The sequence below is a fragment of the Carcharhinus amblyrhynchos genome, chromosome 3 (assembly GCF_965287045.1).
Source record: "Carcharhinus amblyrhynchos chromosome 3, sCarAmb.v2.hapA, whole genome shotgun sequence".
In the NCBI taxonomy this organism is placed as follows: Eukaryota; Metazoa; Chordata; class Chondrichthyes; order Carcharhiniformes; family Carcharhinidae; genus Carcharhinus; species Carcharhinus amblyrhynchos.
Window position 1 is genome coordinate 127,172,972 of NC_137326.1, and position 72,089 is coordinate 127,245,060.

General features: G+C 44.8%; 3 protein-coding genes across 3 annotated transcripts in view; all 3 read left to right on the forward strand.

The window, feature by feature from the left end:
• The first annotated feature begins 6,820 nt into the window (after positions 1–6,820).
• On the forward strand, positions 6,821–29,496 carry LOC145341521 (type-1 angiotensin II receptor-like). The gene is made up of 2 exons (XM_080186501.1): positions 6,821–6,903; positions 27,996–29,496. Exon 2 carries the CDS (start codon positions 28,000–28,002, stop codon positions 29,155–29,157), a length of 1,158 nt encoding a protein of 385 aa, XP_080042627.1. The 5' UTR covers positions 6,821–6,903; positions 27,996–27,999; the 3' UTR covers positions 29,158–29,496.
• A 6,395-nt stretch (positions 29,497–35,891) lies between these two features.
• LOC145341522 (carboxypeptidase B-like) lies at positions 35,892–58,970 on the forward strand. Its single transcript, XM_080186502.1, has 11 exons — positions 35,892–36,112; positions 36,226–36,301; positions 36,399–36,523; positions 39,527–39,629; positions 41,506–41,607; positions 43,681–43,785; positions 46,667–46,777; positions 50,624–50,714; positions 53,011–53,213; positions 56,713–56,797; positions 58,783–58,970. Exons 1-11 carry the CDS (start codon positions 35,985–35,987, stop codon positions 58,968–58,970), a joined length of 1,317 nt encoding a protein of 438 aa, XP_080042628.1. The 5' UTR covers positions 35,892–35,984.
• An 8,505-nt stretch (positions 58,971–67,475) lies between these two features.
• The window catches only part of LOC145341524 (carboxypeptidase B-like), a 23,776-nt gene continuing 19,162 nt past the window's right edge, over positions 67,476–72,089 (forward strand). Inside the window, exon 1 of the mRNA XM_080186503.1 lies at positions 67,476–67,484. The gene's annotated coding sequence lies outside the window, so the exon portion shown is untranslated. The remainder of the gene's footprint in view (positions 67,485–72,089) is intronic.

Below are 72,089 nucleotides of genomic sequence, written 5' to 3' on the forward strand. Positions count from 1 at the left end.
GATATTGATGAGATTGGCCTAACATTTATAACACTGAACTCAGTCACGCTAACACTACAGAGGTTCTGATTTTCAGCTGGCTATGCATCATGTGCGTCCACGTCGCAGCACAGGCTTCTTGAAAAACAACAAATACGTCAGGATTTTTCACTGTGAGATACTGGTCATTTGCCCACCTCCAGTTTTCATCAATCCAACATTGGCCGCTGCGTCTTTGGCTGACCAGCTCCCCTTCCCCGGAATTCTCTTCCTGAACCTCTCCACCTCTCGTGTTTCCTTTAACATGGAATCTAGCCCCCTTGCCGACATTATAGTTAATAAAGCCCAGCAGTGCCTCTACTTTCTCAGAAGACTAAGGAAATTTGGCGTGTCAGCTATGACTCTCACCAACTTTTACAGATGCACGATAGGAAGCATTCTTTCTGGGTGTATCACAGCTTGGTATGGCTCCTGTTCTGTCCAAGACCACAAGGAACTACAAAAAATTATGAATGTAGCCCAATCCATCACACAAACCAGCCTTCTGTCCATTGACTCTACATCTCCTGCTGCCTCGACAAAGCAGCCAGCATAATTAAGTATCCTATGCACCCTGGACCTCTTCCACCTTCTTCCTTCGGGAAAAAGATACAAAGGTCTGAGGTCACAAATTAACAGACTCAAGAACAGCTTCGTCCCTGCTGCTGTCAGACTTTTGAATGGACTTACCTTGCATTAAGTACGCCCAAACTATAACTGTAACACTACATTCTGCACTCTCTCGTTTCCTTCTCTATGAATGGTATGCTTTATCCGTATAGCGCGCAAGAAACAATACTTTTCACTGTATACTAATACACAATAATAAATCAAATCAAATCAAATCAAAACTTCTTTCACCAATGTTGTGGACATCTACCCTCATACCTCTTCTTTATGTGGAAAGTGGGCGTTTGGGAATTCAGGGGTGAGGCTAGGGGCGGATTGAAGTTCAGCAGCAAGCAGGACTTGGGGGGCTCCGAAGTCAGAAGGGGGCTCCTGTTGGTGGTGCATACGATCCCCCCTCAGACTCAGAGAGGTATACAGCACGGAAACAGGTCCTTTGGCCCAACATGTCCATGCCAGCTAGGTTTCCTAAACTAAACTAGTCCCTTTTCTCTATGTTTGGTCCATATCCCTCTAAACCTTCCCCATTCATGTACCCGTCCAAATATCTTTTAAATGTTCTAATTGTATCCACCTCTACCAGCCCCTCTGGCAGCTCATTCCATTTACTCACTGCCCTCTGTGTGAAAAAGTTGCCCATCAGGTCCCTTTTAAATCTTTCCCCTCTCACCTTAAACCTATCTCTTCAAGCTTTGGATTCCTCTACCCTGGGGAAAAGACCTTGACTATTCTCTTTTTCTATGCCCCTCATGATTTTATAAACCTCTACAAGGTCACCCCTCATCCTTTTACACTCCAGACAAAAAAGCCCCAGTCTACCCAGCCTCACCTTATAATTCTAACTTTCCAGTCCTAGTAACAACCTTGTGAGTCTTTTTTGCACCAGCTCAATAACATCCTTGCAATAACAGCGACCAGAATTGTACACAGTACTCCGAATGTGGCCTTACCTTCTTGTTGGGATCTAAGCTTGTTTATTTTTGGCCCTCCCCCAGGTAAATCCTCCAACCTAAAATGGAGCCTGGACGGGAAACGGGCCTAAAGTGGCCAACAATTCGGGCAAGGGCAAGTAACTTCTCTGAGGCCTTGCTCACTCCAAGTGCAAAGTTAGGCCATGCAGTTGAAGGAGATATCTGCATTACTAAAGTACCTTCTATATAATACAATAATCTCTTTATAATAATCCCTTCCTCAATGTCAACATAACAAAGGAGATAGACATTGATTTCAGGAAGCGTAGTGGAGGGCACACTCCTGCCTACGTCAATGGGGATGAAGGAAAAATGGTCAAGAACTTCATGTTTTTAGGTGTCCAGATCACCAACAACCTGTCCTGGTCCCCCCATGCCAACACTATAGTTAAGAATGGCCACCAATGCCTCCACTTTCTCAGAAGACTAAGGAAATTTGGCATGTCCACTCCAACTCTCACAAATGCACCATAGAAAAAATTATTTCTGGTTATATCACAGCTTGGTATGGCTCCTGTTCTATCCAAGACCGCAAGAACCTATAAAGGGTCATGAACGAAGCCCAGTCCATTACTCAAACCAGCCTCCCATCTATTCACACCATCGACACTTCCCACTGCCTCAGAAAAGCAGCCAGCATAATCAAGGACGGCACACATCCCAGACATACTCTCTTCCACCTTCTTCCGTCGGGAAAAAGATACAAAAGTCTGAGGACACTTATCAACCGACTCAAGAACAGTTTCTTCCCTGCTGCCATCAGAGTTTTGAATGGACCTACCATGTATTGAGTTAACTTTTCTCTACACCCTAGCTATGACTATAACATTACATTCTGCACCCTCTCCTTTCCTTCTCTATGAATGAAATGCTTTGGCTGTATTGTGCGCTAGAAACGATACTTTTCAATATACCAATACATGTGACAATAACAAATTAAATCAAAATATATAATTTTATTCTATGATATTGCTGTGGCCTCAAACTCAGTACTCAGATTCAATCATTCAGGATGTATCACTAATAATAACCAGACTATCAAGTCCTGGAGCTGATATAGATTAATAATTGTTTCTATGTGCCTATCCACAGGTACTTCAAGGTGGTGGGACAGGTGGAGGAGGTGTTGAAGAAAGGATATGGAATGCGTCCCTTTATTGGGAGAGATATTGAATACAAAGGCAGGGATATAATGGTGGAAATATATAAAACAGTGATTAAGCCACAGCTGAATTTTGTGCACAGTTATGTTAATCTAACAGAAGCTGGCACAGTCAAGAGAGAGGCCTTGTGGAAAGCCCCAGCCAACCTTGACTGTCTTTATTAGGCTGTAAATCTACAAGAGCAGTTTCACCATGGAATTATGGCCAAAATCGTTGAGGCAGGTCAGTGTCAATGACTTTACACATTCAAGAAATTCAATCATTAAGAGAAACAAACGATGATGGTAATAAATGCAGAAAATGCTGGAAAAAACTTGGCAGGTCTGGCAGCACTTCTGAAGAGAGAAATAGAGATTGAGTCCAATGTTTTTTGATGGCTATAAATTAACTATCGATGATGGCGGCGATGCAAAGATTCCGCAGAAGCAGAAATGATGGATAATTTCAAAAGGAAATTGGGTGGGCATTTGAGAGGAAAAATATCCTTGCAAGTTACGGGGATAGAGTGAGGGAAGGGAAGGGGGCGGCATGGTGGCACAACAGTTAGCACTGCTGCCTAGCAGCACCAGGGGCTCAGGTTCGATTCTGGCCTTGGTTTGTCTGTGTGGAGTTTACATGTTCACCCCAAGTCTGCGTGGGTTTCCTCTCGATGCTCCGGTTTCCTTCCCCAATCCAAAGATGTGCATGTTATGTGGATTGGCAATGATGAGATCATACATCATAAAATCCTACAGTGCTGAACATACGAACTCGGAGGAGGAGTAGGTCATCTGGCCCCTCTAACCTGCTCCACCATTCAATAAGATCACTTAAAAACATTCAATGCAGTAGCCTCAACTGCTTCACTGGGCATGGAATTCCATGGATTCACAATCCTTTGTGTGAAGAAGTTCCTCCTGAACTCAGTCCTAAATCTGCTTCCCCTTCTTTTGAAGCCATGGCCCCTAGTTCTTGTTTCACCCACCAGTGGAAACAACTTCCCTGCTTCTATCTTATCTATTCCCTTCATAATCTTATATGTTTCTATATGATCTCCCCTCATTCTTCTGAATTCCAGTGAGTATAGCCCCAGTCTACTCAGTCTCTCCCCATAAGCTGACAAATGGCAGATGGAGTTTAATTTAAACAAATGTAAGATGATGCATTTTGGTAGATTGAACCAGGGCAGGACTTACTCAGTTAATGATAGGGCGCTGGGGAGAGTTACAGAACAAAGAGATCTTGGGGTACAGATTCATAGCTCCTTGAAAGTGGAGTCACAGGTGGACAGAGTGGTGAAGAAGGCATTCGGCATGCTTTGTTTCATCAGTCAGAACATTGAATACAGGAGTTGGGACGTCCTGTTGAAGTTGTACAAGACACTGGTAAGGCAACACTTAGAATACTGTGTGCAATTCTGGTCACCCTATTACAGAAAGGATATTATTGAACTAGAAATAGTGCAGAAAAGATTTACTAGAATACTACGGGGACTTGATGGTTTGACTTAGAAGGAGAGGCTGAATAGACTAAGACCTTTTTTTCTGGAGCGCAGGAGGCTGAGGGATGACCTTATAGAGGTCTATAAAATAATGAGGGGCATAGACAAGGTAGATAGTCAATATCTTTTCGCAAAGGTAGGGGAATCTAAAGCTCGAGGGCATCGGTTTAAGGTGAGAGGGGAAAGATACAAAAGTGTCCAGGGGGGCAATTTTGTTTTCACACAGAGGGTGGTGAGTGTCTGGAACAAGCTGCCAGAGGTAGTAGTAGAGGCAGATACAATTTTATCTTTAAAAAAGCATTTAGATAGTTACATGGGTACGATGGGTATAGAGGAATATGGGCCAAATGCAGGCAATTGGGATTAGCTTAGGGGTTTTAAAACAAAAGAATGGCATGGACAAGTTGGGCCGAAGGGCCCGTTTCCATGCTGTAAACCTCTATGACTCTGTTGGGGATGGGACAGGTTTTTCATCTTGCCTCCCAAGTAGAAAAATGGCACAACGGATCGGCTGGCTGGTGTAGAAATGTTGGGGTAAATTTTCCAGTCCCATCCACTGTGGGAATTGTCAAAGACAGGCAGAAAATTTGACGAGTCATTGAAAAGTCTTTTTTACACAGTGGGTGGTGAATGCCTGGAACGCGCTGCTGCCCAGGGAGGTGATGGGAGCAGATACGATAGCAACATTTAAGGGGCATCTAGATGGATACATGAATAGGATGGGGATGGAAGGATACGGACTCTGTAAGTGCACACGGTTTTAGTTTAGTCAGGCATCGTGATCGGCGCAGGCTTGGAGAGCAAAGGGCCTCTTCCTGCGCTGTAGTGTTCTTCGTCCTGTGTACTCAGGCAACCTCGTCTGCACAGGAACGGAAAATCCCATCCATCATTTGCACTGATTTTATCAGTGACAGCAAGTGGAGGAAACAGGGAATTACTTATCTGCTGTGTTCATTTTTGTTTGTGTCTTCCTGACGAGCGCATACTTTGATCCCAAGTTTTTGGATTTCTCCTTCCCCATCCCTTCCCACTCCCTACCCACACCGCCCCACCCCCCAAACCCCGCAACAGCTTTCCCCCATCTCCACAAGTAGAAATAATTTCTCTGTGCCTACCTTACTTCAAATACTTCCATAAGTGGAGCGGCACAGTGGCACAGTGGTTAGCACTGCTGCCTCACAATATCAGGGAGCTAGGTTCAGTTCTGGCCTCGGGTCACTGTTCGTGTGAAGCAAAGTGATATTGTTGCCATCATTTACAGGCTGCCTTCTATATCCTGATGACATCTATAGTCTCCATAATCTCCACCATTAACATAAAAGTTAACGTGTCAGAAGATTGGTAATCACGGCGGCACAGTGGTTAACGCTGCTGCCTCAAAGCTCCAGGCACCCAGATTCAACTCCAGCCTCAGGTCACCATCTGTGTGGAGTTTGCATGTCCTCTTCATGTCTGCATGGGTTTCCTCCAGGTGCTCCGGTTTCCTCTAACAGTCCAAAAGATGTGTGGGTTCGGTTGAATGGCCATGGTAAATTGCCCCATAGTGTCAATGGGACTAGCTAGTGTAAATACGTGGGGTCAAGGGGAAAGGGCCTGGGTGGGATCGTGTATTTGGGGCAGACTCGATGGGCCGAGTGGCCTCCTTCTGCGCTGTGGGGATTCTATGATTCTATGAATTCTAAAAACCTTTGTCAGACCGTCTCTTTTCACTAGCATTTGGTGATGTTAAAGGAGCAAGATAAATGTCAAGTTGCGTGGGCTGCAACCATTTAGAATGACAGCTCAACACCACCTTACCATAGAACCATAGAACCTTACAGTTCAGAAAGAGGCCCTTCGGCCCATCGAGTCTGCACCAACAACAATCCCACCCAGGCCATCCCCCCATATCCTTACATATTATACCCACTAATCCCTCTAACTTACACATCCCTGGACATTAAGGGGCAATTTCTTCTCAAGAGCGATTAGGGATGGGCAATAAATGCTGGGCTAGCCAATCACACCCACATACCAACAACTACTAAATACAACTATAGAAGCAAATGAGAAGTCAAAAAGAAACTGATGATAATAAATAAAGACATTATAAGCAGATCAAATCACTGAGAGTATTTAAGTCTATAACACGTACAAAGCTATAAAGTAAAACAGATGCAGAAACAGATGCAAAACGGTTTTAGTGACCACAGGGTTAAAGCAGGCTATTTCTGGAGTGCATGAGACCCTACTTTGTGCTCATTTCCGTTACTCTCAGAGCTTAATTAATGACGCAAAAGATGATTACAAACAAACGATAGGCAAGATTCATAGCTGGGGTCACTCGGGACCAGAGCTGCGCAACCACTGAAGCTAAGCAGTGAACAATACACAGCTCTCAGGGAATTGTAGATGGCTCCGTGTTTCTGAGTGGCAGAATCTATCGCCTCCTCGGATCGGGAAGGGAGGAGGATACTCATCCCTGTCAGCGCCTATCAGTGTCCATACCCTCTGACCGGTGGTGTCAAGCTGAATATAAAAGAAGGTCTGCGGTCACCCCCTCCAGCAGTCTGGCTGCAGCATGTGTTTACCTAACCCACACAACAACTTTAGCTTGTCGACAGACTGATCAGTCCAGGCGAAGATCTCACCGGTCCATTGACAGGTAGGCAACTCACCACTTTTCATGTCAAATCTCTGGCATTGTCTTTGTTAAAGTTTATTTACTAGTGTCATATGTAGTCTTACATTAACACAGCAATGAAGTTACTGGGAAAACCGCCTTGTCGTCACACACTCCTCGCCTGTTCCGGTACACTGAGGGAGAATTTAGCATGGCCAGTGCACTTAACCCGCACATCTTTGGATTGTGGGAGGAAACCAGAGCACCCGGAGGAAACCCACGCAGACACGGGGAGACTGTGCAAACTCCACACAGACAAGCTGGGAATCGAACCTTGGTCCCTGGCACTGTGAGACAGCAGTGCTAACCACAATGCCACATGCCACCTTCTTGCCCGTCATACATGTAGAATGGCAGCCAGATTGATTTCCAGCATCCCTTTCCCTGACTACAGAAACACTCATTCCTACAACACCTTTGATTTAGTTAGAGTGTGCTCACACTGTTGTAAGTGCACTGTTAAGCAGTCATTTTTATTAAAGCTGTAAAGCGCTTTTTTTTCAACGTGCCTCTTTCTCGTGACACATTTTACAGGTTAGTAGAGAATTGGGGGAGTTATTACTGTCACTGTCTGAATATGTTTTGGTTTATAACCACAGGTCTCTCTCTGCTAAGCAAATTATTCTGTGATTATATAGGTGAGGAAGTTTTCTCTTAATCTGATTTTCTAACCAAAGTTCGTGTTTGTGTGGAAGACCATCAATATTTCTCAATGGTGGTACAATAACCAGAACCAGAGGCTTGTGTAGGTGGAAGGAGTGAGTCTTCACTTTAACCACCATGCATCATCAGCGTTTGATAAGGTACAGCACAAAAAGACTACTTCATAAAATAAGAGCCCATGATGTCCTGGGGTGTTGCATGGATAGAGGTTTGGCTAACTGATAGAAGACAGAGAGTTGGGATAAGAGGGATATTTTCAGGGTGGCAACTTGTAACTAGTGGAATGCCACAAATTCAGTGCTGGACCACAATTATTTACTATAGATATTGAAGACTCTGACGAGAGAAGTAAATGTACCATTGCCAAATTTATGGATGATACAAAAATTGGTGGGAAGACAAAGGCTATGAAGTCTACAGAGGAATATAGACCGGTTAGGTGAATGGGCAAAAAACTTGACAGATGGGATACAATGTAGGAAAATGTGAATTTCTACACTGTAACAGGGAGTTTAAAGGAGCTGAATATGATTTGAATGGAGAAAGACTGCAGAAAGTTGCAACACAGAGGGATTTTGGGGGGTCCTCATGCATGACTCAGCAAAAGCTAGCATGCAAGTTCAACAGGTAATAGGGAAAGCAAATGGAATGTTGACTTTTACTTCGAATGAAATGGGGTATAAAGATAAAGAAGTCTTGCTAATACTGTTCAAGACACGAGATAGACCACAATACTGTGAACAGTTTTGTTCTTCTGATTTGTGGAAAGGTATATTGGCATTGAAGGCAGCCCAGAGAAAGTTTACTAAGTTGATCCCAGATTTGGGGGAACTTTCTGATGAGGAGTGGTTGAGCGGATTGAGTCTGTATTCATTGGAGTTTCAAAGAATGAGAGGCGACCTCATTGAGTTATATAGGACTCTGAGGGAGATTGACAAGGTAGACACTGAAAGGTAGATTCCCCTTGTGGGAGAGTCTTGGACCAGAGGGCATAAACTCAGAATAAGGGGTCCACCCACTCAAAACAGCGATGAGGAGGAATTTCTTCTCTCAGAGTGTAGTGAATCTCTGGAATTCTGAATCATAGTGGGCTGTGGAGGCTCGGTTGTTAAGTATTTTCAAGGCCGAGATAGACAGATATTTAACTAGTAAGGGAATCAAACTTTATGGGGTTAAGGCGGGAAATTGGAGTTGAGAATTATCCCATCAGAACCATCATGATCTCATTGAATGATAGAGCAAACTAGATGGGCCAAATGGCCTACTTCTACTCCCTTGTCTTATTGTCTAAAATGACATTGGTCATCCATTGATGTCACGGAAATGAGAATCAGGAGGGGTGAAAAATAAGCGCTAGTAAAGAAGAGAACTCAGCTCGTTATGTCAGGTGGTTGTGAAATATCTCAGGTGGAATTTTGCACCTCAGTCGCAGTGGGAGCAGGGCCATAAATTGCGATGGCCCGTTGAAGAGTAAATTGACTTTGGCAGGACCAAAAGATGCCACCAGCAGGAGGCGATGTATAATTCCAGTCCTCATCTGTAAGATGTTCACAACATCTCCCTGCCCAATTTTTCCACCCAGCCTAATTAGCAGACAGAAATGACCAGGTTGGTTGGATTATGGATCAGCAAAATCTCCCAGTCAATTTTCTTTAATAGTCTTCACTTGGGCCAAGCATTACACCCAACTCCTGAAGAAAAATCACACCCTTAATCTTTAAAGGGACTGGTGCCTTTGCAACAAATGTTTACAGTTTTTCTTACATTGGTAATATCAATGTTCATCACTTGCGTGTGAAAAAATGAAGCTCAGCACTTGAGAAATATTCCAAACATGTTCATATAATCATAATTTCTCTTTTAAAATCACTTTTAACATGACAGACAATAAGAGACAGAATAGACTGGGACTATACCCATTGGAATTTCAGAAGAATTAAGGGAGGATTTTATAGAAACAAAATTATGAAGGAAATAGATCAGATAGAAGCAGGGAGGCTGTTTCCACTGGCGGGTGAAAATGGGGATAAGGAGCATATCGGCCATGATCAATGGCAGAGCAGGCTCGATGGGCCGAATGGCCTAATCCTATTCCTATATCTTAGGAGTTTATGAACTTATGATCGAGATTAATGGGAGTATGGCTCCACAAAATTAATACAGAATCCAAACAGGGATTAACAAATGTGGGGAAGGAAAGGATTTGAATGGGTTTATGGTGGATTAGAGGGGAAGCAGTGGCACAGTGGTATTGTCATTGGATTAGTAACCCAGAGACCCAGGGATACGCTTTGGGCGCCTGTGTTTGAATCCCACCATGGCAGATGGTGAAATTTGAATTCAATAAAAGTCTACTGATGACATGAAACCATTGTCAATTGTTGTCAAAACCCCTCTGGCTCACGACTGTCCTTTAGGAAAGGAAATCTGCTGTCCTTACCTGTGATTCCAGACCTAGAGAAATGGTGTTGACTCTTAACCACCCTCGGGAATGGCCAATAAATGCCAACCCAGCCAGCGATATCCACATCCAATGAATGAATAAAAGAAAGGGCTACTTTATGAATCCAGTCAATGCAAAACTGGTAGAGAATCACAGAAATATTGGCACAGAAGGATGCCATTTGGTCTTTTATACCAGTACTGTCCCTATACTGCGGCACAGTGGTTAGCACTGCTGCCTCTTAGCGCCAGTGACCTGGGTTCAATTCCCAACTTGGATCACTCTCTGTGTGGAGTCTGCACGTTCTCCCCGTGTCTGTGTGAGTTTCCTCCGGGTACTCCGGTTTCCTCCCACAGTCTGAAAGATGTACAGATTAAGTGCATCGACCATGCTAAATTCCCCCTCCATGTACCCGAACAGGCACCAGAGTGTGGCAGCTAGGGGATTTTCACAGTAACTTCATTGCAGTGTTAATGTAAACTTATTTGTGGCAATAATAAGTAAACTTTAAACCTTCCCTGACAGGACTACTTACTATGACCCCATTTCCCTGCTCTTCCCATTTATCAGTTATCATCTTTGTGTGCTTATTCCCTTCTGAAATGTTGTAAGTGGCTTAGTTTCAGTATTCACTGGTGCTAATGTATTTCATAATCGAATAACCCTTTGGATGAATGCATTGCTTGTGATCTTGTCGCTGATGCTTCCAGTGCCGAGCCTGGTACTCTCCTTTGTCACTCATTCATTAATCATTCCACATAATCTCATACTCTTCAAACCCTTACATAGATTTGAGCACAAATTCGTTCCCCATTATAATTAATTAGCTGCGCATTAACTTCCTTAGTTCCAAAGCTAAACAAATGTTCCAATACATTTTGAAAGAATTTCTTGTACAAATAACCAGTGAGGCCACTTGTACCGTATTGTGTACAAGATTCAGTTTTCAAATTTCAAAGGAACATTAAAGTGTTTGGGGAGATTAACTAAAAGCAACAAAGATAATACTGGGGTTTCGTTATCAGATTATTCAGAATTCATAAGTTCTTCAAAGTTTTAGAGTTTATTTATTTAGTGTCACAAGTAGGCTTACATTAACGTTGCCAATGAAGTTATTGTGAAAATAGGGCGGCACAGTGGCACAGTGGTTAGCACTGCTGCCTCACAGTGCCAGGGACCAGTTCAATTCTGGCTTCGGGTGACTGCCTGTGTGGAGTTTGCACATTCTCCCCGTGTCTGCGTGGGTTCCCTCTGCCTGCTCCAGTTTCTTCCCATACTCTAATGGTGTGCAGGCTAGGTGGATTGCCTAAACTAAATTATCCCTTAGTGTCCCAAGATGTGTAGATTGGTGGGATTAACAAGATAAATACTTGGCATTATGGAGAACAGGTCTGGGTGAGATTGCCCCTTAGTGTCAGGGGGAATACTTGGGGTTACAAGGATAGGGCCTGGGTGGGTTTGTTGTTAGTGCAGACCCTATGGGCTGAATAGCTTCCTTCTGCACTGTAGGGATTCAATCATTGTATTCAATGAAAATCCCTGAGTCGCCACACTCTGGTGCCTGTTCGGGTCGGCTGAGGGAGAATTTAGCATGGCCAATGCTCCTAACCAGCTCATCTTTCAGACTGTGAGAAGGAACCAAAGCACCTGGGGAAAGCCCACACAGACACAGGGAGAACATGCAAAATCCACACAGTAAGTGACCCAAGCTGGGAATTGAACCCAGGTCCCTGGCGCTGTGCGGTAACAGTGCTAACCACTGTGCCACCATTGAGAGATAATTGTGTATTGCTGATCTAATTAAATGAACGTTAAGCAAGGATTAAAGGAAGCAGTTTTCTTCACCGAATGGTGATTTTGTGAACTGCAAGTATAGTTAACACAAATGTTAACTCTTTCACAAATAACCTAGACCAGTCAGGTTCAAAAAAAAGATGTGTTTTTAAAATGTTCAGGTAAATTTCAAGTGGTCTAACTGACCTGAGCAACATTCTGTGGGTGTAGGTATTGGTCACATTAGCCTGTAGTTCTTTTAGATTTCTGATGCTAACCCCCTCTGCTGTTCCTCGGAGACAATGTGAAACTATGCTTTCTTGGTGAGAAATTCCTCTATCAGCATCACAAGGATCCCCTTTTCTAAGTGACATTAAGCAGGGATGAATCATTGAGATATAAAGACAGAGTTTCCTCCGGGTGCTCCCACAGTCCAAAGATGTGCGGGTTAGGGTGTGGGATTACAGGAATAAGGACTGGGTGGGATTGTGGTCAGTGCAGACTCGATGGGCCGAATGACCTCCTTCTGCGCTGCAGGGATTCTATTATTCTTTTCTGATTTTGTTACAGTTCAAACCATGTCCCTGATCTGCTGCCAGTGGGAGAAAACTGCTCAGCAATTCTCTCATAATGACATTGCAATTTAATTTAATCCACTGAGTTTCCGCTGAATTTTTTTTACCAGTACCCTTTTAAGGGGTGGTTCTTTCATGAATTAGTTAATTTTGTCCATTTGGTGCTCTGAATTGTATAAAGAGTCACATATGCTACACACAGCAGTCCTGCAGAGTAGATGATTAAAATGACTCATAGACTCCCTGGCCACTTGCATCTTAGAATCATAGAATCCCCACAGTGCAGAAGGAGGCTATTTGGCCCATCGAGTCTGCACACAATCCCATCCAGGCCCTATTCCCGTAATACCACATATTTACCCTGCTAATCCCCCTGACACTAAGCGCAGCCAATCAACCTAACCAGCACACCTCTGCACTGTGGAAGGAAACCGGAGCATCCAGAGGAAACCTGAGCAGACACATGAAGAGCGTGCAGACTCCACACAGACAGGGACCCGAGGCTGGAATTGAACCCAGGTCCCTGGCACTGTGAGGCAGCAGTGCTAATCACTCTGCCACTGCGCCACCCAAGCTTCTTCTGCAGGCTCGAGGGCTCCATATTCCACAGGCATGGATTCCGAGGTTGCAGCCCCTTTTGCACTAATTGTGGGGGTTGCTCCCTCGGTTTGATTTGCAACTCAGTCCCTGATATGTTCCTGACATGTGGTCACCTTGTTCCGGGGGAGGGGGAGTTCATGAGTGCGGGGAAGAAAGGGGGGAACGGAACGGAGGATGGGGAGATACGAGCAGGATGGGGGACCTGCTCACGAGCCTGGCTTTTTCCTGGGCTTGGTCATGGTGGCAGGTAACAAACCCAGAGACAGCAGGCAGCTGAGGGGGAAAGGGTTGGGGGATGGTTGTAATTCATCCCAAATGTCTGCCTCTCTTCTTATAGAGAAACATTGTTCAGACTTCATGTTTCATCCCTCGACCTTCCGCCCCTGAGGGTAGTGAACCGCACTGCATCATGGTTAAACGGGCAGAGTAACTCTCCAATAGCTCAATCAAATGGCCATGATTCAAGGGGCAGTGAGCGTTGGCATACCATTGGATTAGCGAAGATTTTTTCCTGATGTCCCTCAAACAACATCGCTAAACGATCATGGCACAGTGGCACAGTGGTTAGCACTGCTGCCTCATGGTGCCAGGGACCTGGGTTCGATTCTGGCCTCAGGTGCATGTCTGTGTTGGGTTTGCACATTCTCCCCGAGTCTGCATGGGTTTCCTCAGGGTGCTCTGGTTTCCTCCCACAGTCCAAAGTTGTGCGGGTTAGGTTGATTGGCCATGCTAAATTGCCCCTTAGTGTCAGAGGGATTAGCAGGGTAAACATGTGGAGCTAAGGGGATAGGACCTGGTTGGGATTGTGGTCAGTGGACCAAATGGCCTCGTTCCTCAGTCCAAAGATGTGCGGTTTAGGTGCATTGGCCACGCTAAATTGCCCATTAGTGTCCTATTGGTTAGAGGGATTAGCGGGGTAAATATGTGGGATAGCAGGGATAGGGCCTGGGTGGGATTGTTGTCAGTGCAGACTTGATGGGCTGAATGGTCTCTTTCTGCACTGTGGTGATTCTACGATTCTGCAGTGTAGGGGATCTTATTCTATTATATCCTAACCAGATTATCTGCTAAGCATTGTGTTGCTGTTTGTGGGAATTTAGAGCTTACTGTGTTCATATTGGCTGTAGCATTTCCATAAGATTTTGGAACACAAGGAGGCCATTCGATCCATCTGGCCTGCTCTGAAACAGCAACGACACTCCATTGTCATACTAGCATGTCTTTCTTTCTTCTCTTCCCAGGACACATGACCTAACACTGACCTTTGCTCTACCACTTTCCCCATTTGAAGGGTTAATTGAAAATAAGCTTTCTGCAGCTTAGATGTTACTTGAGTCGCTGGTTTGAATTGGTAAATAAAGTAAAAGTTTATTTACTAGTAACAGGTAAGGCTTACACTCACAGTGCAATGAGGTTACTGTGAAATTCCCCCTGTTGCCACACTCCGGCACCCTGCTTGGGCTAATGCACCTAACCATCACGTCTTTCAGATTGTGGGATGAAATTGGAGCACCCAGGGGAAACCCGCGCTGATACGGGGAGAATGTGCAAACCCCACACAGACAGTGACCCAAGCGGGGAAGCAAAACCCTGGTGCTGTGAGGCAGCAGTGTTAACAACTAGCACAAAGAATAAAGAAAATTACAGCACAGGAACAGGCCCTTCAGCCCTCCAAGCCTGCACCGACCTGCTGTCTGACTGAACTAAAGCTCCCTACCTTTCCAGGGAGTATACCCCTCTATATCCATCCTATTCATGTATTTGTCCAGATGCCCCTTAAAAGTAACTATCGTATCTGCTTCCACAACCTCCCTGAGCCACTGTGCCACCCAAACCACTGGCCCATTTAATTTCCTCCATCCTAATACATTCCCTTCACACAAAATCTTTAGTGAGCTCACTGAATGAAGCATCATTTAAGAGTGCTTGTTCCTTTCCAAGACAAGGGTTAAATAACAAGCTATGTCAGGAGGTACAAAGGAAGACAGCACGTCCAGAATTTAGTCATAAAGTTGACCAGTTGCGACCAAGTTATGAAAGAAGGCTGGAGAAGGTTTTTCAATCTTAGTTCCAGGCAACCGAGAGGGAGTTCTTATGGAAACAGAGGAAGGAAAATGGAAACATACGCCCAGATTTTTTTGCCACTCTGTCAGCCGTGGCAAAACTGTTAGGACAACCTGAAAATCATTCGCCCAGAAATGGCAATTCCTCCTCTTACAAGGGCAGCGGGGGGAGGTGGTGTTTCATTTTCACCAGCATGCACAATTCAAGGGGGCAAATGGCCACTTAATGCCAGCTCCCTCGACTGATGTCCGACCTTTGCATCCCAGGAATGCGAAACGCAAAGGGCAGAATTGTACACCAGTGGAATTTCACCTGCAGTTTTTATTCATTCCTGGGTGTCGCTGGCTGGTCAGCATTTATTGCCCATCCTTAGTTGCCCTCGGAGGGTATTTGAAAGTCAACCACATTGCTGGGGCTCTGGAATCCACGTGTAGGCCAGAACAAGGTAAGGATGGCAGATTTCCTTCTCTAAAGGGCACCAGATGGATTTTTCCAACAATCAGCAATGGTTCAAGGTTCTTAATTCCAGACATTATTTATTGAATTCAAATTCCACCATCTGCCACAGCAAGATTCGAACCTGGGTCCACAGAACATTAGCTGTGTTTACTAGATTAATAGTCTATTGATAATAGCACTAGGCTATCGCCTCCCCTGAGGGCTTTGACAAAAGTCAAAAAGATTGCCACATCTTACCACGCTGCCCTCAATATGAAGGGGCAATAAAACTCCTCCCAGAATGTGCAGAGTGAGTCCAGTCAGAGCAGGATCTGAACTTTGTGCACTCCTTTGGATAGCTAGGGTACCCCTTTCGATATGGTCCAGGGACACCTTTGGCAAGGTTAGTTGCTTTTTGGGGGAGGTCAGGTGTCTTTTTCAGAAAATCCTTGGAATTGCAACAGACATAAATATGTGCAAAAACATGCATAAACTAATTAGCCATCAAATTCACTGGAGGTGTCAATAAAACTGTCAAGAGGAATTGTCGAAAAAGGCAGGATAGATTGTCAGAAGCACTTGTCCAAGGGAACTGTTAAACTGTCAAGACATTTAAAAGCCCTGCCCTTTAAATATTAAGAAAGAAAGAATTGCTTGCTGCTATTTCACTCTGTGTGTTGACAAAAGCCTGGAGGTTTGCATTACTTGATTCATGCTGTATGATTGATTTCATAACTATCCATTATCACCATCATTCTTTCTCTCCACTACTGACAAACAGTGGCAGCCGTGTGCACCATCTACAAATTGTACTGTAGGAACTCACCAAACCCATTTGAAAGCATCATCTAAACTTGCGACTGCTGCCCTCTAGAGGGACAAGGGTGACAGATACATGGGAAGACCACCACCTGGAAGTTCCCTTCTGTAACACTCACTAACCTGACTTGGAAATATATCACCATTCCTTCACTGACTCTGTTTCAAAATCCTGGCAGTTCCTCTCTAACAGCATTGTGGGTGTAAATCAAAATATGGTGCACTTTCACCGCTGATGAATAGATACAAGTGGTTACAGGCACTTTGAAGTGGGTCTATGAATTCCAATGCTTGTTGTTATAAGAGATTGTGCACTTGAATGATATGTTTGTTGTTCTAAGGGTTTAGGTAGTTGAAGGAAGGGATGTTGTGGTGCAATGTTGCATCCTACCCCTGGGCTAAAAACATCAGTTTCAAGTCCTCTTGAGGACTTGATGGCCATGGAAGATATTTGCAAAAATGGCCAACCAGGTGATTTTCATTTTGTAACTTCTTCCAATACAGTTGAAGTTTATTTAAGGCTTGCATTAATGCTGTAATGAAGTTACTGTGAAATTCTTCTAGTTGATGACAAGTGGTAAGATCTGGAGAGATTCCAGGTCAACCATACTACATAAAGACTCACCTGAGGAAGGAGCAATGCTCCGAAAGCTCATGATTCCAAATAAACCTTTTGGACTTTAACCTGGTATTGTGAGACTTCTTAGGACACTGCAGGAGGGTAAAGGACAGCAGACGATCCCACTGGTGACCCGTGGTGATTTGCCTCCTCTCCCCCTACCCCTGGAGAACATGCAGCAGATTGGTGTGGAGGGCCCAGCTATTGGGTTACATTCGTTAAAAATGGGTACGGATGGTGCTGTGGCGCAGTGGTTAGCACTGCTACCTCAGAGCACCAGGGACCTGGATATGATTCCTGGCTTGGGTCGCTGTCTGTGTGGAGTCGGCACATTCTCCCTGTGTCTGCGTGGGTTTCGTCCGAGTGCTCTGGTTTCCTCCCACAGTCCGGAAGACATGCTGGTTAGGTACATTGGCCATGCTAAGTTCTCCCTCAGTGTACCCGAACAGGCACCGGAGAGTGGCGGCTAGGGGATTTTCACAGTAACTTCATTGCAGTGTTAACTTAAGTCTACTTGGGACACGAATAAATAAACCTCAGAAGTGGTAAATGCAGAACACTACCTCAAATGAAACCCAAGATACACGGGTACATTCCTGAGAATACAACACGTTTAGAATTAGTATCTAGATCACAGAAACCATCCTTAGCAAAGGTTTATTCCCGGGGAGAGGGATGGGGAGGAATTCATCTCTGGGCCGCAGATTCTGGAACAATGAAAATCAGGAATATTACTCCCCCACACCCCCCCCACCATCACTCCCTCCCCACCCACCTCCCCCACCACCACCACCACCACCACCACCACCCTGGGTTTAATTGTCCAGGACCATAACTCTTCAGCTGCTGTTCCCAAATTGTACCTTAGATATTGTCACTACTGTTCAGGAAAATGTGTTTTTGAATATAGCACTTTTAATGAAGAGTTTACATTCCAGAAATTTCTAGGTATCCTATCTGAAAAATAAACTGTCCCGTTAAGAAGTGGAAGTTTCAGCTCAGCAGCAGTTATCTCAATCGGTGAATATTTCTCTCTCCACGCGCCAGCTCCTTGGTGAAGCCATTCTTTGGCTCCAGCTTCAGGCTTTGTCTTGGGTGGTCACAGGTATCTTCAATGGTGGTGGACTGGAAACTACCTGCCACCTGGTGGTGGGCAGAAAGCACTGCAGGGCCATGGTGGGGACAGTGAGATTAGGCACAGTGACTGAGAATGTGAAGTTACAAACATTGCCTCATCACTGTTGACTGACAAAGGGAGAACAGGCAAGTGACATTCCAGTGAAAGGGATGGTGGTCTGAGTCATTAAAAACCCACCCACAAAAACCTAATTATCAAGTTCATTCTTTCAGGTTAGGTGCATTGGCCAAGCTAAATTCTCCCTCAGCGTACCAGAACAGGCACCAGAGTGTGGTGTTAACATAATCCTACTAGTAACTAATAAATAAATGTAAAAAAAAGCATGTTCATCATCTGCAGTGTTTGTTCCTATGCTGGCGGGTAGGTAGGTCACTCCAAAGGCCTGTCGGAGCCCGGAAGGTTCTGCTGCAGAAAGGACAGCATACTGCAGATGACTGAGTTTTGGACACATTGCTGGTTTGGCACAGTGGTTAGCACTGCTGTCTCATGGAGCCAGGGACCCAGGTTCGATTCCTGGCTTGGGTCACTGCCTGTGTGGAGTTTGCACATTCTCCCCTCTGTCAGCGTGTGTTTCCTCCGGGTAGTCCGGTTTCCTCCCACAGTCCAAAGATGTGCATGTTAGGTTGAATGGCCATGCTAAGAAATTGCCCCTTAATGTCCAGGGATGTGGAGATTAGAGGGATTAGTGGGTATAATATGTAGGGATATGGGGGTAGAGCCTAGGTGGCATTGTGTTCGGTGCAGACTCGATGGGCCAAAGGGCCTCTTTCTGCACTGCAGTGTTCTATGATTCTATGAAGATGCTCTCTTGCAGAGTTAGCGCAGATTTGATGGGCCGAATGGCTTGCTTCTGCAGTGTGGAGATTCTATGGTTCTACTTACTCTCCTTGTGTTTATTTTCTTCCTCTGAGATGTGCTTGCTTTCGAAGAAGGCCCCATTATTTTTTATTTGATTACGCCTTCAGCAGTGATCCTGGGCGAGCTCCTCCCAAGACCTGAAGTCAATGTCAAAATTCCTAAGTGAAGTCTTCAGGGTGTTTTTGTTGTGTTTGCTTTGACCGCTGTGAGAACGTGCCCCAGACTCCAATTCTCCACAGTAGACTCACTTTGCTCAGTGAGTGTCAGGCTTTCTGGTCACATGACCAGTTGAGTTGCGACTGCCCAATTTTGCACAGATTGACATGTCACCTTGAGCAAGAACCTCATTGGCTGGTATTTTGTCCTATCATCTGATCATCAGAAGCTAATAACATTTTAACAGAACACACTTTAAAATATATACATTAAGATACTCTATAAATGTAAATCATATCTTGCCATGCCAACATGTCACAAGTACTTTGTGGAAGCAAAACACAATGGATAGCACTACTGCCTCACAGCGCCGGGGAGCCGGGTTCGATTCCCAGCTTGGGTGACTGTCTCTGTGGAGGCTGTACGTTCTCCCCATGTCTGCATGGGTTTCCCATCAAGTGCTCGGGTTTCCCCCCACACTCCAAAGGTGTGCTAATTAGATGCATTGAACCGAATAGGTGCTGGAGTGTGGTGAGTAGGGGGTTTCCACAGTAACTTCATTGCAGTGTTAATGTAAGCCTACTTGTGACACTAATAAATAAATTATAAAACTGAAGCATCCTAGAACGTTTTGGGGTGGCACGGTGCCACATTCTTCCACCTTCTTCCATCGGGAAAAAGATACAAAAGTCTGAGGTCCACATACCAACCAACTCAAGAACAGCTTCTTCCCTGCTGCTGTCAGACTTTTGAATGGACCTACCTCGCATTAAATTGATCTTTCTCTACACCCTAGCTATGACTGCAACACTACATTCTGCACTATCTCCTTTCTTTCTCTATGAACAGTATGCTTTATCTGTATAGCGGGTAAGAAACAATCCCTTTTATTGTATGTTAATACATGTGATAATAATAAATCAAATCAAATCAAAATCAAATCAAAACAGTAGTTATCACTGCTACCTCACAGCCCCAAGGACCCGAGTTCGATTCCCAACTTGGGTTACGTGGAGTTTGCAAGTTCTCCCCACGTCTGCGTGGGTTTCCTCTGGCTGGTCCGGTTTCCACCATCGGTCCAAAGATGGTCGGGTTAGGTAGATTGGCAATGCTAAATTTTCCTTTAGTATCGGGGGATTAGCAGGGTAAATGTGTGGGGTTACAGAGATCAGGCCTGGGTGGGATCATTGTTGGTGCAGGCTCGATGGGCTGAATGGCCTCCTTCTGCACTGTAGGATTCTATGATTGTTTCATGAAATAGTATTTGTGAAATTAGTCAGAAACATGGTCAATGTGACAGGTTTTAAAAAGCATCTTAAAGGAGACAGAAACACAAAACTGCAGTGATTAAAATCCTAGATGGCTGAAGGCACGGCTTCCAATGCTGGGGTAAGGGGTGTGAGGAGACCAGAGTCCCCAGAGGGGTTGGAGCTTACAGACACAAGGCTATTTCAGTTGATTGCCATTCTTCTTGCTCCGAAAAGAAAATGCCAGAATGTATCTAAAGGTACAGTGATACTTTATCACGAGACATGAGCGTTGCTGCCAAGGCCAGCATTTGTTACCCAACACTCGTTGCCCCTTGAACTGAGTGGCTTACTAAACCATATCCGAGGGCAACGAAGAGTCAGCCACATTTGCTGCAGGCCTGGAGTCACATGTAGTCCAGACCGGGTAAGGATGGCAGATTTCCTTTCCTTAAGGACGTTAGCATACCAAATGGGTTTCTACAACAATCGATGATAGTTTCGTGGCCACCATTCAAGATGCTGCCTTTCAATTTCAGATTTGTTTTTATTGAATTGAATTTCAATTCTGAAGCCGCAGTGAGATTTGAACCCATGGCCCCAGATTATCCTAAGTCTTTGGATTTTTAATGCAAAGGACATTACCACTATATCACCTGTAGTATGATGCAGTATGATTCACCAGGCTGATACCGGAGATGAGGGGGTTAGCTTATGAGGGGAGATTAAATAGATTGGGCCTGTAATCGTTAGAGTTTAGAAGGCTGAGGGGGGATCTTATAGAGACTTACAAGATAATGAAGGGGCTAGATAGGGTAGAGGTAGAGAGATTCTTCCCGCTTAGAAAGGGGTAGATAAATTTCTGATAGACAAGGGAATTAAAGGTTATGGGGAGAAGGCAGGAAAGTGAACTGATTCACTTCGGGTCAGCCATGATCTTATTGAATGGCGGGGCAGGCTCGAAGGGCTAGATGGCCTACTCCTGCTCCTATTTCTTATGCTCTTATGTTATGTTCTTATGTGGAGATGCTGGTGTTGGACTGGGGTAGGCAGTGTAAGAACGACAGTCACCTGTAGTACCGAGACCTGGGGAGGCGGGGAGCATGTTCTGGGGGGCCATGCGATTGATGAGGACCCTATGGATTACCCCGGCAAGAGGGTGCGGACTATGCATCAAGGAGTTTAAGTTTCAAGTTTATTTATTAGTGTCACAAGTCAGCTTACGTTAACATTGCAATGAAGTTACTGTGAAATTCCCCTAGTTGCCACACTCCGGCGCCTGTTCAGGTATGCTGAGGGGGAATTTAGCAGAGCCAGTGCACCTAACCAGCACAACTTTTGGACTGTGGATGGAAACTGGGAGGACCCGGAGGAAACCCACGCAGACACAGGGAGAACGTGCAGACTCCACACAGACAGTGACCCAAGCCAGGAATCGAACCTGGGTCACTGGCGCTGTGAAGCAGCAATGCTAACCACTGTGCCACCATGCCACCCCAGGACCTGGCAGTTGGAGCCTGGGAATCAAGAGAAGCAGTTACACTTGTAGTCTAATCTTATCTCATTGTACATGTGAATAAATACTCTACTGGCAATAAAGCCTTTACAGTTAAAGCTGCATCGAGTTACCCTCAAACTATTACGTTTGGGATTTCTTCTCAAAGGGAAAACAGTGGCCAAGTGCTGTTGTTACTTGACTCCAGAGACTGAGGGGAATGCCCTGGGGCACGGGTTCAAATCCCACCCATGTCGATGGTGAAATTTGAAATCAATAAAAATATGGAATTATAAGTCTAATGATGACAATTGTTGATTGTTGTAAAATCTATTTAGGGAAGGAAATCTGTAATCCTTACTGGCCTGCCTAAATGTGACTCCCAATCCACTGAAATGTTTTAACTCTTAACTGCCCACTCAAGGGCAATAAAGGGTGGGCATTAAATGCTGGTCCAGCGGCAATGCCCATGTCCCTTAAAAGAATAAATAAGTAAAGCTGGGACTATGGATGGCAATGTTAACTTTACAAATAACAAGTGCCGCGCCACAGAAAATCCAGTCCCATACCTTATTTTGCTTTTGATTTACTTAAGTGAGAGGACCAAAAATATCTCACTAAAGCCAAAAAGGGCAAGTTAAAGAACAGAAACTGAATACTGGGCGGGGAGGGTGGCACAGTGGTTAGGGCTGCTGCCTCACAGCACCAGGGACCCGGGTTCAATTCCCAGCTTGGGTCATCGTCCGTGTGGAGTCTGCATGTTCTCCCCGTGTCTTTGTGGGTTTCCTCCGGGTGCTCCGGTTTCCTCCCACAGTCCAAAGATGTGTAACTTAGGTGCTAAATTGCCCCTTAATGTCAGGGGGATTAGGAGGTTAAATACATAGGGTTTCAGGGGCAGGGCCTGGGTGGGATTGTTGTTGGTGTCGACTCAAAGGACCAAATGGCCTCCTTCTGTACTGTAGGAATTCATTTAAGTGAGAGGACTAATTTTTCCTGGTACTCTGAAACTGAAAGAGAAACCTTTCACTGGTTAAAAGCATTTCACCAAAAAAAAAGCTTTTGAATGTAAGTACTAGGCTGTAGAAAGTCAAAAGAAGCTTATGTATGAGATCAAACTTTTTCCTTCATAACTTCCGGGTCACATTGAGATAGAAACAAAAATCTATGATTAACCATTCATAAATGTGAGCGATCACTTTTCTGAGTGTCTTGGTGTTTTGGAGACCATTTATAAATCAACTATTAAGTTAATCCATTTTCCAAACTGTACTTTGTAGCTTTGTCCCAAATAAATATAAATTGTTATGAGGGATGACATTTACTCAGCTGTTTTCCATTAGTTTTTCACACATCCACATGAATAATGTACCTAAGGCCCTTGAGATAACTTGACCTCTGAACATTGCCCAAGGAATCTTCCTGCATTTAGTGCTAACGGTGTGGCATACTCACGTGAAGCCTTTTGCATGGCTGACGTGTCAAGTTTTCTAGATAAGGTAAATGGCACAAGACCTCCACGGGGACTTGTTTCAGGCAGACTGAAAGCACATTAAACGTGCTGTGTCCCAAAATGGATATAATCCATCACTTTCACAAGAGGTCGAAGGGTAAGCCAAGAGTACTGTGGCAGATAGGGGTGATGCCCCCATGTATGCTGGCTATGGAAAACCTGTTTTCATTTTTAAACAGTGCAGCTGAGAAATGGTTCTGTTCACTATTAGTTTACAGATGTTTACATACTCATGTCAAATGGGACTGAAAGACTTGCAATTCTACAATGCTTTGCCTGACAATCTCAAAGCACTTTGCCGCCAACAAGTTTCAGTGCAAGTCACTGTTGTAATATTGAAACCATGGTGTAGAAGGAGGCCATTTGGCCCATCAAGCCTGCACCGAGAACAACCCAGGCCCTATCCCCATAACCGTCCTGACACATTAAGGGGCAATTTACCATGGCCAATCAACCTAACCCACACATCTTTGGACTGTGGGAGGAAACCGGAGCACCCGGAGGAAACCCACGCAGACAAGGGGAGAATGTGCAAACTCCATACACGAGGCTGGAAGGGAACCCAGGTCTCTGGCGCTGTGAGTCAGCAGTGCTAACCACTCTGCCACCATGCTGACCCTTGCAATGAGTTTGCTTTTCAATGAGTTTGGGGGTGAAAATGATCCTTGACACAGGTAATGACACTTGTTTCCCAATGCACCCTAATGTCTTTGCCATTGAAGCTTGCTGTGAGTGTCCTGAAGGCAAGTATATTGCAGGAGTCTCTTCTGAAGAAAGCATTTGCAGGATTACGAGAAAGAACAGGAGAGTGGGACTAATCGTTAGCTCCTTCACACAGCCGAGACAGGCATAGATGGGCCGAGCGGCCTCTTGCTGAGCTGCATGAGTTTAACGATTTGAGCATCATTTCATCCACATGTGGATGCACATATCCATCCATTCCACTCCTGCCAGAGAACTAATAGAGGAGAAGGTCCATTGCTCTGCCTCAGGAGTTCTTCACAATAACATGGACATCTTTTATTATCATCGAATCATAGAATCCTGCAGGACAGAAGGCCACCATTCAGCCCACCGAGGCCACACCAACCACAATCCCACCAGCCCCTATCCCCATAACCTTAGCGAGTCCCCCAGACACTAAGGGGCAATTTATCAGAGCCAATCCACATAACCTACACATCTCTGGAATGCGGCAGGTGCTAACCACCGTGCCGCCCTCGGGCAGGACCAGGAATCGCAGCCACTTTAGGACTTGCCTGCCCAGCGCCCACGTCGCACCTGAAATTCTGCCCCATGTCTTAGATCTGTGACTTAGAAATGAGCTCTGTTAAATTTGCCTGATAGACAAACACGGGAAACAGTGGACAGAGTACCCTTCGTCATCCAGTACTTCCCTGGAGCGGAGAAGCTACGACATCTTCTCCGGAGTCTTCAACATATCACTGATGAAGACGAACATCTCGCCAGGGCCGTCCCCACATCCCCACTTCTTGCCTTCAGACAACCACACAACCTCAAACAAACCATTGTTCGCAGCAAACTACCCAGTCTTCAGAACAGTGACCACAACACCACACAACCTTGCCACAGCAACCTCTGCAAGATATGCCAGATCATCGACATGGATACCATCATCACACGTGAGAATACCATCCACCAGGTACACGGTAAATACTCTTGTAACTCGACCAACATTGTTTACCTGATACGTTGCAAGAAAGGATGTCCCGAAGCATGGTACATTGGGGAGACCATGCAGACGCTACGACAACGGATGAATGAACATCGCTCGACAATCACCAGGCAAGACTGTTCCCTTCCTGTTGGCAAACACTTCAGCGGTCACGGGCATTCAGCCTCTGACCTTTGGGTAAGCATTCTCCAAGGCGGCCTTCACGACACACGACAGCGCAGAGACTGAGCAGAGACTGATAGCCAAGTTCCACACACATGAGGACGGTCTCAACAAGGATCTTGGGTTCATGTCGCACTATCTGTAACCCCCAACACTTGCCTGGGTTTGCAAAACCTCACCCACTATACTGTCTGGAGACAATACACATCTCTTTTACCTGTGATCAGTGCTCCTTCCACTCACATTATCGGCCACTTCAAGACTTGAACAGCAGGTGAGGTGTAAAGATTCGCATTCTAATCAGTAATCTGTAAACAGTCTGTGCTTTATATGCTCTGTCTGAGGCCAGAACTCTCCATTCACCTGATAAGGGGACTGACCCGAAAGCTTGTGCGTTTACTATCAAATAAATCGGTTGGACTAAAACCTGGTGTTGTCAGACTTTTTACTGTGTTTACCCCAGTCCAACGCCAGCACATCCACATCAAATTTGCCTGATCCCAGTGGATTGCATTCACTGCAGAGAGTATTTCAGCATTTAACAAGTAAGAAGGAATGAGACATCAGTAAGATGGATTACGCTCGGGTTATGGGTTGCCTGGCACTTGTACAGCGCTTGCACTGTTAGTGTGGTGTGCTGTTTTCTTTCCTTAATGACATAAGGAATCAAATGAAAGCTGAACTTGATTGTACCGCAGACCAACGGTCCCCCGTAGGTAAAGGAAGAACACTCATCTGTTTTCACATCAACTTGGTATTTTAAATTATGGACATATTACACCCTTAAGTATATCAGTTTGGCTTTATGGGTCAGTTGTGGGGAGGAATCCGCACTCCACATTTGCCACCATAAATTATCGTGGCATTTTGACAGCAGTTTAATACAGCTGCTCCTGGGATGTCCCTCAGATGTCATTAATCGTAAACCTTCTGGATACTTCGCTAACCCTAAAGATGGACGTGACTAACAAGCCCTTCCTGACAATTCCGAATTGCATTCCATATTTGTGCTCCGGCAGACAAGTGAGGACGTATTGGCTCCTATTGGCTAGGGGATTTTCACAATAAATAAACTTCTTGTTGTCAGAATCCTGTGGACTTGAATCCTAGAGCCTTTTCGTCACTTAATCAGAACATTAAATTCAACAAAAGAACAGTGCATTTGACATGATTATTGATAATCCACTGACGGTCTCTGAGCAGCAAGTTTTTATCAAGCAGGCAAAGCAAACACTGGGATGTCTTTAAAGGTCTTAATGGGTTTTATTTTATTCATTCGTGGGATATGAGCATCAGTGGCTGGCCAGCAATTATTGCCCATCCCTCGTATTAATATTTGGAATGTTTCACTTAGTGCTTTTAATAGTGTCACATGTAGGCTTACATTAACACTACAATGAAGTTACTGTGGAAATCCCCTCATTGTCACACTCTGGCGCCCATTCTGGTACACTGAGAGAGAATTTAGTACGGACAGTGCGCCTAACCTGCACTTCTTTCCAGTATAGGAGGAAACCGGAGCACCCAGAGGAAACCCACACAAGTGCAGGGAGAATGTGCAGACTCCGCACAGACAGTGATCCAAGTTGAGAATTGAACCCGGGTCCCTGGCGCTGTGAGGCAGCAATGCTAACCACTGTGCCACCGTGATGCTAATGCGAAGTAAAAGTTTAGGCACCTTAGCAATAATATGCATCAGAGCTTTTTAAAACATTAAGATATATTCTGGCACACAATCAAATTTTACGATTTTCCAATTAAAATTATAGAAATAAAACAATGATGCAGTGCAGAAGGAGACCATTTGGCCCATCGTGACTGTGCCAGCCCTTTCAACGAGTTGTCAAATTAAATTGCACTCCCCTTTTTTTTCCCAGAGCCCTGAAAATGTTTCCCTATGGATTATATACTCTTTCAAAAGCTGCTTTAGATCCTGCTTTCACCAGCCTTTTTGGTTTGGCCAAATGATCTCATCTGTCCTGAGGGAAACATTCTAGAGATGATGAGTAACGTTACAGAATTTGCCTGTGGGATCAGGTTAAACATTCAGTTTACAAAGTGCCTAATTTTACCTTCTGCTGAGGTCAATGGAAGGTAAGACTAGCGGGAGCTGGTAAATCCCTTATCTCCCCGAAAAGTGACACGGCGAAAGATTGTGGTATCTATGCTGATCCCATCAATTTCCGTCAGGGGAAATGACACCCATTAGTCACTCCTCCTCACCACAGTGCAGTCTGAAGCAACAAGTACACTTGAAAATAAGTAAACTGGACTAAGATATTTTTTATGAGGTCAGATATCCAAAAGGTTCAACTTTTGAAGTGTTCAAATCACCAACAATCTGCCTTGCTCCCTCCACGCCGATTCTATGGTTAAGAAAGCCCACCAACTCCCCTACTTTTTCAGAAGAAATTTGGCATATCCACTACAACTCTCACTAATTTTCACAGATGCACCACAGAAAGCATCCTTTCCAGAGGTATCACACTTTGGTATGGCTCCTGTTCTGACCAAGATTGAAAGAAAATATGAAGGGTTGTGAATATAGCCCAGTCCATTACGCAAACCAGCATCCCATCCATTGACGCTGTCTACACTTCCCGCTGCTACAGAAAAGCAGCCAGCTACGTTCATGACCTTTTGTAGTTCCTTGCGGTCCTGGCCAGAGCAGGAGCCACACCAAGGTGTTATACAACCAGAAAGAATGCTTCCTTTGGTGCATCTGTAGAAGTTGGTGAAAGTTCCAGTTGTGGAAATAGATAATATAATGTAATTATCTTTTGCAAATGTACTAATATGACACCCTTTCCACCTACAGAACAATGAAGTGGATGGAGATGTCTCAAAACTCCAGTACGTTTCACAACTTACCATCTGAACTTCCACCAGGTATGGAAGAAACCTTATTGAATGATTCCATGGAGGATTCCTCGAGGAGGACAAACCTGAGCTGTATAATCGGTGGGAGACACGCTTACATCTTCCTGCTGATCCCTGTCTTATACAGTATCATCTTTGTGTTGGGGGTCCTGGGAAACAGCCTGGTCATCATCGTTATTTATTATTACCTGAAGCTGAATACAGTCGCGAATATCTTGCTGCTGAACCTGGCTCTGGCCGACCTGATCTTTGTGGTCACCTTGCCGCTCTGGGCTACCTACACGGCCATGGAGTACCACTGGCCCTTTGGGGGCTTCCTGTGCAAGATGAGCGCCACCGTGCTGCTGCTGAACATGAACGCCAATGTCTTCCTGATCACTTGCCTCAGTATCGACCGCTACCTCGCCATCGTGCATCCCATTATATCAAGGACTGGGCGCACCTTAGTCCATGCGTGGATGGCGTGCATCACGGTTTGGATACTGGCTGGCCTGGCAAGCCTGCCCGCCATGTTTTTCCGCGATGTCCTTTACTACCCCGAATGGAATAAAACCATCTGTGCTTTTCATTACCCGAAACAGAACGAGGATCAGTGGGTGCTTGGCATGGCTTTGTTGAAGTCCCTGTTGGGGTTTCTAATCCCCCTGATAATTATTTTGATCTGTTACTCACTAATTATGAAGACCTTACTGCAGGCCTACCAGATTGAAAGGAGCAAGCCTACGAGCAACGAGGCGTTCAAACTGATTGTGGCTGTCGTGGTGTCCTTCATTTTGTGCTGGCTTCCGTTTCAGATATTCACTTTCTTGGACGTGCTTTCCCGCCTGAAGATTATCAAAGACTGCCTCATCCCTGAAGTTGTTGACACCTCCATACCCTTCACCATCTGTGTGGCCTACTTCAACAGCTGCCTGAACCCCATTCTCTACGGCTTGGTGGGCCGCACTTTCCGGGAAAAGTTCTTCCTTCTCCTGAGGTGTGTGCCCCCCAAGATCATATCTCACCCAAGGCTGTCGACCAAGATGAGTTCGCTGTCGTACCACACCCTTGAATCCCTGAACGCAATGGCCAAGAAATCGGTCTCCTCGAGCGCGTTTTAAGCTGCCCTATTTCTCCAGAACATTGGGATTTCAATAAAAGACGTGGTGCAAATATATCATGAGTGATCCGTAGTCGATGATGAGTTTGAACAGAGCAATCAGGTTCCAAGATCCAGAAGATAAAACCAAGGGTTCCATCACTAGATTGGAATTGTAATCTGCCCCTTCGTCCTGGGATCCATTTCCCAATTGTTTGAAAGTGCTACCTCTGCCAATGCTTCCCAAGCATTGTGCAACTTCTTCTGGCCTTTGGCCAAGTCGCCGTTCTCGTTTCTGACAAGCGAGACTATGAAGCGTTACAGCAAAGTCGAAAGTGTTCCTCATCCAACGTCCATTCAAGTGCACCGCCTTCCAGCCGGAGTAACTGGATCGGGAGTCGGGATTGTGAACGTAGACTGTTAGAAGAAGCACACCAGGGTCTGCTGCGGCACACCTCTGCTCTCGAGCTGACTCAGCCACCCCACCCCCCACCCTGGCTCCGTTTCACCCGGCGCACTTGCCAGCTGAGGCCACGGAGAGGCATTTCAATTCATGACTTCAACCTCGCTGCTTAACTTCATAAAGACGACGTCCTACACTTTGCTATGGACGTGAAGCTTCTGGAAAGTGAGCACTGCTCCACGACTTTTGACCAAAGAATTATTCTGTGCTCAAGTCAGGATTGGACTTGGGCTGGTATTTTGTGTAAAACTGCAGCTAATGGTCGACGATTAGCAACATACCCGTGGGCCGTTTACTTCTGTGATTCAGCTCATGTGAAGCAGAAAGCAAATAATGTGCAAAGCAGAACATTCCGGGTAGTCTTACGTTTGTTCGGGAATTCCGCCACGAGTGAACAGCCTGCCGTTTTCCACCGCCGGGAAAACACGGCTAGGCCGGAAAATCTCACCCTTTGTCTTCGATTACTAATTTAATATATTCTACATCCTTAAAATAAGGCCTGTTAGTTGAGTTGGCTAACCGTTCAGACTCACACCAACAATTGATTCCCATTCCAGCTGAGGTAGACTTAGGACTGGCTTCCTAGCCCTGCCCCTCAGAACTGATGCAAGTGACTCAGGATGAAGCATCAGCAGACATTAAGGCAGGGATCGGTCTTCGGGCAGAGAACAAGGGGTCGTGAATCTCTGGAACTCCCTTCTTCAAAACGCAGTGGAAGCAGGATCTTGGAATATTTTTAAGTCTGAGCTAGATAGATTCTTGATTAACAAAGGGAGTGAAAGGCTGGCAGGAATGTGGAGCTGAAAATATGGTCAGATCGGCCGTGATCTCATTGAATGGCGGAGCAGACTCAAGGGTCCAAGTGGCCTACTCCTTCTCCAAACTTACACCTTCGTACGACAGTTGTAAAGTATGCAAAATTAGCAAATTAACCGTTAGTTGCTGAACCATGCTTTTAAGTAAGGCAGTCTTAAAGAGACACATACGTGCCAAACAATTACAAGCCATGGTGTCCTCAACCACGCAATTAGAAATTCCACAGCCACATTTAAAGTACTAACATTGCTTCCGTCAGTAGACAGAAGATGAAGTGCAAATAAACTAGGCTCACATCTTTGTCTGCCCAGAAGACAGTAAACAGTAAGTTAATTAATTAGCATCATCCACAGAATCCTATAGTGCAAAAGGAGGCCACTCAGCCCATCGAATCTGCACCAACCACAATCCCATCCAGGTCCTATTCCTGTAACCCCATGCATTTATCTTGCTGATCCCCCTGACACTAAGGGGCAATTTAGCATGGCCAACCTACCTAACCCCCATATCTTTGGGCTGTGGGAGGAAATCGGAGCACTCAAAGGAAACCCACACAGACATAGGGAGAATGTGCGAACTTCACGCAGACAGTGACCCAAGCCGGGAATCAAACCCGGGTCCCTGGCGCTGTGCTAACCACTGTGCCACCATGCTGATTTCTCTGCCTAGAAAACAGTAAACAATAAGCTAATTAATGAGCTTGTTTCATCATCTGAATTGCCCGCTCTGACCCACTGAGTGAGGAGGTCGCCTGTACGGGTCGATTCTCCAACCCACATTCCCTCTGAGTCAAACTCCTTACTGGGACCAAGGGATCTCTGCATTCACCCTGAAAGAGAGGAAGACATACCATTGCACCAATAACTTTTTCTGTTTGCTGCAACCATTTCTCTGTCCAGGAAATCAACTAATAGAACTTTATTCAGTGCAGTGCAGTTTATCTGCCATTAGCGATTCAAATGTAGAATCTTTCAACCTGTGTTAAATCTTGCTGCGCATGATAATTTATTGTATCTGTCCTGTTTGCTGTTGCATTTTTATCAACACATGACTTTTAAGTGAAGCGTTACTCTATTATTGCTATTTATCTTGAATAAAATAATTGTAAATATTATGTAGCCCATTACGTATCATTGTGAACTGGTTCCATTGTTTGCTGTGGAGATGCCAGTGTTGGACTAGGGTAGGCACAGTAAGAGGTCTCACAACACTGGGTTAAAGTCCCTCCACTCACCTGAAAGCTCGTGATTACAAATAAACCTGTTGGACTTTAATCTGGTGATTTGAGACTCCTTACCGTGTCCATAATTTGAGTTATGTACTAAGTGAAATGAAGTATGTAAGACTGAAGAGCAGGAGGAGCCCATTCCGCCCATTGAGCCTGTTCCACCCACCATTCAATGAGATCACAGCTGATTTGATCACACTCTTGACTCCCCTTTCTTGTCCCATACCCCAATATCCCTTCAGTTCCCGAGGGATCAGGAATTCATACTCATCCCAGCCTTCATACTCAGTGATACTCAGTGACTCAGCTTCCATAACTCAGAGATGTAAAGGATTCCAAAGATTCACTGTACATGAGAGAGAAAATTCCCCCATCTGAGCATTAAATGGCCCACCCCTGATTCTGAAACTCTGCCCCTAGTTCTAGATTCCCCCATGAGGGGAAGCAAGATCTCGGCATCCGTCACATCGAGACCACTCAGAATTACTTACATTTCAATAAGGTCACATCTCATTTTTCTAAGCTCCATGTGTATAGGCCCACACTGCTCAATTTTTCTCAAAAGGCAACCAGGAATCAACTGAGCTAACCTTCTCAGAACTGTCTCCATTGCAAATACATTCCTTCTTATGTAAAGAGACCAAACCACATTACTCCCTGTGCTCTCACCAATGCCCTGTACAGTTGTAAAAACACCTCCTTCATAGCATCCCAACAGTGCAGAAGGAGGCCATTCACCCCATCAAGTCTGTACCGACAACAATCCCACCCAGGACCTATCTCGGTAACCCTACATATCCATCCTGCTAGTCCCCCTGACACTAAGGGTCAACTTAGCATGGCCAATCTACCTAATCTGCACATCTTTGGACTGTGGGAAGAAACCGGAGCACCCAGAGGAAACCCACACAGGCACAGGGAGAACATGCAAATTCCACACAGACAGTGACCCAAGGTCAGAATAGAGCCTGGATCCCTGGGGCTGTGAGGCAACAATGCTAACCACTGTGCCGCTGTGTTGCCCTTCCTTTCTGTCAACAGTTCTCTTGTAATAAAACTCAACATCGCACTTGCCTCCCTAACTATTTGCTGTCCTTGAATGCCAACCTTTTGCAATTCATGTACAAGGACACCCATCCCTCCATACCACAATATTCTATTTTCTTTCTCAGTTTAAAGAATATTCTCCCATCCAAACCAATTTAAGGCATTTAATACCACCTTTAATGGCTTCAGGATGTCCCAAAATGCTTTACAGCCATTTTTAAATGGAGTCACTGAAGTGATGTAGGAAACACACAGCAAATAGCAAACTCCACAAACAGCAAAACATAAATGGTCAAATCATCCTCTTTTGGCAAAGATATGGACAATGTCTGGACAGGGATCCCAATACTGGGAACTTCCCACAACCCTACAGTGTAGAAGGAGACCATTGGGCCCATCCAGCCTGCACCAGTAACAATCCTATCCAAGCCCTATCCCATAACCCCACATATTCATCCTGCTAATCTCCCTGACATTAAGGGGAAATTTAACACGGACAATCAACCTAATCAGCAAGTCTTTCGGACTGTGGGAGGAAACCAGAGTGCCCGCAGACATGGGGAGAATATGAACCCGGCTCTTGGTACTGTGAGGCAGCAGTGTTAACTACTGTGCCACCGTGTCACCCTTCCTATGGATCATCGCAAATTTTGGGAACCAAATTCCGGAGTGGCTCACAATCGTGAAGGAAGGGAACCCAGGACTTGGGAGGCCTGAACTTTTCCTGTAGGAGTGATGTTAATACAAAGAAAAGGTTTAAAATGTGCCTCTTTGGGCTTTATCTGGCTCTGATCTCTCCCAATTGCTGGTTTTATCTGGTATTGGTATCACAATTGGGCGATGAAAATACAAAGAACAAAGAAAATTACGGCACAGGAACAGGCCCTTTGGCCGTCTAAGCTTGCACCTACCATGCTGCCCGACTGAGCTAAACCCCCTTCCGTTCCGGGGATCACATCAAGAGGTTTTTGTACTGTGCAGGAGAGGATGAAACTTCCTCATTTCACTGGAGTCTCCCCCGATAAGCCCTATGCCTAGCCATCCTCAGCTGCTTCATCAACAATGTTCCCTCCATCATACTGACATGGGTCAAGGGTGGAGGGGGAGAAACACATTGTTAAGATGGCGGCACGGGTTCGTTGGGCCGAAGGGCCTGTTTCCCATGCTGTATTGTTCTTTGTTCTTTGTTCTTTATACTGTCAGAGGTAAGGATGTTTGCGAATGTTCAAAACCATCCGTGATTCCTGAGATATTGAAGCCATCCATGTCCAAATGTAGTAAGACCTGGGCAATACCCTGACTTGGGCTGGTAAGTGGCAAATAGCGCCACACCACCCGAGTTCCAAGAAATGACCATCTCCAACAAGAGAAAATCTAACCGTCACCCCTTGACATTCCTATGAGTATAAGAAATAGGAATGGAAGTGGGCCACTTGGTCTCTCGAGCTTGCTCTGCCATTCAATAAGACCATGGCTGGTCTTTTTGTGTTTCATTGCCATCTACCTCCGATAATCCTAGATCCCCTTGCTTAACAGGACTCCATCTATCACTGTCTTAAAAATATTCAACCACCTACCCCCACAACATTTCCACCCTCCTTCTGCCACCCCCCCCCTCAACGATCAACATCCTGGGGGTAACTGTTGACCAGAAATTAAATTGGACTAGCCATTTAAATATTGTGGCTACAAGAGCAGTCCAGAGATTAGGAATCCTTCGGCAAACAGCTCACCTACTAACTCCCCAAAGCCTGTTCGCCATCTCGAAAGCACAAGGCAGGAGTGTGTTGGAGTATTCTCCATTTTCCTGGATGAGTACAGCTGTAGAAGCTCGATACTACCCAGGACAAAGCAGCTTGCTTGATTGGCATCCCTTCCACAAACATTCCTTCCCTCCATCACCAACACACACTGGCAGCATTGTGTATAACCAATCAGATGCACTGTGGGAACTTATCAAGTTCCTTAGACGGCAGCGTCCAAACCCAGACTGTAAAATCTATCATAAAATCACAGAATCACTGAATTGTTACGACACAGAATGAGTCGTGTCATTATCAGCCTTCCAAATGAACATTGTGACTTAGAGCCAATCCCCCTGCATTTTCCCCATACCCCAGCACATTGTTTCTATTCAAATAATTATCTAATACCCTCTTGAATCCCTCGATTGAACCTGCCTCTACCGCACTTCCAGGCAGTGTGTTCCAGACCTGGACCACTTGCTGTGTGAAAAAGTTTTTTTCTCACACCACATTTGATTCTTTTGCGAATCAACTTAAATCTGTGCCCCTTCATTCTTGATTCATCCAGAAGGACAAGGGCAGCGGACACATGGGTACACTGCCACCTAGAAGATCCCCTTCAAGTTACTCACCATCCTGACTTAGAAATGTATCACCGTTCCTTCACTGTCACTGGGTGAAAATCCTGAAACTCCCTCCCTAACAGCACTGTGGACGCACCTACACCACATGAAGTTCGAGAAGCAGCTCACCGTCACCTTCTCAAGGGCAATTAAGAATGAGCAATAATGTAGGCCAGACCAGGTAAGGACAGCTGATTTCCTTCCCTAAAGGGTTTTAATGAACTGAATGGTTTTTCCAACAATCGACAATCAAACAAAAGTTGAACTTAGAATCAGGAGCACTTCCTACCACTGGTAAATCTCACTAACAGCCTGAACATTTGGATTCCAGTTTCTCACACTTGACTGAACTCATGTATGGTGGAGTCTTGTGATAAGACCTGCTCAAATGCAGCCCACAAATGCACCTCATTCTCACCATATGTGTGCATGTACCTGCAGATGTGTGTGTGTGTGTGTGTGTGTGTGTGTCTGAAGGTTTACATGTTGGTGCGTGTCTGCGTGTTTTCACAGGTGCGTGTGTGTCTGAAGGTTTACGTTTCTGGGTGTGTCTGCATGTTTGCACTGGTGTGTGTGTGTGTACGCACGTGTGCATTTGTCTGCATGTGTGCGTGTGTGCATGTATATGTGCACATGTCTGATTGTGCATGTGTGTGTGTGCGCATGTCTGCATGTGTGTGTGTTTATGTGCGCGCGCGTGTGCGTGTGTCAGTGTACGTGTGCACATGTTTGCATGTATGTGTGTGTGCGTATGTGCATGACTGAGTGGCTGATAAATATTGTGTCTCTAGAAGTGCCAATTTTTATTCCATTACAATGATTAGGGCTGTTAAATTCCAGAAGGAAAGCGCTCTCAAGGTCATTAAAGCCATAAATCCCACAAAATCAGCAACTGATAAATGACTCGACAGGTCACTCCTTCCAGAGATGGGGCAACTCCACCAAATAAAAGGCAGCGTTCGCTCAGTCTTTAAGGTCAGAACCATGAAGATACTTTGTCTCCTCGGGCTGGTTTCAGCTGTCCTGGCTAGTCCTGTCTCACAGAGATTCGATGGGTAAGAGATTCTCTCCTGTGCACCCTGTAACATCAAAAGCTTACACCAGTGAAGGGCCTGATCCACTGCATTCCTGCTCATTGTTTGTGTGCTCTGTTTTTTCTCTCTCAAAGGGAGAAAGTATTTCGCCTGAAGCCCACAACTGATCAGGCAGTGTGGTTTGTGAAAGGTCTGGCCTCCACCATCAAGGTTAGACATCCATCAACAAACTATATGCGTCACCCGATAGTCTTCTCGAATATCACAATTAAAATACTCTTTCCCCGTTCTCTCCCACTCCATCCAGGTTGACTTATGGCGACCCGACTCCATTGATCAAGTGGTTGTAAACAGTGATGTGGATTTCTGCGTGGGAGCTCAAGACGTGCAAAAGACTCAGGATCTTCTGGAGATGAGTGGACTAGAATATGAGTATGTTTCACCAAGCCTCCAATGTTTCAGTTCATAATGTTGCATCCTGCTGCCTTTACTCACTAAGGTGGCACAGTGGTTGGCATTGCCACTTCACAACGTCAGAGACCTGAGTTCAATTCCAGCCTTGGGTCTCTGTCTGTGTGGAGTTTGCACATTCTCCCCATGTCTGAGCAGTATTCCTCTGAGTGTCATAGAGGTTTACAGCATGGAAACAGGCCCTTTGGCCCAACTTGTCCATGCCGCCCTTTTTTTTTAAAACCCCTAAACTAATCCCAATTGCCTGCAGTTGGCCCATATCCCTATGTATCCATCATACCCATGTACCTGTCTAAATGCTTTTTAAAAGACAAAATTGTACCCGCCTCTACTACTACCTCCGGCAGCTTGTTCCAGACACTCACCACCCTCTGTGTGAAGAAATTACCCCTCTGGACACTTTTGTATCTTGCCCCTCTCACCTTAAACCTATGCCCTCTAGTTTTAGACTCCCCTACCTTTGGGAAAAGATATTGACTATCTATCTTGTCTGTGCCGCTCATTATTTTATAGACCTCTATAAGGTCACCCCTCAGCCTCCTACACTCCAAAGAAAAAAGTCCCAGTCTATTCAGCCTCTCTTTATAACTCAATCCATCAAGTCCCGGTAGCATCCTAATAAATTGCTTCTGCACTCTTCCTAGTTTAATAGTTTTCTATAATAGGGTGACCAGAATTGCACACAGTATTCCAAGTGTGGCCTTACCAATGTCTTGTACAACTTCAACAAGACGTCCCAACTCCTGTATTCAATGTTCTGACCGATGAAACCAAGCGTGCAGAATACCTTCTTTACCATTCTGTCTACCTGTGACCCCACTTTCAAAGAGCTATGAATATGTACCCTAGATATCTTTGTTCTATAACTCTCCCCAGTGCCCTACCAATAACTGAGTAAGGCCTGCCCTGGTTCAATCTACCAAAATGCATCACCTCCCATCTGTCTAAATTAAACTCCATCTGCCATTCGTCAGCCCACTGGCCCAATTGATCGAGATCCCACTGCAATTGGAGATAACTTTCTTCACTGTCCACTATGCCATCAATCTTGGTGTCATCTGCAAACTTACTAACCATGCCCCCTATATTTTCACCTAAATCAATAATATAAATGACAAATAACAGAGAGCCCCGCACCTGAGCCACACCGCTGGAGACAGTCCTCCAGTTTGAAAAACAATTCTCTATAACTACCCCCTGGCTTCTGTCAAGAAGCCAATTTTACATCCACTTGGATACCTCACCTTGGATCCCATGAGATTTAACTTAATGCAAAAACCTACCACGCGTTACCTTGTTAAAAGCCTTGCTAAAGTCCATGTAGAAAACATCAACTGCACTGGTCTCACCTATCATCTTGATTACCCCTTCAAAAAACACAATTAAATTTGTGAGACATGGTTTTCCACACATAAAGCCATGCCGACTGTCACATATCAGTTCTTGTATCTCTAAATGCCTGTAGATCCTATCTCTCAACATACCTTCCAAATATTTACCCACCACAGATGTGAGGCTCGCTGGCCTGTAGCTTCCAGGCTTTTCCCTGCAGCCCTTTTTAAATAAAGGCACAACATTTGCCACTCTCCAATCTTCTGGCACCTCCCCTTTGGCTATCGATGATTTAATTATCTCTGCTAGGAGCCCAGCAATTTCCTCCCTAGCCTCCCACAGTGAGCTGGGATATATTTCATCAGGTCCCAGGGTTTTATCTACCTTGATGTGTTTTAAGACTTCCAGCACCTCTTTCTCTATAATATGTATACTCCTCAAGACATCACTATTTATTTCCCCAAGTTCTCTAACAACCATGATTTTCTCAGCAGCAAATATTGATAAGAAATAGGCCATTTAGGATCTCATCCACCTCTTGTGGATCCACACATAGATGACCTTGTCGATCCTTAAGAAGCCCTACTCTCTCCATCGTTACTCTTTTGCCCTTTATGTATTTGTAGAAACTCCTTGGATTCTCCTTTGCCTTATCTGCCATAACAATTTTGTGTCCCCTTTTTGCCCTCCTGATTTCTCTCTTAAGTCTACTCCTACGCCCCCTATACTCTTCAAGAGATTCACTTAATCCCAGCTGCCTATGGATGTCATGTGCCTCTTTCTTCTCCTTGACCAGGGCCTCAATATCCCGAGTCATCCAGGGTTCCCGACTTCTGCCAGCCTTGCCCTTTACTCTAAGAGGACTGTGTTTACCCTGAACCCTGCTTAACACACATTTGAAAGCATGCCACTTACTAGACAACACTTTCCCTTCCCACTGACTGCTCCAATTAACTTTTGAAAGTTCCTGCCTGATACCATCAAAATTGGCCTTGCCCCAATTTAGACATTTAACTTATCTTAAACCTAATAGAATTATGGTCACTGGTCCCACAATGATCCCTCACTAACACTTCTGTCACCTGCCCTTCCTTATTTCCCAAAAGGAGGTCAAGCTTTGCCCCCTCTCTAGTCAAGCCATCCACATACTGAATGAGAAATTCCTCCTAAACGCACTCAACAAATTTCTCTCCATCCAACCCTCTAATCCTATGGCTGTCCCAGTCAATGTTGGGAAAATTAAAATCTCCAACTACCACCACCCTATTTTTCTTGGAGCTATCTGTAATCTCCTTATATATTTGCTCCTCAATTTCCTGCTCTCTATTTGGAGGCCTATCGTACAACCCTACCAAATTGATTTCCCCCTTCTTATTTCTCAAGTGCTCCAGTTTCTTCCCAAAGATGTGCAGGTAAGGTTGACTGGCCATGTTAAATTGCCCCTTAGCGTCCAAAGGTGTGTTGGTTAGTAGGCTGAGATTATGGGTACATGGTCTGTGTAAGATGCTCTATCGGAGAGTCGGTACAAACGTGGTGGGCCAAATGGCCCCTTTCTGTAATGTAGAGATTGTATTCTGCTAATGCTAGTCACAGGTATTACACTGTTTTCCCTCTTCCCTTCCTTCTATCCAGAGTTTTAATTGAAGACCTTCAGACAATGATTGAGCAACAAATTGACAATAAGGAGCGTTCAGTTACTTCACACAGCTATGTAAAATACAACGACATGGAAACGGTATGTCTGAATCCTATCTTAGAAAGAGACACTGCCCTTCTGCTCTGTGCCCATGTTCTTGTTTGATTAAGTTAAGCCTAACTGTTGCTGAGATAGACCGAACACTTTCTGCTGCCTCGGAAAAGCAGCCAGCATACCTCAAGCGTATGTATTCTCTTCCACCTTCTTCTGTCAAGAAAAAGATACAAAAGTCTCAGGTCACGCACCAACCGACTCAAGAACAGGTTCTTCCCTGCTGCCATCAGACTTTTGAATGGACTTCCCTTGCATTAAGTTGATCTTTCTCTACACCCTAGCTGTGACTGTAACACTACAACCTGCACTCTTCCTTTTCCTTCTCTATGAATGGTATGCTTTGTCTGTATTGCACACAAGAAACAATGCTTTTCACTGTATATTAATACATGTGAAAATAATAAATCAGATCAAATCAAATTGTTAGGACAGAGGGCTGTTACAGCAGCTTGTTCAACAATTGCATGCAGTATGGGGAAGGGCAAGACTAATTTTGTTAGAGGTTACAATGCAACAATATTACAGCATCAAACTGGCTGTGTGAAAATTGCCTTTCCATTTCCCGACATCACAATGATCAGTACATGGTCAAATATTGCATGTGATGTACGTTGGAACATATTGGAAGACACTTTTTTGAATATTAGAAGGCTTTTAATTGTTAAAACCCAATTTTATCCATTCACATTCAATGTAGGGGATATGAGGAGGAAGGATTAAAATAGGCTAGAGTCCTGACCTCCTCCTTCAGACTGCCCTGGCATTCCCGCCCACTCTGTAACTCCCAAGATCCTAGAGTGTTTCTCACCATGCAGCCGAAGGCCGCATGTTGATTAAACGTATAAATGCAAGCCAAATGTGATTTGAGATACAATTATATGACTGTCACTGGGGGCCAGTCCCAACAGAGAAATTGAATCCAGGACCCAAAGTGGAGCCAACAAGACTAGTTATTTTTAAACGTTTCGTTGCTTCCTTGTAGGGAGGAGAACCGGGCCTGACATTAGACATAGTTTCCCCTCCAGCTGCATGGAACCCAAGCCTGTCTTTGCTAACCCACATGAAATGCAGATCCCCTGCACCTCCAGCTCTAAACCCTCATGCTTGTGTTCAACCACTTCACGGCTTCATCACAAGAGTCTGCCCACGTGTTAAAACATAGCTCTCCAAACTTTAGCGCCTTCAACCGACAGTCTTCAGTGCATCACCCCTTCCCCTTCACCTCATAATCATTGGCCATGCCTTCATTAGATCCCATGCTCTAAAATTTGCAGTCTGTGATCTGAATTTTATGCTACCCCGGCAGTGGACTTCTAAGCAAGGGTCAATAATATTGTAGTTTCAATGCCACCATTTCCAGAGCATGTATTTCATTTAATTCTGGAGTTAACATCATTTTTGAAGATCATATGGGGTTGTTGCATTGTGAGTGTCGAGGATTGCCTTACCGTATCATCACTTGGCTTCACATTTTGAGATGTGGTGGCACAGTGGTTAGCACTGCTGCTTCACAGCGTCAGGGACTTGGGTTCGATTCCCAGCTTGGATCGCTATCTGTGCGGAGTCTGCACATTCTTCCCTGTGTGGGTTTCCCCCGGGTGCTCCAGATTTCTCCCACAGTCCGAAAGATGTGCTGATTAGGTGCATTGGCCAAGCTAAATTTTTCCTCGGTGTACCCTAGATGTAGAGTAGATGGCCTACTCCTGCTCCTATTTCTTATGATCTTATGTTCTTATGTTCTTTACCCGAACAGGTGCAGGACTGTGGCGACTCGGGGATTTTCACAGTAACTTCACTGCAGTGTTAATGTAATCAATAAATGTACACTAATCAATAAATAATTTTTTTTTACCTGAAACAGATCAATGCTTGGATTGCCAGGACTGTTGCCAGGCACTCAAACCTACTGTCTCACAGTGAGATTGGAACCAGCTACGAAGGACGGCCAATCTATGTTATCAAGGTAGTTGCAATTATTGCAATAGGCATTTTCATAGGAGAAAATTTATGTCAGTGGTTAAGGGAACTTAATGTGTTCTCTTGGGTAGATAAAGACATGATCGAAATTGACAAAATAAGTCATGAAGAAAATCAGTCCATATTAATTAGGAAAGGAGGATTAATTGATCTAGTCAAAGGACACCTTGAGCTTAATGCACATTGAGGATGTACTGTGATAATTTATGGAATTCTTCATGAGAGAATGACTAAAATATTTAAGGAATGAATCAAGCGACTGCCTACACTATAGGAGGAAGATAATCCGACTGTGTGCCTGAAGGAAGAGGAAGGCTAACATGATCTAAGCGCATCTGCTGCATGGACTTGAATGGAGTGTGAGCTGGGATGGGTTGGGTGAAAGACCTTTTTTTAATTCATGGGATGTGGGTGTCACTGGCTGGGCCAACATTTATTGTAAAAATTCTGACAACACCAGGTTTAAGTCCAACCGATTTATTTGATAGTAAACTCACAAGCTTTCGAGGTTAAGCTCTTCTTCAGGTGAATGATTTACAACATTTATTGCCCATCCCTGAGGGCACTTTAGAATCATTGCTGTGGATCTAAGTCACATTTAGGTGAAGATTGCAGATTCCGTCCCTCAAGGGCATTAGTGAACCGAATGGTTTTTATAATAATCAATTCATGGTCATCATTCAACTTTTAATTCCAGTTTTTTTTTAAACTGAATTCAAATTTCACCATCTGCCGTATTGGGATTCGAACCCAGGTTCCCAGGCCATCGCCCTGCGTCTATGGATTACTAGTCCACTGACAGTCCCGCCATGCCTCGCAGTGCCAGGAACCAGGGTTCGAAGGTGATCTGGATGAGGGTATAGTTGGGTGGATTAGTAAATTTGCTGATGACACCAAAGTCGGAGGTGTGGTAGATAGTGAGGAGGGGTGTCATAGTTTACGGAGAGACTTGGACAAGTTGCAGAGCTGGGCCGAGAGGTGGCGGATGGAGTTTAATGCGGAAAAGTGTGAGGTAATTCACTTTGGCAGGAATAACAGATGTGTAGAGTATAGGGCTAACAGTAGGACTCTGAATAGTGTTGATGAACAGAGGGATCTAGGTGTATGTGTACATAGATCCCTGAAAGTTGGGAATCAAGTAGATAAGGTTGTTAGGAAGGCATATGGTGTCTTGGCGTTTATTGGTAGGGGGATTGAATTTAGGAGCCGCAGCGTCATGTTGCAACTGTACAAAACTCTGGTGCGGCCGCACTTGGAGTATTGTGCGCAGTTCTGGTCCCCACATTATAGGAAGGATGTGGAGGCATTGGAGAGGGTGCAGAGGAGGTTTACCAGGGTGTTGCCTGGTATGGAGGGGAGGTCCTATGAGGAGAGACTGAGGGATTTGAGGTTGTTTTCGTTAGAAAGAAGGCTGCTAAGAGGGGACCTTATTGAAACATATAAGATGATTAGAGGTTTAGATAGGGTGGACAGTGATAGCCTTTTTCCTCGGATGGAGAAAGCTAGCACGACGGGGCATAGCTTTAAATTAAGGGGGGGTAGTTATAGGACGGATGTCAGAGGTAGGTTCTTTACCTAGAGGGTGGTGAGGGATTGGAATGCCCTGCCTGCTGCAGTTGAAAATGCACCTAGTTGGGGGGCGTTTAAGAGATCCGTGGATAGGTTTATGGATGGAAAGGGATTGGTTTCGGTTAGAGGGTCATTGCTTTTTAATTGGTCGGCACAACATCGTGGGCCGAAGGGCCTGTTCTGCGCTGTAATGTTCTATGTTCTATGATTCCTGGATTGGATCACTGTCTGTGCGGAGTTTGCACATTCTCCCCGTGTCTGCGTGGGTTTTGTCTGGGTGCTGCGGCTTCCTCCCACAGGCCAAAGATGTGTGGGTTAGGTGGGTTGGCCGTGTTAAATTGCCCCTTACTGCCAGAGGAAACTAGCAGGGTAAATACATGGGGCTATGGGGATAGGGGATGTGGAGATGGGGATGCATCATAGAATTCTATGATTCTATGTCACTGCCTCTTGTAGCTTTTAGTTATTTATTTTATCCTTTTGTTAAAAGATTGGAAAGAAAACAGGTCAGTCTAAGCCTGCAATCTTCATGGACTGTGGAATACATGCCCGAGAATGGATTTCTCCAGCTTTTTGCCAATGGTTTGTGAAAGAGGTTAGTGCAAAACCTAAGATGGTTACACTTTATTTTAGATATTTTTAAAAGAATTATGAATTTGAACTCCTTTGTAAATTGATACTTCTAAGTCTGCCGTTTTTGTGCTAAGTTCTATTAACAGTCCCGTTGCCTTGGGCTGGCATTGTTAACTAGACGCTCGACCAGATCTATATCCAGATGAATTTTTTTTTATTCATTCGTGGGACATGGGCATCTCTCGCTGGCCAGCATTTATTGCCCATCCCTAGATGCCCTTGAGAAGGTGGTGGTGAGCTGCCTTCTTAAATCGCTGCAGTCCACGTGCTGTGGCTTGACCCAAAATGCTGTTAGGGAAGGAATTCCAGGATTTTGACCCAGCGACTGTGAAGGAACGGCGATATATTTCCAAGTCAGTACGGTGAGTGGCTTGGAGGGAAACTTGTTGGTGGTGGTGTTCCCATGTATCTGCCGCCTTTGTCCTTCTAGGTGGAAGTGACCTTGCATTTGGAAAGTGTTGTTTAAAGGTTTTGTGAACAGGAGGTCACATCTCATGAACTTGATCGATTTGAGGAAGTGACGAAGATGATTGATGAGGGTAGGGCAGTGGATGTCTACACGGACTTCAGTAAGGCTTTGGCAAGGTCCCTCATGGCAGACTGGTGCAGAAGGTGAAGTCACATGAGATCAGAGGTGAGCTGGCAAGGTGGATACTAAACTGGCCTGGTCAAAGAAGACAGAGGCTCGCAGTGGAAGGGTGCGTTTCTGAATGGAGGGCTGTGACTAGTGGCCTTCCTCAAGTATCAGTGCTGGGACCTTTGACGTTTGTAATATATATAAATGATTGGAGAAAAATGTAACTGGATTGATTAGTAAGTTTGTGGGTGACACAAAGGTTGGTGGATTTGCGGATAGTGATGAGGACGATCAGAGGATACATCAGGATATAGATCAGTTGGAGACTTGGGCAGAGAGATGGCAGATGGAGTTTAATCCAGACAAATGTGAGGTAATGCATTTTGGAAGGTCTCACAAAATAGGAAATATACAGTAAATGGCAGAACCTTTAAGAGTATTAATAGGCAAAGAGATCTGGGTGTACAGTTCACAGGTCACTGAAAGTGGCATTGCAGGTGGAGAAGATAGCCAAGAAGGCATACGGCATGCTTGCCTTCACCGGCTGGGCATTGAGTTTAAAAATTGGCAAGTCATGTTGCAGCTTTATAGAACCTTAGTTAGGCCGCACATGGAACATACTGTTCAATTCTGGTCACCGCACTACCAGAAGGATGTGGAGGCTTTGGAGAGGGTGCAGAAAAGATTTACCAGGATGTTGCCTGGTATGGAGGGCATTAGCTATGAGGAGAGGTTGGAGAAACTTGGTTTGTTCTCACTGGAGGTTGAGGGGGGACCTGATAGAAGTCTACAAGATTATGAGAGGCATGGACAGAGTGGATAGTCAGAAGCTTTTTCCCAGGGTGGAAGAGTCAATTACCAGGGGGCACAGGTTTAAGGTGCAAGGGGCAAGGTTTAAAGGGGATGTAAGAAGCAGATTTTTAACACCGAGAGTGGTGGGTGCCTAGAACTCGTTGCCAGGGGAGGTAGTGAAAGTGGATAGGGTAGTGACTTTTAAGGGGCGTCTTGACAAATACATGAATAAGATGGGAATAGAGGGATATGGTCCCCAGAAGGGTAGGGGGTTTTAGTTAAATCGGGCAGTATGGTCGGTGCAGGCTTGGAGGGCCGGAGGACCTGTTCCTGTGCTGAAAGTTTCTTTATTCTTTGTTTGTACTTTGATCTGTGGTGAATTTTGCAGTGCATTTTGTATACTCCTGTGAGTGTAAGGTTATCAGTTATAGCTCCATTAGACTTCAGCATATTTCTGAGAGGGTTTTTCAATATAATATTCTATTTTACCCACCTGATTATAGTCACATCTATTACTGCAAATTTCCAAACATTAAATAACTTCACCCCTCTGACAGAAAACGCATATTAATGGAAGTTTCAACTGCTGCAGCAATTCTATCTAGTATTCAAAAAGGCTGGATAGCCCTTTAATTTTGAATTTAAAAGCCCTTCCAATTGAAGTATTTTTTTAAATTACACTAGTTCGTATGTGCACATCTAAACATAGCCTTATCTATCCTGCCATGCATGGGTCTAAAAACAGTCTTATGGGTCTTACTGGAGCAGCACAGTCACACATTGGTTAGTACTGCCTCCTCACAGCGCCAGGGACCCAGGTTTGATTCCAGTCTCGGGTCACTGTCTGTGTGGAATTTGCATGTTCTCCCCGTATCTATGTGGGTTTCCTCTGGGTGCTTTGGTTTCCTCCCACGGTCCAAAGATGTGCAGGTTAGGTGGGTTGGTCATGCTAAATTGCCCCTTAGTGTCAGGGGATTAGCAGGGTAAATACATGGGGTTTCGAGGATAGGGCCTGGGTGGGATTATGGTTGGGGCAGACTCGTTGGGCCAAATGGCCTCCTTCTGTACTGTGGGGATTGGATGACTCTATGAATCACCATGCATGGATCTGCTGAAAGACTTATCGATTACCATGCATGGGTCTGACCATAGATTTATCAATCCAACCATGCGTAAACCTGAATGCACGATGAGGAACAGCATCTTATAATGCCCATGTATCAATAAGTCAAGTAATTAACAATTTACTTTTGCATTTTTCAAAATCGTAAATGGCACAATTACACTTATTTTCATGTTAATTGTTCACCTAAAATGGGGAAATTAGCTGCTGGAATGAAATCATAGTTTATTGGGACACAAGTCAAATGGGGTGTCCATGTAAAAACAACCAAGTCTGCAAATCCCATCTTATTGAATTGAAGCTTTATTTATTGCAAGAGTCACTTTTAATGCATATCCCTCTCCGCTCTAGGCTGTTTCTACCTATGGATCCGATCCCATCATCACCAACCTTCTGGATACCATGGACTTCTTTGTTGTGCCAGTCATCAATGTTGATGGTTACTCCTTCACCTGGTCTACCGTAGGTATTAATGTATTCACGGAAGGCTGAATTTTACAGCCCCTCCTGCCGGCCGTGTTTTCCACTCCTGCCAAAGTCAACGGCTCTTCCCATTTTATAGCCACTGCCGTGACAGCACCATAAAGTTCCACCCAGATTTTCTTAAATGTCAGGAGGTGTATGTATCTAGCCCCATCTGGGCAACATGCCATAGCTAATGCAATGTTCAGTTTGAATATCCTTTATCTCACCAAACATATCCAAAATCCAATTACTGTTTAGAATGCCTATGCAGTTAATTTGTATATTAATAGAGCAATGTAATATTAGGTTACAGGGCGGCACGGTGGCACAGTGGTTAGCACTGCTGCCTCACAATGCCAGGGACATTGGTTCGGTTCCTGGCTTGGGTCACTGTCTATGTGAAGTTTGCACCTTCTCCACATGTCTGCCTGGGTTTCCTCCAGGTCTCTGGTTTCCTCCTACAGTCTGAAAGATGTGCTGGTTAGATGCATTGATCTGAACAGACGCTGGAGTGTGGTGACTAGGGGATTTCACAGTAACTTCATTGCAGTGTAACGTAAGCTTTTTTTAAAATACATTTGTGGGACATGGGCGTCGCTGGCTTGTCAGCGTTTATTGCCCAACCCTTGTTGCCTGAGGGCAGTTGAGAATCAACCACATCGCTGAGGCTCTGGAGTCACATATAGGTCACATCAAGTAGGGGGGGGCAGATTTCCTTTCCTAAAGGACATTAGTGAATCAAATGGGGAGCCTTCCTTGTGACTAATGAATAAATAAACTTTTGTTATAAACTTTACACTTATAATAAGTTTTAACAGGTAAGAAATAGGGTCTGAAAAATTTTGTAATTGGAGAAACAACCTAGGGCATGATCTTACCGGCCATTCATGCCACGCACCCATTGCAGCGAGGTTGGAGAATGTGGCACCCAGCCAAATCTCTATTTACTGAAGCAGGATGGAAAAATCTCTGCCATCAATGGTGGTAACATTCCAGCCCTGATATTTGTAGAGTATAGCTGGCCTAGGATTTGACTATTGCAATGTAAGTTGGCTTAGACAAAGCATATAGGCTGGAATTTTCCAGCCATTCATGCCACCAGGGTTCTCCAGTCCCGCTGCAGTGCACGGAGATTCAGCTGAGTGCCAAATTTTCCAACCTCACTTGCAGCAGCGATGATGGGACGTGAACAGCTGGAACTTCCTGGGCGGCACAGTAGCACAGTGGTTAGCACTGCTGCTTCACAGCTCCAGGGACCTGGGTTCGATTCGTGGCTTGGGTCACTGTTTGTGTGAAGTTTGCACATTCTTCTTATGTCGGCGTGGGTTTCCTCCAGGGTGCTCCAGTTCCCTTCCACAGTCAAAGATGTGTGGGTCAGGTTGACTGGCCATGCTAAAATTGCCCCTTAGTATCCTGAGATGCGTAGGTTAGAAGGATTAGTGGGTAAATGTATAGGGATATGGGGATAGGGCCTGGGTGGGATTGTAGTCAGCATAGACTCGATGGGCCAGATGACCTCTTTCTGCACTGTAGGGTTTCTATGATTCTATGATCTACTCCACAGCCAAAAACAAAAAAAAGGGGATTAAGGGTTATGGGGAGAAAGCAGGAAAGTGGAACTGATCCATTTCAGATCAGCCATGATCTTGTTGAATGGCGGGGCAGGCTCGAAGGGCTAGATGACCTACTCCTGCTCCTATTTCTTATGTTCTTATGTTCTTATGAACACAATTGACCCCAGAGGTTTTAGATAAAGGATACCTGTTCTGTTTTGGTGTAATGGGGTATGCTAACAGATCAATGTATCAACATCTAGCCACACTATGATCCTGCCACAAATGCTGCTATGGATAGCTTATCAAGGTTATTTGTATAATGATCAATTAAATTAAATTTTATTCTTAATTCATAAGATTCCAGAAGTTTAATTTGATTGACTTGTAATTAACAATAATGCTGTGTGGTGACAATTCCAGGGTTTTCTAGGTTTAATTCCAGACTTTGGGGGATTCATTTGACAATTCCATCCATTTTTCCTTGAAAAATGAATCTGTGGCTTTGTTTTGATTTGTTCCCTGGGCGTACTAATCACGGGAAGGAGAGGCAGAGAGAGGAAGCAAAGCATTTGGAAAACAAAAAAACTCCTCAGCAAGTTTGGTTTAAAATCTCTGGAGGGTGCTGACCTTTGCCCCCAGGAGTACTTGTTTCCCCAAGAGCAAAGGTCAGGAAAAAGGCAAAGACCAGTTGCTCCAAGTACCCACCCCGTATGGTTGCCCTGGGATTTCTGTAGCTTCAGATGTTTCAGAGAGATGGGGCTTCCCAGCCTAATCTTAGGGGTCCTGCACACTTGTATATATACACACACACACACACACACACGCAGACACACACACAAACACACACAAACATACACATATAAACACACACAAACACACATACGAACACACACATACACGTACAAACACACACGTACAAACACACACACACACATACACACAAACACACATACACACACATACAAACACATACATACATGCACACACGCGCGTGTACACACACACACATACACACAGACACACACACATACAAACACACACACACACACCCACATACAAACACACACACACGTGGGCACACACACATACACTGCCTCTAATGAATTTTTATCATCTTCTATGTGCATTCACAGCAAATATGCAATGAATGTGCTTAATATTCAATGAATGTCTCTATAGCTATACAATGGAACGCCAGCTATCTGTCAGAAACTTTGCTGGTTAACGTCAGTGGATGAAAATCTCTTCTTGTCTGACATAATCCAGTCAATGAACAATCGGTTTTTGATATTTTCATTACATTTATCACAGTTCTTACACCAAGGAAGCAGCATTGACATTGATGACTGGGAGGGGTTTGCTACCAATCATTCAATATGACACAGCGGCACTGTGCTTAGCGCTGTCGCCTCACAGTGCCAGGGATCCGCGTTCAATTCCAATCTTGAGTCGTCGTCTGTGTGGAATTTGCATATTCTCCCCATGTCTGCATGGGCTTCCTCCGAGTGCTCCAATTTCCTCCCACACTCCCAAGACATACAGTTTGGGTGGATTGATCACTAAATTGTCCTTTAGTGTCGAAGATAGGTTAAGAGGATTAGTGGGATGAAGGTATGGAGTGGGCCTGGATAAGATGCTCTGTTAGAGAAGCCAAATGGCCTCCTTCTGCACCGTAGGATCCTATGATTCTCTGATGGAAAGTTTGGGGACTCCATTATCATACATACATTATCATACATGAAATCTCACAGCACAGATTGAGGACATTTGGCCCATCATGTCAATGCAAACTCTTTGAAAGTGCAATTGTATTAAGACCATTCCTCCATCTTTGCCACGTAGCAAGTTCTTTTCTCTTCAGTTTCGTATCCAATTCTCCACCACAGAGTCCCTGATATTCATAAATCACAGAACCCCTACAGTGCAGAAGGAGGCCATTAGGCCCATCGAATCTGAACTGACCATCCAGGCCCTATTCCCATAACCCCACATATTGACCCTGTTAATCCCCCTTACACTAGATCAATCTAACATGGCCCCGCAACCTAACCCACACATCTTTGGACTGTGGGTGGAAACCTGAGCACCCAGAGGAAACCCACACAGACACGGGGAGAATGTGCAAATTCCATAGTGACCCGAGGCCGGAATTGAACCTGGGTCCCTGGCACTGTGAGGCAGTAGTGCTAACCACTGTGCCACCGTGCTGCCCTCGTTGTGATGGTAAGCGGAAGGTCCATTGTATGCTCATGTAACATGCCCTCATTTGTTATTTATTTTACTGAAGAATCGCATGTGGAGAAAGACCCGCTCAAAAATTCGTGGCAGTAAATGTCGCGGAGTTGACCCTAACAGAAACTGGGATGCCGGATGGTGCAGTAAGTACCTGCCTCATTATTTTTGTTGCGGAGGGGGGTTGCTGGCAGGATGGTGAGAGGAGTTCGTCTCAAACAGATCCATGGAAAAGACACATTTCCTTTACCATTCTGCAAGAATTTGTAAATCAGATTCATGGGGATAAAATTTGTCTTGGGCAATAAAGCTGTGATGTCACATTGACCATGTATTATACAGCCAAGTTGATTCCTGTTCTTTGATGTTAATGGGATGGCACTTCAGGGGGTGGAGTTAAGCAGACAGTTGACATAATGTTGTCTGTGCCCAAAAGGATTTTCTATCCCCAAACACTTTCTCATTTGAAGCATATCGAGTTTAGCTACGAATATAATGCAGTCTATATATTCACTGAATGCCACATTCTTAGAGATTCTGCAGCTTTTCTGCTAAGGTTACTGCAGACCCCAGCTGGAAGTCCCTCAGCATCCCCTATTTTTGATTTTGATTTGATTTATTATTGTGACATGTATTAGTATACAGTGAAAAATATTGTCTCTTGCGCACTATGCAGACAAAGCATACTGTTCATAGAGAAGGAAATGAGAAGGTGCAGAATGTAGTGTTACAATCAAAGTGAGGATGTAGTGAAAGATCAACTTAATGTGAAGTAGGTCTATTCAACAGTCTAATGGCAGCAGGAAAGAAGCTGAGGGCACGCTTGGTACGTGCCCTCAGAATTTTGAATCTTTTCCCTGACGAAGAAGGTGGAAGGGAGTATGTCTGGCATGCATGAGGTCCTTGGTTATGCTGGCTGCTTTTCTGAGGCAGCGGGAAGTGTAGATAGAGTCAATGGATGGGAAGCTGGTTTGCCTGATGGACTGGGCTTCATGAATGCCCTTTTGAAGTTTCTTGCAATCTAGGGCAGAGCAGGAATCAACCTGTGATACAACCAGAAAGAATGCTTTCTATGGTTCATCTGTAGAAGTTGGTGAGAGTTGTAGCGGACGTGTCAAATTTCCCTAGCCTCCTTTGGACTATTTGCCTGGTGGTACAGAAGTTGAATATCGCTGAAGAGTGAGAGATATTGCTGAAACTTTCTGTCTTGTGTTCATCAAGGAGCCTAGAGTTCCCCATCATTTTCTGCACACCAATACCTCAGCCAATCAGCACCTTTTGCTCCTGCAATATAAATTGGTGTGATCATTCAAAATTTGGCACTCTTGCGTTTGTCCTGATGAGTGCCTCACAGTGCCAGGGATCTGAGTTCAAATCCGGCCTTGGGGTGACTATCTGTGTGGAGTTTGCATGTTCTCCCCATGTCTGCATGGGTTTCCTCCGAGTGCTCCGGTTTTCTCCCACAGTGTAACCATGTGTGGGTTAGGTTGATTGGCCATGCTAAATTGACCCTAGTGTCAGGGAGATTAGCAGGGTAAATATGTGGGGGTTTGGGGATAGGGCCTGGATGGGATTATTGTCGGTGCATGCTTGTTAGGCTGAATGGGCCTCATGCATTGCAGAGATTCTATGAGAAGCTCCAGCAACATGTCTGTCCTCTAGGCCTTATTGAAGTGCCATGTTCAAATAAAGACTGTAAAAATATCTTCCTGAGATCAGTGTAAGCATTGTGATCTCAGCACTAAAAATGAGTGGGACAGTGAGAACACTGGACATGCCTTCTTATCCTCCAGCTCGCCTGATGACCGGGGGAATAAGAGAATATATTTCTCAGTTCTGCAACTACCATCACTGAAGTAACCAAAATGAAAGGCATAAAAAAGTCTAAGGGCAGGATTTTACACACTCCACAAACCACCCCTCCCCGCCACCAGCCATAATACCCCTGTCCTTACCCTCTCGGGGCATGCTTTTCAATGGCAGAGATAGTTTGCCGTTTGCCAGCAATGGGATCTCGCAGTCAACAATGTTGTGCATTGTTCATTGGCTTGGCCCCTGGGGAGCGCACAGTGGTGAGGGGGGGTGGGGATCGCCATCGACAGGACCAGAAGATCCCACCAGCAGCAAAGCGAAAATCTCAGCCCTAAGGTTTAACCTGTATATTATGACAAAAAGTATTTCTGCTCACCCTGGCTATAATCTTTCCCGTCAGCAAGAATGCCAAGGATTATGTGAAAATAAAGATTCATGTTTCCACGATAACCTGGCCTCCAGAAAAATCTTGCTTAAAATATTGGCTTATCTTTCTTCTCTCTATAGATGCCGAATGACCGTGGGTGCAAAAAAAATTCCAATGCTTCCTGTTTGTCTTTGGGCTATATCTGAGTTGGAATAAATTAGAACCATCACACGTCCTGCTAACTGTCACATTGTGTCCTCTAGCAATCGGTGCCTCATCGAACCCTTGTTCTGAGACATACTGTGGTCCTCGGGTAGAATCTGAGAAAGAAGTCCAGGCTGTCGCAAACTTCATCCGTCACCACAAAGGAAGCATCAAGGCATATCTCACCATGCACTCTTACTCTCAGATGTGCCTCTTCCCTTATTCCTACACCTATGACTTAGTGCCGAATCACGCTGAACTGGTATGTGTCTCAGCCTTTTACATGTTCGCAAACCCGTGCGATGCAGAGCAGAATTTGACACTTTGATTTATATTCTCTGAGTGACATTTGGCTTCAGTGGGAGGTGGGATGTTTGGGTTCTCAGTTTGAGAGCCCAACTCCCTTCCACAATGCAGTTTCTCTGGTTTATCAGGATGATCGGAGGAGTAAAATTGTTTCCTCCCCATAGAGAAGGAGAAGCCTTCGGGTGGCCTGACAGTATTATCACTAGACTAAGCCAGTACGGTGGCACAGTGCTGCCTCACAGTGCCAGGAACCCCGGTTCAATTCCTGGCTTGGATCACTGTCTGTGCGGAGTCAGCACATTCTCCCCATGTCTGTGTGCATTTCCTCTGGGTGCTCCGGTTTCCTCCCACAGTCTAAAAAGCATGCTGGTTAGGGGCATTGGCCATGCTCAATTCTCCCTCAGTGTAACCGTACAGTTGCCGGAGTGTGGCAACTAGGGGATTTTCACAGTAACTTCATTACAGTGTTAATGCATGCCTACATGTGACACAAATTAAACTTTAATCTTTTACTATTAATCCAGAAACTCGTGAGAATCTGCGTTCAAATGCCACCATGGTAGATGGTGGAATTTGAATTCAATAAAAAATCTGGAATTAAGAATCTACTGATGACCATGAAACCACTGTTGATTGTCGGAAAACCCATCTGGTTCACTAATTTAGGGAAGGAAATCTGCCATCCTTACCTGGTCTGGCCTATGTGTGACTCCAGAACCACAGCAATGTGGTTGATTTCCAACTGACTTCCAAGGGCAACGAGGGATGGGCAATAAATGCTGGCCAGCCAGCGACACCCATGTTCCATGAATGTATACAAGAAAATGCTTCATCTGGCAACAGATGCATGTTGACTTATGTGTCAGATCCATAAGAAATAGAAACAGGAGTAGGCATTCAGCCCATCAAGCCCACTCTGCCATTTACTAAGATCATGGCAAATCTGCTTGTGACCTTAACTTCATTTTCTTGCCTGCCCACATAATCCTTGACCCACTGTATCTCGAAAAATTGATCTAGCTCAGCTTTGAACATATTCAAAGACCCTAATCTTTTAACTCTCTGTGGAAGAGAGTTCCAAATACTAATGACCCACTTAAAGATGAAATTCATCTTTATTGCCATCTTAAATGGAGACCCCTTTATTTTTAAACTGTTCCTCGCGTTCTCGGCTGAAAGCTTCTAAGGAACCTTGGTGAGATCCTGCAGTGCATCTTGATGATGATACACATAACTGTGACACACTTTGGAGGGACTGAATGTTTGCAGAAGGGGTAGCAATCAAACAGGCAACTTTGTCCTGGATGGTGTCAAGCTTAAGAACATAAGAAGTAGGAGCAGCAGTAGGCCATCTGGCCCCTCAAGCCTGTTCTGCCATTCAATAAGATCATGGCTGATCTTTTTGTGGACTCAGCTCCACTTACCCACCTGCTCACCATAACCCTTAATTCCTTTACTGTTCAAAAATTTATCTATCCTTGCCTTAAAAACATTCAATGAGGTGGCCTCAACTGCTTCACTGGACAGAGAATTCCACAGATTCACAACGCTTTGTGTGAAGAAGTTCCTCCTCAGCTCAGTCCTAAACCTGCTTCCCCTTATTTTGAAGCTATTCCCCTAGTTCTAGTTTCACCCGCCAGTGGAAACAACTTCCCTGGTTCTATCTTACCTATTCCCTTCATAACCTTGTATGTTTCTATCACAACGCTTCTCATTCTTCTGAATTCCAATGAGTATAGCCCCAGTCTACTCAGTCTCTCCTCATAAGCCAACCCTCTCAACTCCAGAATCAACCTAGTGAATCTCCTCTGCCCCCCCCCCTCCAATGCCAATATATCCTTTCTCAAATAGGAAGACTAAAACTGTACACAGTACTCCAGGTGTGGTCTCCCCAGCACCTTATATAGCTGCAACATAATCTCACTGTTTTTAAACTCCATCCCTCAAGCAATGAAGGACAAAATTCCATTTGCCTTCTTAATTACTTGCTGCACCAGCAAACCAACTCCTTGAGATTCCTAAACAAGCACATCCAGGTCCCTCCACATAACAGCAGGCTGTAATTTTTTACCATTTAAATAATAGTCCATTTTGCTGTTATTCCTACCAAAATGAATGACTTCACATTTACTGACATTGTACTCCATCTGCCATACCCTCGCCCACTCATTTAGATTGTCTAGATCCTTTTGCAGACTTTCAGCGTCATCTGCACAATTTGCTCTTCCAGCTCTCATAGTGTCATCTGCGAATTTTGACACACAGCACCTGGTCCCCAACTCCAAATCTTCTACGTAAATCGTAAACAATTGCAGTCCCAACACTGATCTCTGAGGCACACCACTAGTCACTGATCGTTAACCAGAAAAACACCCATTTACCCCCACTCTTTGCTTTCTGATGGTTTACCAATCCTCTATCCATGCTAACACATTACCTGTAACACTCTGCACCTTTATCTTATGTCGCAGTCTTTGGTATGGCACCTTGTTAAATGCCTTCTGGAAATCCAGATACACCACATCCACAGGTTCCTCATTATCCACTGCATATATAATGTTCTCAAAGAATTCCATCAAATTAGTCAAACATGACCTGCCCTTCATGCTTCATCTTACCAATGGGACAGTTTATATCCAGATGACTCACTATTTCTTCCTTGATGATAGATTCAAGCATTTTCCCTACTACAGAAGTTAAGCTAACCAGACGATAGTTACCTGCTTTTTGTTTACCTCCTTTTTTAAACAGTGGCGTCACAAGCTTCTTGAGTATGGTTGAAGCTGCACCCATCCAGGGAAGTGGACGGTATTCTACTTCATTGACTGTTGGCTGGGCTCATTGCCGTATCTTTGAGTCAAATCAGTTATGGGTTGGTGCCATATTCCGGGATTTAAACATGGAATCCAGACTGAGATTTCAATGAGATGCTGCACTCTCAAGGTTGCCATCTTCTTGATCAGTCATTAATGTAGACGCCTACTTATCTGTTCAGTTACGATGTGGAGATGCTGGCATTGGACTGGAGTGGGTACAGTAAGCAGCCTCACAACACCAAGTTAAAGTCCCAACAGGTTTATTTGGTAGCATGAGCTTTTGAAGTGCTTTTCCTTCATCAGGTGTGCTCGCCTGATGAAGGAGCAGTGCACCAAAAGCTTCTGATTCCAAATAAACCTGTTGAACTTTAACCTGGTGTTGTGGGACTTCTTACTCTGTTCAATTAGATATAAGCAATCCCACTCATGATGGACTGGCCATCCAAGTTAGTACACAATGCTGTAAAGTCCCACATTTATAAGTAAGAAGATCTCAACCCTGGTTGGCTCAGTGATGGTTTTTTTAATATATTCATTTGGAACTATATTTTGTTAAACTCTTAATGAAACAGACTTGGAATCTTTGTGTAGTATTTGATTATTTTTGAAATGATGAATAACCCGCATTCTCTCTTGCAGAATAACCTTGCTAAGGGAGCAATTCGCAGCCTGGCCAGTCTCTACGGAACACAATATACTTATGGCCCTGGAGCTACCACCATCTGTGAGTCTTTGGCTTCGTTCTACATTTAGTCATCATTGTAAACAAACAAATAATTTATTAATAACGCTAATATGAAATGAATGGCTGCTGAGATTCCAAAGTCTGGAAATTCCACCTCAAAGCCTTTCTCCTCCCTTACAATCCTACACCACATCAACACACTTCTGTTCACCCCTCCTGATGCATCTTTCTTTCCTTCAGTTAAACAAAGAGAACAAACACCAGAGAAAATTACAGCACAGGAACAGGCCCTTTGGTCCTCCAAGCCTGCCCCAACCATGCTGCCCAACTTAACTAAAACCCCCATACTTCCCTGGACCATATCCCTCTATTCCCATCCGATTTATGTATTTGTCAAGATGCCCCTTAAAAGTCACTACTGTGTCCGCTTCCACTACCTCCCCCAGGAACGAGTTCCAGGAACCCACCACCCTCTGTGTAAAAAATCTGCCTCATACATCTCCTTCAAACCTTGCCCCTCGCACCTTAAACCTGTGCCCCATAGTAATTGACTCTTCCACCCTGGAAAAAAGCTTCTGACTATCCACTCTGTCCATGCCTCTCAAAATCTTGTCAACTTCTATCAGGTCACTCCTCAATCTCTGTCATTACAGTGAAAACAAACCAAGTTTCTCCAACCTCTCCTCATAGCTAATGCCCTCCATATCAGCCGACATCCTGGGAAATCTTTTCTGTACCCTTTTCAAAGCCTCCACATCCTTCTGGTAGTGTGGTGACCAGAATTGAACACTATATTCCAAATGTGGCTTAACTAAGGTTCTATAAAGCATCAACATGACTTGCCAATTTTTAAACTCAGTGCTCCGGCTGATGAAGGCAAGCATGCTATATGCGTTCTTGACTACCTTCTCCACCTGCATTGCCATTTCCAATGACCTATGTACCTGTACACTCAGGTCCCTTTGCTCTTCAATTCTCTTAAGGGTTCTACCATTTACTGTACACTTCCTATCTGTATTAGACCTTCCAAAAGGCATTACCTCACATTTGTCCGGATTAAACTCCATCTGCCATCTCTCTGTCCAAGTATCCAAATGATCTATATCCTGCTGTGTCCTCTGACGGTCCTCATTGCCATCCGCAAATCCACCAAACTTTGTGTCATCCACAAACTTACTAAGTTACATTTTCCTCCAAATCATTTATATATATTACAAACAGCAAAGGCTCCTGCACTGATCCCTGAGGAATACCACTTGTCACAGCCCTCCATTCAGAAACACACCCTTCCACTGCTACCCTCTTGTGTGCCTGCAAAGCACCAGGATTTTCCAACTGTGTTTGCCCTGAAGCTGGAAATTCCCGCCCGAGGTCAACGGACCTTTCCATGATCCGCCCCATCGGAATGTGGAAATTCACCGCCTGGAGTCAGTTATTTATTTTAAATGTGGCACATTCGAACAAGTTGTTGTTACCTGGTGATGGGAAGCAGTGGCTTGGCGATTGAGACGTATGAGATGATGAATGGGATGGATAGGATAGAGGTGGAGAGACTCTTCCCGCTCAAAAAAGACAGTAGGACTAGGGGGCACAGCCTCAAGATAAAGGGGGGGCGGTTTAGAACGGAGTTGAGGAGGAACTTCTTCACTCAAAGGGTGGTGAATCTCTGGAATTCTCTGCCCGTTGAAGTGGTGGAGGCTACCTCGCTAAATATTTTTAAGACGCGGGTTGATGGGTTTTTGATAAGCGAGGGGATTAAGGGTTATGGGGAGAGGGCGGGAATGTGGAACTGAACCACGACAGATCAGCCATGATCTTATTGAATGGCGGGGCAGGCTCGAAGGGCTAGATGGCCTACTCCTGCTCCTATTTCTTATGTTCTTATGTTCTTATGATATTGTCACTGGAGCAGTAATCCAGGTACCCAGGGTAACGCTCATTCGCTCCTTTGAGGATTTGATGGAAGGTGCAAAATTGCCCAGTTGAAATCTCGGTGTTAATGTTGGCGTGCTGTCTTTGCACAGATCCAGCTGCTGGAGGTTCGGACGATTGGGCCTACGATCAGGGAATTAAATATTCCTTCACCTTTGAACTGCGTGACACTGGCAGATACGGCTTCCTGTTGCCTGAATCTCAAATTAAACCAACATGTGAAGAAACCATGCTGGCCATTAAATACGTGGCCGACTATGTCGTCAACAACTTGTATTGAAATAAATATGTATAAAGCATGTTAAAATAAAGACACTTGACAGTTCATAGTCCAGTATTCTCAACACGGGGAGGTCAATGAGGGATAACATTCATCTGTTCAGTTACCTGTTTAGGACTACAATGGCATTCGCACCATAGCCGCACTAAATGTTAATGCTTTTAAGAATATTCAGCATTATTTTTGCATACTATCACAGAATCATAGAAAAACTACAGCACAAACAGGCCCTTCGGCCCACACGTTGCGCCGATCTTATCTCTACCTACTAGGCTTACCTATAACCCTCAATCCTATTGAGTCCCATGTACTTATCCAGAAGTCTCTTAAAAGACCCTAATGAATTTGCCTCCACCACCACCGATGGCAGCCGATTCCACTCACCCACCACCCTATGAGTGAAAAACTTACCCCTGACATCTCTTCTGTACCTACTCCCCAGCACCTTAAACCTGTGTCCTCTTGTGGCAGCCATTTCAGCCCTGGGGAAAAGCCTCTGAGAGTCCTCCTGATCAATACCTCTCATCATCTTATACACCTCTATCAGGTCACCCCTCATCCTTCATTTCTCTATGGAGAAAAGATCTCCTTAGAGAGACGAAGGATGAGAGGGGACCTGATATCCTACGTTATCCTACAATCATAGATTCAAACAGGACAAAACGAGTCCATCCAGCTCATCGTATCAATGCCAGTTCTTTTAAATCCATTTTTTTTAATTAATTCGTGGAACACGGGTGTCGCTGGCTGGCCAACATTTATTGTCCATCCTTGGTTCCCTTGTTCAGACGTCAGGAGAGAGTCAACCACATTGGTGTGGCTCTGGAGTCACACGTAGGCCAGACTGGGTAAGGATTTCCCTCCCTAAAGGATGTCGGTGAAACAGATGGGTTTTTCCGACAATCAACAATGGTTTCATGGTCCTCAGTAGATATTTAATTCCAGATATTTTTTATTGAATTCAAATTCCACCATCTACCATGGCAGGATTCGAACCTGGGTCCCCAGAACATTAGCTGAGTTTCTGGATTAATAATCTAGCGATAATACCACTGGACCATTGCTTCCCACTCCACCCTTTCCCCGTATCCCCGCAAATCTTTCCTTTTCCATCTCATTCCCTTTTTGACTGTTACAATTGAGTTTGCATCCACCACCCTTCCAGGCAGTGCTATCCAGATCATAAGAATTCAGCGCAAGTGAATAAAATTCCCTCAGTTAGGCTGCCAATTATCCTAAGTTTATGTTCCATAGTTACTGATTCTGTTCCTTAAAATGAAACAGCTGTTAGATGGAAGATATTTGTTATTTGCCAAACTTTCCATCTCATGAAAGATAGCTGATCAGGTGATTGAGCCAATGGCCAGAATTTTACCCACCCCACCCGCCATGGGAATTGGAGTGAGTGAGGGGCAAACAATGGGAAGGGCTGTTGGCCTCGGGCGGTTTTGGGACAAAGCCATAAAATCCCGCCCAAGGTTCCTCTTGTTCAGTCCCAAAAAAAAATATCTAAAAATAGAGGTTGCAATGCAGAGGAAACAAGGTGGCTGATTTTCTGATTCCCTTCATCCACCGGCACCAAATCAGCCCAATTTAGTCCCTCTACAAGCATGGTCACCAAATTTCCTCTACAGTATTTTTTGTTTTGGTGACTGTGCTTGACAAAGCAAAGAAGCAAGTTCATATTCCTTAAACAAGTGGCCAGATAACTATCCCCATGAACACGTTTATCCACTGTTATCAATGACAGCTGTTTCCGACCGAAAATATTTAGTCCTTATCAGTCATTCGCTTTTCTCTGCTCAGACATTCTGAAACACTAGTCACAACAAATGTAGAAAAGGCATGCCCTTCACATTTAATTTTGAAAGTTCTCTTTGTGTACGTGTTACTAGATAAGTCCTGTGCTCATTGCATACACTGGCTTCCAATAATAACTTGACTTTAACATTTGCATAATTAAGTCCCCTTAAAGGTTTCATACCCCCAACCCACCCCACTATCCCACTAATCTCCTCCAACCCTACAAACCTGCCAATGCTCCTCCCACTGTGGACTCTTGCATACTTCCTAATTCATTTTCCCCAAAATTGGTGGTCGTTCCTTGAAAGTGGCGTCACTGGTAGATAGGGTGGTAAAAAAGGTATTTGGCACACTTGCCTTCATCGGTCAGAGCATTGCGTACAGGAGTTGGGATGTTATGTTAGAACTGCACAAGACGTTGGTAAGATCAGATTTGGAGCACTACGTATAATCCTGGTTGCCCCGCTATAGGAAGGAAGTTATTAAACTGCAAAGTGTGCAAAAAAGATTTACAAGGATGTTACCGAGACTGGAAACCCCTCCAAAATCAAAATGAACACAAAACTGGATTTCATGACACACTTCACTTCCAGTGATATCATGCTGTTATCCTTTAAAGGCAAATTACCACGTTTGAATTTTGTGAGACCCCATCTCCAAGTCACAGCACTGAAGGAGGCCATTCAGCCCTCTCGCATGCACCACTTATTGAATGAGGAAAGTACCAAGTGCTGTACCTCCACCTTCTGCCTGTAACCCTACACATTCTTCCTTTTCAGATAACAGTCTAATCTCAATTGAAGCTACTTCCACCGCACTCTCCAGGAGCACATCCCAGATCTTAACCAATGGCTATGTGACAAAGTTCCTCCTCAAGTCACCATTGTTTCTTTTGCCATTTACCGGTGATAATCATTCTGATGGTACAACGCACAATGTTCATGTCCTGCTAAGTAACTGCGTGGAGCGGCACGGTGGCACAGTGGTTAGCACTGCTGCCTCACAGCACCAGGGACCCGGGTTCAATTCCCGGCTTGGGTGACTGTCAATGTGGAGTTTGCACATTCTCCCCGTGTCTGCATGGGTTTCTTCCAGGTTCTCCGGTTTCCTCTCACAGTCTGAAGATGTGTGGGTTAGGTGGATTGGCCGTGCTAAATTGCCCCTTACTGTCAGAGGGACTAGCTAGGGTAAAGGCATGGGATTGTGGGAATAGGGCCGAGGTGGGAGTGTGGTCGGTGCAGAATCGATGGGCTGAATGGCCTCCTTCTGCACTGTAGGATTCTATACATACGTATCATATGCATGACAAGGAGCAGATCCTAAACTGCTGTTAATCGCTACCACGTTGGCAGAGTTATGGTCCCGCTGATGACACACCCCCATCGCGAGTGTCCCAGCAGCAAGGGGTGCGTTCAACGGGAAACCCCAGTGACAACGGTCAGACCATATGATCCCGCTGCCAGCAAAGGACAAGTCGCCTCCCACTGCCACGGAGAGGAAAGAAATCCCACCCATAGTCTTATCCTCAAATTATTGTTTCACCAATCCTTGACTGGGAAGTCGAATAGAAAATCACCACAGTGACTACAGTTTTAAAAAGACACTGTGGGAATTCCTGAGGCCATGAAATATAAAATAAAGTTTATTTATTTGTCACAAATAAGGCTTACATTAACACTGCAACGAAGTTGCTGTGAAATTCCCCTAATCCCCACAGTCTGGCGCCTGTTTGCCTCAATGCACCTAACCAGCATGTCTTTCAGACTGTGAGAGGAAACCGGAGCACCCAGGGGAAACCCATGCAGACACAGGGAGAATGTGCAAACTCCACACAGACAGTGACCCAAGCCGGGAATCAAACCTGCTGACGCTGTGAAATTGTCATGGAGAAATTGTTAAATTGTGAAATAAACAACAAGGATGACAGCTGTATAGATCTGTACTAACAGTACAGAACATTTATGATTAACAATGAACAACATTTACAATTAACAATGAAGAAAAACATTAGTGCTACTGTGCCGCCCTGGTGCTATAAAAATACAAGTTTATTTTTCCGATGGAGTGGCACAGAGGCACAATGGTTCACACTACTCACAGTGCCAGGGACTCGGGTTCAATTCCTGCCTCAGGCAACTGTGAGAAGCTTGCAAAATTCTCCCCATGTCTGCATGGGTTTCCTTCGGGTGCTCCAGTTTCTTCCTACAATCCAAAGATGTGCAGGTTAAGTGGATTGGCCATGATAAATTGCCCCAAGGTGTCCCAAGAAACATAGATTTGATTTGATTTATTATTGTCACATTTATTAGCATACAGTGAAAATATTGTTTTTTGCACGCTGTACAGAAAAAGCATACCGTTCATAGAGAAGGAAACAACAAGAGTGCAGAATGTAGTGTTACAGTCATAGCTAGGGTGGAGAGAAAGATCAACTTGATGCAAGGTAGGTCCATTCAAAAGCCTGACAGCAACAGGGAAGAAGTTGTTCTTGAGTCAGCTGGTGCGTGACCTCAGAGGTTTGTATCTTTTTTCCGAAGGAAGAGGTGGAAGAGAGAATGTCCGGGATGCGTGGGGTCCTTAATTATGCTGGATGCTTTGCTAAGGCAGAGGGAAGGGTAGACAGAGTCAACGGATGGGAGGCTGGTTTGTGTGATGGATTGGGCTACATTCAAGACCTTTTGCAGTTTCTTGTGGTCTTGGGCAGAGCAGGAGCTATACTAAGCTGTGATACAAACAGAAAGAATGCTTTCTATGATGCATTTGTAAAAGCTGATGAGAGTTGTAGCTGACATGCCCAAATTTCCTTGGTCTTTTGAGAAAGTAGAGGCATTGGTCGGCTTTCTTAACTATAGTGCCAGCACGGGGGAACCATGACAGATTGCTGATGATCTAGACACTTAAAACTTTGAAGCTTTCGACCATTTCCACTTCATCCTTATTGATGTAGACAGGGGCATGTTCTCCTTTACTCTTCTTGAAGTCGATGACAATCTCCTTCATTTTGTTAACTGTGAGGGTGAGATTATTGTCATTGCACCAGTTCACCAGATTCTCTATCTCATTCCTGTACTCTGTCTCATCATTGGATGAGATCCAACACACTGCAGTGGTGTTATCAGCAAACTTGAAAATCGAATTGGAGGGGAATTTAGCCGCACAGTCATAGATGTATAAGGAGTATAGTAACGGGCTGAGAATGCAGTCTTGTGGGGCACCAGTGTAGAGGATGATCGTGGAGGAGGCGTTGTTGCCTATTCTTACTGATTGTGGTCTGTGGGTGAGGAAGTTCAGGAACAGTCGCAAAGGTAGGAGACGAGTCCCAGGCCACGGAGTTTGGAGATGAGTTTTGTATGAATAATGGTGTTGAAGTCAATAAATAGGAGTCTAACACAAGTACCTGTTATCCTGATGTTCTAGGGTTGAGTGCAGGGCCGGCCTTCCCAGCAATATCCACATCCAATGTGGGCCTTCCCAGCAATAAAGAACAAAGGATAACACAGCACGGGAAACAGGCCCTTCGGCCCAACGAGCCCACGCCACCATTTCAACATTGTGACTCCCCTCTTCCACCCATGACCCTTGTCTGCGCTTATGGCACTCCACATTGGAAACCAGATTGAGGGGGGACTAATTTAGGGACAATTTGTTACACCAATCAGCCTAAGAGCACATCTTTGGGGTGTGGGAGGAAACCGGAGCACCCAGAGAAAACCCACACAAGCACGGGGAGAATGCGCAAACTCCCACGGACACTGGCCTAAATCCATGTATCTGCACAGCAAACAGTGATAGTCACTGAGCTGTCGAGGTGCCCATCAGCAGGTCCAGTTTAAGCGTACACTAATGACGTGAAGCACTAAGCTACTCCCGAAACATCCAAGAGCAGCCCTCGCATGACCCACCGCGTGTATGCCCCTTGTTGGACAACAAGGCGGACCGAGGCACAATACCTGTGAATGAATAAATGAAAGAAACAATCTTAGCATTCTTGATGGGATACATACCAACAGCATAAGAGTTATCATTTATTAGCATATTGTTTTAGTTTGCCAAAGGCTCTCCGCTTCATCGCTGGATAATGAACTCCCCTGCCATAAATAGCCTCTTGCTGCTGATTCATCCAACTTAGTATCTTGGATCTATGCCAGTCTTCACTGTGTGCTATTTGAACATCCTTTCCAGTCTCAAAAACTCATGTAGAGTCCAGCTCATGAGGAGATGTTATTGCACAGGTAATGGGCGTAGGGCAGGAATTCTCAGCCACGTTCGTATCGAGGCTGGAAATCCCCATCCGTGGTCAATGGACCATTGCCTGGACAGTTGCATTTTTTTGTCCTACCCACCATGATTCCTGTGGAAGGCACAATGGGGAAAATTCCACCCACTGTGCATTCCTGTCACTGTTCAGCTTTTTAATTATGAACCTTCTGGTCAATGGAATGACCTGAATGAAGAAGCTGAAGTTGGCTGGACCTTGGACACTACCCCTGAGCTACTCCTGCTGCAATGGGGTTGGCATCTAACAACCACAGCCATCTTTGTTTGTGCTAGGTATGACGCCAATTAGTATAATGTTTATTTCCCTGACTCCCAATGACTTCAATTTTATTGGGGCTCCCTTGACACCATCCTCAGTCAAAAACTGTCTCAATTTCAAGGCCAATCGCTCTCACCTCATTTATTTTTGCTTAAATCATAGAAACCCTACACTACAGAAAGAGGCCATTCAGTCCATCGAGTCTGCACCTACCTCAATCCCATTCAGATCCTACCCCCATATCCCGACATATTTACCCACTAATCCCTCTAAGCTACGCATTTCAGGATGCTAAGGGCAATTTTTTAGCATGCCCAATCAACCCAACCCACACATCTTTGGACTGTGGAAAGAAACTGGTGCGCACGGAGGAAACAGTGCAAATGGAACGTTGGCCTTTATCGCTAGGGGGATAGAATATAAAAGCAGGGAGGTCTTGCTGTAACTGTACAGGGCACTGGTGAGACCACAACTAGAGTACTGTGTGCAATTTTGGTCCCCTTATTTGTGTAAGGATGCATTGGCCTTGGAGGGAGTACGGAGAAGGTTCACCAGGTTGATACCGGAGATGGGGGGGTTAGATGAAGGGGAAGTACAAAGGTGGTAAGACGGAACATTCCCCTTTCCCTGAGGTTTGGTTGGACATCAGACTGAAGAGCTAAACAATTGCTACAAAAGTGAAGTGAGTCCTGGATGCATGTCCAAAGCACAAGGCTTGTTTGTCACTAATCGGCAGCAAATTAACATTCTTTTGCAAAACTTTCTGTAGTCGTGCATGATCCCTTAGAGCAAGAAGCTCCAGGCTGGTGATGCATGTGAAAATTATTTTTCCTGAGAAATATGATAATAGGCTGTTGAGGTACAGGATGTTCACTGTGTGGATTGACAAGAATGTCAGAGTTCAGATGATCAACTGCAGGGAAGTTCCATTTCAGAAACACCCATTTCAGAAAGCAAGTTGCCAAAGACATGAGGAGACAAATTTTAGGCATGTCACTCTGTACTTGTGTATTTGCTGCAGATACCACGAAGGATAGAAACAGGGCTGACCTGCTCGAGTGTCTCATCCACTATAGGAGAACAATGAAGGCACTTTTGTTTCTAGGTTTTGTCGCCGTGGTTTCATTTGGAGCGCCTGGTTATAAGTATGCTGGGTAAGGAATGTCCCTGAATTCATTAAATTATTGCCCATAGCCCTAGCCATTCCTATCTCTGCAACCTCCTTCAGCTTACAACCCAGTGATATCTCTTTCAATTCTTGACTTATCGGCATTCCACATTTCCCTTGTTCATGGCCATGCCTTCTGCTGTTACAGCCCTAAGGCAGCGCGGTGGCACAGTAATTAACACTGCTGCCTCACAGTGCCAGAGACCTGGATTCGATTCCCAGCCTTGGGTCACTGTCCCTGTGGAGGCTGCACAATCTCCCCGTGTCTGTGTGGGTTTCCTCTGGGTGCTTCAGTTTCCCTTGTGCTGGTTAGGTGCATTGACCATGCTAAATTTGCACTCAGCATACCCCAACAGGCGCGCAGTGTGACAACTAGGGGATTTTCACAGTAACTTTGTTGTAGCATTAATGTGAGCTGACTTGTGACATTGATAAATCAACTTTAAACCCTGAGCCTTTCAACCTCCCTCCTCTCCTAAAGATAGCATTAAAAAATACTTTTTTAATCACATTTTTGATAGCCAGTTTTAATGCATCCTTACGATGTGTAAATTTTTCTCCGCTTGCTCCTGTGAAGCACCTGGAGAACTTACTCGGTCATATTACAGAATCCTAGAATCCCGACAGTGCAGGGGGGAGGCCATTCAGCCCATCAAGTCTGCATTGACTATGCAATGAAATATCAAACCCAGGCCTACCACCCTCCTCCCTAACCTTCTAACCCCATGCATTTATCCCACTTATCCCCCCTAACCTCTACATCGTGGGACACTAAGGGGCAATTTAGCATGGCCAGTCCATCTAACCGGCACACCCTTGGAGTGTAGGGGGAAACTGGGGCACCCATGCAGTCACGGGGAGAACATGTAAATGCCACAATGACAGTGAACCGAGGCCGGAATCAAACCTGGGACCCTGGCGCTGTGAGGCAGCATATCTGCTATATAAATGCAAGTTGTTGTTTTCAGTGTGCCGTGGGAGTGAGGGAGGTGTGCACCTTCTAAAAGTGATATATAGTTTTTGTTGACAGCGAGAAAGTTTTGCGCCTGTGGCCGGAAAATGAACAGCACCTGCAGTTTATAAGGAACATGGCCAGTTCCGTGAAGGTATGATCTCATGTTGCTAATTCGCACTCACTGCTATTTAATTTTGAGGTGACACAGTGGTTAGCACTGCTGCCTTACAGCACCAGGAACCTGGGTTTGATTCCTGCTTGGCTCACTGTCTGTGTAGAGTTTGCACGTTCTCCCCATGTCTGCGTGGGTTTCCTCTGGGCCTCCGCTTTCCTCCAAGAGTTTGAAAGACGTGCTGGGTAAGTGCGTTAGTCATGCTAAATTCTCCTTCAGTGTACTGAAAAAGGCACTGGAGTGTGGTGACTAGGGGTTTTCACAGTAACTTCATTGCTACTGTTAATGTAAACCTACTTGTGACACTAATAAATAAACTTTCCAAAGATGTGTGGCTTAGGTTGATTGGCCATGATAAATTACCCCAAAGTGTCACAGAGAGCTGACACCTGTTTCAGGAATGCATGAACTAAAGAGCAGCTTTTAACTTCCCATTTAAAGAACTAATTTAGCTAATCCTGAAAGCAAGTTTAATGACTAGTTACCTCCTTATAAATGACCACTTGAGCTCCCCGTTTCCACCCAAATCCAAAAGCACTCTCAATTAGCCAAGCAGCACTCACAGTGCAGGGGGAATAGTAGGGTAAATACATGGGATTAAGGGGATAGGACCTGGGGGGGGTGGGGGGGTTGGTTGCGGAATTGTGGTTGGTGCAGACTGTAGAGATTCTATGAAAATCTTTTAATTGCATTTGATGAAGCCATTAATTGTCTCATTGACGTGTGCGCAGGTTGATTTTTGGCAGCCGGATTCGGCCGAGTTGGTGACCACAAACAGGAGTGTGGATTTCAGGGTCGATGCTTTCTGGGCCTCGTACATACGGGCTGGACTGGAGAAGATTGAATTGAAATATCAGTTAGTTTCAGACCTTGTGTTGACTTTTACCAATCAGAAACCTGAGGGGAAGGGTGAGAGGGTGAAGTTCCTGCCTCGGGTGTATTCGATGACTCCGCACAAATTGGACGCCAATCAGCCCCAGTCACCTCAAATATTATTTTTTTGCTCACCTTCCTTTCAAACTAATTTGCACATTACCAAATTTACTTGTAACCCAATGAAACCTGTGGAATTCACTACCCCAAAGTGCAGTGGATGGATGCTGGGTCAATGAATAAATTTAAGGAGGAGTTAGACAGATTTTTTAATTGGTAATGGGTTGAAGGGTTATGGGGAGAAGGGAGAAAAATGGGTTTGAGTAGTATATCAGCCGTGATCGAATGGTGGAGTGGACTCGATGGGCTGCATGGCCTAATTTTGTTCCTATATCTTATGAACTACGTGTATCAGAACCTAATTTCTTATTTTACATTTGCCTTTAAACATATTTTGATGTATTCAGGTGGGGGAACCCACTGTCGTTTCATCAAAGCAGCTGAAAACCAGTTTGTCACAAAAAATAAGCATTTTTAAAGGTGTGTCTCATCCACATAGAGGTTTACAGCATGGAAACAGGCCCTTTAGCCCAACTTGTCCATGCCATCCCTTTTTTTAACAATTAATCTACTCCCAATTGCCCAAATTTGGCCCATATTCCTCTATATCCATTGTACTCATGTAACTGTCTAAATGCTTTTTAAAAGACAAAATTTTAACTCTGGCAGCTTGTTGCAGACACTCACCACCCTCTGTGAGGAAAATTTGCCCCTCTGGACCCTTTAGTATCTTTCCCCCCTCACCTTAAACCTATGCCCTCTAGTTTTAGACTCCTCTACCTTTGGGAAAAGACATTGACTGTCTAGCTGATCTATGCCCCTCATTATTTTATATACCACTATAAGGTCACCCCTAAGCCTCCTACGAGAAAAAAAATTCCAGTCTATCCAGCGTCTCTTTATAACTCAAAGCATCACGACCCAGTCAGCATCCTGGTATCCATCTGTGAGTAAGTGAATTTTAAATATCTGCAAATGACTTTGAAAAGCGATAGACTATCACCTAGTGGTTATGTTGGTGTGCAATAGTCAGCTGCTTAGTAAACTCAGGAGAAAATAGCTTTCCACGTGCGGATCTTAATACCAAAAGAAAATATTGCTCAATTTTAAGAGTTTACTCGAAGGATTGCAAACAGGAGCAATGAACAGAAACATTTTGATCCGTGGCTATCACTCATTTTGTGAGCATAGCTGGCTTGCAATGCAATGTTTTCCCAAACAGCCCAATAGATGGCGCTGGGCGCTGGGTGTAATCTTTGAGTGAATTGTGAGAGATCTGCCCTCTTTGTCTTAACCACCCAGAATGACCATGTTCACATTAATCTTACTTTGCACAGCATATTAGTTGAGAACGTGCAGACCCTGGTGGAGAAACAGTTTGACCGAAAAAAAATCAGTTCAACAGGCTACAACTATGAAAAATATCATCGGTTGAAGGAGGTAAAAACATGATTGTGTCACAAAATTAAACAGAAATGTAAGATCATTCTGAAGGTGTATAATTTGATGCTCGGCATGTAAGAGTTCCTCTGGTTAAAGGCACGGCTAACGGTAAATCCCGAGTTGTTCAAAATCCCAGAAGGAAACAACTACCCTCAACGGTGTTTGCAATTTGTATAGTGTGAGGAGAGACTTGAAATCCCCAACTCCTTTTGATGATTTTAACAAAGCAAATGTTTATTGAGAAATAGAAAAAAAATAGAATTACATTTTGATAAAACAGTGGCTTTACACAGCATCACTACTTTAAACAGTTCTAAACAATCTTGACTTAACTTCCATCAGAGCTAACTCTTCCCAATTAGTGTGACAACATCTTATCCTTTCCTTTTTGCCTATGTACTCTATGAATGGTGTGTTTCATCTGTATAGCGCGCAAGAAATAATACTTTTCACTGTGTTCCAATACATCTGAAAATACTAAATCAAATCAAAACCTTATAGATTTTGAGATCGATATAAATCCAGTAAATGTTACCACACAAGGCCTTCATGTCTCTTGGATTTGGTTCTGAAATTAACCAGCAGTTTGTTTCTCAAATCAGATTTCCTTCACACAGCTTGTTGGGAGGTATACAGCTATTCATACTGTTGGCTGAGGTGTAAAGCAACTTTCCCCATAGGTTCCAGTATTTCATAAGAACATAAGAACATAAGAAATAGGAGCAGGAGTGGGCCAACTAGCCCTTCGAGCCTGCCCCGCCATTCAATAAGATCATGGCTGATCTGTCGTGGCTCAGTTCCACATTCCCGCCCTCTCCCCATAACCCTTAATCCCCTCTCTTATCAAAAACCCATCAACCCGCGTTTTAAAAATATTTAGCGAGGTAGCCTCCACCACATCAACGGGCAGAGAGTTCCAGAGATTCACCACCCTTTGAGTGAAGAAGTTCCTCCTCAACTCTGTTCTAAACCACCCCCCCTTTATCTTGAGGCTGTGCCCCCTAGTCCTACTGTCCTTTCTGAGCGGGAAGAGTCTCTCCACCTCTATCCTATCCATCCCATTCATCATCTTATACGTCTCAATGAGATCCCCCCTCATTCTTCTAAACTCTAACGAGTACAAGCCTAATTTATTCAGCCTCTCCTCACAGCTCAACCCCCTCAACTGCGGCATCAGCCTAGTAAACCTCCTCTGCACTCCCTCCAAGGCCAAAATATCCTTGCGTAAGTACGGCGCCCAAAACTGCACACAGTACTCCAGCTGCGGCCTCACCAATGCCCTATACAGCCGCAGGAAGACCTCCCTACTTTTATATTCAATCCCCCTCGCGATGAAGGCCAGCATCCCATTCGCCTTCCTGACCACCTGCTGCACCTGCAAGCTGGGTTTTTGCGACTCATGCACAAGGACCCCGAGGTCCCTCTGCACCGTCGCCTGCTGCAGTTTTTCTCCACGTAAGTAATAATCCTTCCTACCATTATTCCTACCAAAGTAGACCACCTCGCACTTGCCAACACTAAATTCCATTTGCCATTTCCTGGCCCATTCGCCCAGCCTATCTAGATCGTCTGTATACTCTCCCCACCCTCCGCACAATTTGCCTTTCCACCAATTTTGGTGTCATCAGCAAATTTCGACACCCTACACTTGGTTCCCTCCTCCAGATCATCTATATAAATGGTAAATAGCTGAGGCCCCAGCACCGACCCCTGGGGCACTCCACTAGTCACCATCCGCCAATCCGAATAGCAACCATTGACCCCTACTCTCTGCCTCCTATTTGACAACCAGTCCTCTATCCACGCTAACACCCTACCACCAACTCCATGCTCCCTGACCTTCTGCAATAACCTCTTGTGAAGTACCTTGTCAAATGCCTTCTGAAAATCAAGAAAGACCACATCCACTGGTTCTCCTCTATCCACCGCCCTAGACACATCCTCATAGAACTCCAGTGAATTTGTCAGACACGACTTCCCTTTAACGAAACCGTGCTGCGTCTGCTCTATCAAGCAGTTCCCCTCAAGATGCCTCGCTATTTCCTCCTTGATGACGGATTCTAACATTTTACCTACAACAGACGTTAAACTTACAGGCCTATAATTCC

Bases quoted from the DNA above. Each gene is read 5' to 3' on its own strand.
- LOC145341521 (XM_080186501.1), top strand. From the start codon at position 28,000: ATGAAGTGGATGGAGATGTCTCAAAACTCCAGTACGTTTCACAACTTA.
- LOC145341522 (XM_080186502.1), top strand. From the start codon at position 35,985: ATGGGGCAACTCCACCAAATAAAAGGCAGCGTTCGCTCAGTCTTTAAG. The intron at 39,630-41,505 runs GTATGTCTGAAT...TACCTGAAACAG, and splicing joins AATACAACGACATGGAAACG to ATCAATGCTTGGATTGCCAG. The intron at 41,608-43,680 runs GTAGTTGCAATT...TTTTGTTAAAAG, and splicing joins GGCCAATCTATGTTATCAAG to ATTGGAAAGAAAACAGGTCA.